This window comes from Watersipora subatra, chromosome 3, assembly GCF_963576615.1.
Source record: "Watersipora subatra chromosome 3, tzWatSuba1.1, whole genome shotgun sequence".
Taxonomy (NCBI): Eukaryota; Metazoa; Bryozoa; class Gymnolaemata; order Cheilostomatida; family Watersiporidae; genus Watersipora; species Watersipora subatra.
The window spans coordinates 17,931,484-18,003,572 of NC_088710.1; positions in this window are offsets into that span (position 1 = coordinate 17,931,484).

Here is a 72,089-nt window from a genome sequence, read left to right on the forward strand (position 1 = left end):
CCTGATTGTTTTCCTAGGTTTACCTATGGAATTCTCCTGTTTGGTTTGGCTTAACCATTCGATAACAGTCTCTCGACCAGTAAATAGATGAAGATGATGAACTAGTAAAGGGGCATACAAGGATTAATATGTGGATTATTTTGAGGATAGCTCCAACTCAGCGTGAGTATATCAATATATAAAACTTATATCAAAAAAGTAAATAATATTCGGTTTTATTTGTCACCAAGTTTATTTCGATATAAAGTATATATGTATATTCAATTGTAAAATATAGAAAAAATTTATGTCAGTTCTTCTCGTAATTTAACAATTTGGGAAGTTCCTTGAATATGTACATTGTCAACACCTTCATTTTCTTCGTTATTAAGACTTTTACTAATTTTTCCATTCCAATCATATCTATCTAGTATAGTTTTTCGAACTACATGATCTCGTGTATCTGTTTCAGAAATTTTTAGCATAACTGTTAGAAAATCTTCTATTGAAAATCCTCTGCTCCAAAATATTGCAAAGAGAAAACAGTAATCTCCACATGTTGTTGAAAGAAATCCTTGGAGTAGAACATCATTCCATTTAATTAACTTTATTCCAGAAAGTTTTAAGATTTGAGCGACATCTGGATATGTTGAAGGATCTCGTCCTGTTGAATCGAAATAATTAATTTCGGATTTTGTTCGAATAACTCCTATCCAGTGTTCTCCTGGTTGATAAGAATAGTGTGTGTTAAAAATATATATTCCTTCATTCGATAAAAATTGTTCTTTAAATTCATTTCTTGCACAGACAGCAAAAAAATGATTATTAGTCATGTGATCTTGGGAAAGAACATCGAAAATATTTGCTGTATTCATCCTTAGAATATGCTTCCACCACTGAGTCGAACGCTAAAGTCAGAAGCGATTTCCATCATTCCATCTTTTTGTATATATGTATTAAGATAGACATTTTCTGGTGTTGCAGTCCGAAAACCGATATCGATTGTTAGTGAAACATGTCTCATTAAATGAAAACCTTCGGATGAGAGATCTCCTGTCAAATCGAAAGCGTATATTGCAAGTCCAGTTTCATATTCAGTCAGTCCAATTCCACTTCCTTCAGAAGAAAGATCTTTTCCCATTGCATTTAGAAGTTGTACATATGGTCGAGTATACATTCTATTTTCAAAATTTGGAGTATATCGTTTTCCAAAAGGTAGTCCATCAATTTGTAGTTCTACAAGACTCACATCGTAATGACCAAATTTGAAAGGATTACGATTGTATGATCCATTTTCTCCATCGTGTGATGAAAGTGAAACAAGTATTAAATTTGGTCTAAGTGTGTTATCAGCAATTTTAATTTGAGTATGGGTTAATCCAGTATTCACATTATAAGATCTGGTGTATACCCGAGAAAGAGGATACTTTGCATTAACACCATTGAGTAGTTTTTCGTTATGTAAAAGCTGAATTGTTTGGTTGATTTTTAATTTTCGAAGATGAAGTACACATTTCGTCAACTTTACTTTTCCCCCTCCTCCAGGAGCAGCTCCTGTTGCCATCAGACAATAACTTGGTTTACTTCGGTCTAGTTCTAATTTACAATTCAATCCTGGAATGAGATATCTTTCCTGTTGAAAAATGCTAAGATGGAGTTGTCCAAAAAACTCAAATGTGTTTGATCCTCTAATAAGATTCTTTCTTGCTGTAGACGCAGTATTATCGAAATCCGCACCATCTTTTGCAAGATTATCATCTTGAAACCATCCTTCTGCTTTTAATTGGTATTGTTTTGCTTCTCTGCTATTATTGAGAAGGGTTTCTATGAACGATCTCATAGGATAATCACTTGAATGTTCAACAACGAATCCATTAATTTTGAATGTTGCTGTTTTGATTAGCGAATGAAAAAACGCATCCCCTGGTACAACATTTACGTTACCAACAGTATTGTCTAAATTGGCACCATCGTCCTTGACTACTTTTCCTTCGATTTGCAAATATGAATTACTTAAATCGATATAGTGATCTACATCTCCAGGTATTTCAATTTCAATTGGTCCATATTCACTGAGTCGTGACGGACCTAATTCACTATAATATCCGTGCTCCACCGAACTATGTGTGCCCGGAACATCAAATATACCCAAACTTTCGTTTATCGTAAAAGGAGAACCCGTTATTTTTAAACCTGTTGAACCAATCTCTCCAGAACTCATCTTTCACTATTGATGTATGTCAATGAAATGAACTAAAAATATTGAGATAATAATATATAAAATATTTCAAATTTAAAAAAATATTTGGAGTGGCTTTTCTCCGTCGTTTTGCAGGTTTGCTACGGTTATTTAATTTTCTTTTCCCAGGTTTTCTAACTCTTGGAATTACTACTTCATCTGTTTCTTCTTCTTCTTCTTTTGGTCTCTCTACCATGTTATTAAGATAATTGGATGCAGCATCTAACCCTTTTTTCCCTAATGAGATAGCCGTTTTTTTTGCTAGAGGCGCAACAGCTTTTGCTAATTTTTTAAATATTCCTGATAGTCGTCCATTTCCCATCACTCTTTTTCCTTTATATGGTGTCAATCCGCCATTTCCTGTTTGATTAGACGTGTAATATTGAATGTAAAAGTTTTTTGAGTCTTCTGGAGTATATGGAATTAATATGGAATTCATTGTTTCTTTCTGAAATGAACCGTTAGTATAACCTTCCCTCCATCAAATGGTACTTTTTCTCCATCATCACTTGTTATAAGGGTCTCTATCACATCAGTAGAAATTTTATCTACTTCAACGTAATGCGCTTGACTGAATTCTGTATAAAATCGAGAGAACTTCTTTCCACTTACTGGGACAACTCGTAACAATCGTACATTTGCATCTCCAACGAGTCTGTTACTTACAATTGATGAATATACGTATAATGATGTAAATCCATAGTTGATATCCGGAGATTGATGTTTCCGTGTTTTCCCACATTATAAGTTATCTTCGGATCTAATCCTAAGATATTTGCGAAATCTTGTGAAAACGAAACCTGAACACTCGAATCTCTTACATACAACATAGATTTGTTGGATATTTTGTCGTATTCGAATTCTATAGTTGGATGGAAATTGAAGGATTTTAGAACATCATGAGCTCGTTGAATTACGTCATCTATATCTTCGTATCTTCCATTTCCAATTTTTATGTCGAAACGACGAAATCTCCCATTAAGTTCCGCTTTTGTGATGCTTATTATCCCTTCTACTACATTTGGCCAATTATTTAAAAACGATATATCTTTTAGAGCAACTTCCCATTGCCCTTCTGTAAAATCTACATATCTGGCTAGTCTAACTGTAAAGTTTGAATTAGTATTTTTAGGAAAGTCACTAAAACTAGCATCAGAAGGAAGAGTTACGAACTCCGACATTTTCAATTCTTTCAATGAAGTTCAATTCCTTATCATCCTCTTTTATTTAACAAAATCTCTTTCATTGACCCAGCTATTGAATGAATCAGGATATCCCATCCATTTAACGAGTATTTCCTTTGTTCTTCCTCGTTTCCGAGATTTGAGAATTTTCTCGATTCGAAAAAATGTGGGTTTTTTTACTTTCTGTAGTTCATCTTCATAAAAAGTTCCATCAACCGGTTCGTTTGCCAAATCACGTAATTTATAGATAATCGGTCTTTCAAAATCAAGTACTTCTGTAATTTGAAAAACTTCAACCGTCCAATTTATTGTGAAACCTCTTTCGAAAGCTGTTCTAGCTTTACTAATACGAACGTAATCATCAATATTGAATTTGGGAGTACTGTCAGAACTATATTCTCCATTTTCATAAATCCTATTCCAGATTCTTTCTTGATTTTCATAATTTACATCATTCGGTTTTATTCCTAATGTTGTGTGAATAGTATTGTTATATGCTTTTACCATTTGTGGTAAAACATCAATATATCTTCGTTCATCCGAATATGTCATGAATCTATACATCTTCATCCGTAATGTTTTGTTGAATCGTTCTATGATGGAAGCTTTAATTGTCTCATTCTCAGATGTAAACCATTTTACTTTATTTTCTTTCAAAACTTTTTTGACATCTCGATTATTAAACTCTTTTCCTTTTTCTGTTTGAAAAACTCTATAATTAGTTCCATCCAATACTTTTTTTTAAGACTTTTGCTACCAATATACCTGATTTGTTAACAAGAGGTTCTACCCATGCTTTTCTTGAAAAAACATCAATCAATGTAAGTAAAAATGTAATTCCATCATTTTCAGCTCGATGAGATCTAACATCCATTAAATCAGCCTGTAATTGTTCACCAACTCCTGCAACAATTGTAGGTCTTCTTCTAAATTTCGTTTTTATTTGTTTGTGTAACGTATAAGCATCTTCACCACTTAACCAATCTCTAACTTCTTGTTCGCTTTCTTTTCTCCGAAGTGCTTCAATCAGTTTTCGTGCTCCACCTAATGAAGATGTTAGATCCGGGGTATAATAGAATTCATTTAGTAAGTCGTCCATTTTCCTCTTGTTCCTACATAAGGTTTTCGTGAAGACGATCTATTCGAGTTGGATTTTGATTTATTTGATAAGTTCGAGTTCGACTCCTTGATAATTTTTTCAAATAGGTTAAATTGTTTCTCAAATGAACTTGGAGAAAAGGGAGAAGATACAATTGATCTATTTTTAACACGAAACTTTCTTTCAAGAAGATTTCGTAAGTTCTCAGGTTTAATCTCTCCTGTAGATCCTGTTATTTTCCCGGTTAAAGAATCATAATTTCCAGACTTTTCCAATTTTTCCAGAAGTTTTTTCGCTTTAGTTTGATCTTGTTTCGAACCGAAGTCTTCAACTATTGAAGAAATGGAACAAGATCTAGAAGATTTTGACGATGGTTCTTCTTCGTTTAACTTCGGTGGTGATAATGTGTCTTCTTTTTTTGGCGATTCTTTTAAAACTGTAGAGTCATGAGACGAATTATCTTCGGGTAATTCAGGTGTGTATTTCTTTAGAGTTTCTTTTGAATTTTGAGGTGCTGAAGGTGTTTGTGACATCATTGAAATCGGTTTTCGAATAGTCGGAGACTGTTGAATTGGATAACTCCGAATTGATTTCATTTCATCTAAAAAATTTTGAAGTTCAGCTGCATACAAATTAACTTTGTTATAGTCTGAAATAGTGTTATCGTTATTAATTTGACGCATCCTATCTCTGGTCTCCTTAACCTTACTTACTTTTGGATTTTCTATTGGATTAAAACGAAGTGACGAACTATAGCCATCATTGATATTTTTTGAATCCTGTTGACTTTTAAATTGGTTCCTTTTGTACTCGTCTTCAGAAACAAAAAAAAAATTTTTTTGTGTACTTAGGAAAGCTCATCTTCCTGCTGAATGATTAATACAAGTTGAGGGATGGCTTTATAATCCCTTTCAATAATCCTCTTCCGTTTTGCAAAATCTTTCGTTTATATTGAAGAGGTTTGTTTTCATCGATAATATTCATCAACTCCTTTTTATGTTGACTCAGAGAATGGTATTGATTTTTCGTTAAAGGTACATTCCCATATATAATATTTTTAACAATTTCAAGTAATGTTCTAATTACTTTTTCTTTCATATGAGGTAAAGCAGAACTTGCAAGTTCATCTGTAAGACTGTTCAGTATTTGAAGAATTACTCTGTTTTTTTTCATTCTCTTAGAAAGTGGAGAATTATCCATGATAACTTAATTATCTTCTTTTTCGTGGTTTAAACAATCCTTCGAGCAATGGTTCAACTAATCCTGGGAGTATAGCACCCGCGATCGGACCTAGTAAAGCCGATAAAAACCCTCCTTTTTGCAAAAGTTGTTTCTTTTCCAAATTCGATGTTTTAGGACTAATCAGTCGAGCGATGTTCGTACTTTGTCGACTCAAAGCTTTATACTGAGCATCAGTTAGTCGTTCTTTTTTTTTAATGAGTAATTTCACACAATCAATAATTGCTAAAATTAAATCCGTTTTAGCATTTTTAATAATTGAATGTTGAGAAGAAATAGAATCACCAACTAGAGTTAATAAAGTTAGTAAATTTCGTTGAATTCTTTTTGTTTCAGCCATATCTATGTGATAATTTTAGTGATGTTATAGTAATCACTCAGAGGAAGATACAGAAGTAGTATGGTGAATATTTAAAGAGAACTTGGAATATATACTTGTTTTATTTAATTATGGAATACCAATCAAAATCGATTGCTTAATTAGGCTTATAAATAATCATAGGCGTAGAGTCAACAGGAGGGAAATTTCCCATAATTCTCATTGTATCATCGGTTTCTTGTCGGAGGTCCAGTCTCATGAAGGAATATGGTGAAGATGTTGCATCTCGGTAGGATTCCTGAAAATATTTAACTTGTCCAGGAAAAACTTGTTTTCCTAAAAATGTGATTGATGTAGAATCCCTGGGGTTTTTTCCTATAAAAAAATAGTGACTATTCAACGAAATTGTTCTAAGTTTACCAAAGAATAAGTTTTGTGTAATAGTAAAAATACTAATATTTAAATGGTGACTTTCTCGAGTATACAAATTGTTAGCCATCTTGATATTTGATGATAATTCCTCCATTAGATCATCAATGATCATCCATCTATTTTCTCCATCTTTGGGAAAAGTACTCGGATCTTTCAATCCTTCATGAAATTCCACTCCTTTCATATCCTCAAAAGCTTCCTGCCATATTCCATAGCAATGTATAATTTCGATTGGAGAAGGGGTAGATATTAATTGAGATTGTTCAATCAACCGTTTAACGAGTTGAGTTTTTCCTGATCCTGTTGGTCCTGTTATCATAGATGTGAAAGGAGAATGTAACCTCACATCAATTGATTGTAGTCCGTCTTTCTCCATGTTTTGATAATTACTAACATTGAAGTTTTCATTTCAACTAATTATAATGATGAGGAGATGTTTTCAAAAATCACACTTTCATTATTCATAAGATTTTGAAAAAATACTTCTACATAGTTCACAATAGCATTCATCTTTTCTCCTGTAATCCGAATAAAAAAATATTCAATCAAAGATGAAGCTACAGTTATTGCAAGTAATATTAAAACCGGTCCAAAAAATTGAAGCAAACTTTGTCGAAGCGGTTTTGATGTAGATTTAGTGATGTTATTAAAATGTTTATGTAATAATACAGCATCTTCAACTAATCCATCTGTATTATCTTTTTCTTCTTCACAAGATTTGTAAACTTTAGAATTATCCTTATGAATAGTTTCCATAATTTTATATATTTTTATATTCCTTCTAGTTGAACGAAATCTTTCATAATGAATAAATCATTCGACTTTCCCCTTTCTTATTACTCATCTTTAAAGAGTTTTATAACGAAGGGAGACTTAACCGATTCCACGAATAGACACGCCCGAACTCGTCCAACATCAGCGTTCATTCAACCGAAACGACATAACACCGTTCACCCCACCGGTCGCCAACCCAAGCCCAACCATTCGACGATCGATCGCTCAACTCGTCGACACCCGAACCCCAAACCCATCGCATCGAAACCCGAAACCATCGCCCTCTTCACGTCATCCTTCCCACAATTCCTCTCGACCAGCACCGCATCCTTCCCACAATTCCTCTCAAACTTCATAACCTTAGCTCCCAACACTCACACACCTACCCCCCCCCAAACTTTCCATCAGACAACACCATTCTCCGAGGTTCTCGGGCTAAAATGTACCCAAAATCTCACTTTAAGTGCAAACGTGTGTAGATCTGCTCTCTACATACTACTCCAGACATATATGTGGCTGAACAAAGGAAACCTAACGGCCAATACAGAGTCGCTAATCATGGCAGCCCAGAAGCACGTGCTCCCAACAAGGCAACTCCAAACCAAAATCTATCACACTAGAGACGATCCTAGATGCAGACTGTGTAAAGATGCATCTGAGACCATCCAACACATCATCAGTGGATGCAAGCAGCTAGCAGGAAATGCATACACTGAGCGGCATAATCATGTCACAGGTGTTGTGGATAGAAGTCTATGTGATGAGTATGGCCTTAATAAACCACAACACTGGTGGGAAGCTCTGGTAAGGTCAATGAAAATGACCGCGCTAAGATCCTCTAGGACTTCTACATCCGAACTGACAAGCATGTCCTAGCAAACCAACCAGATATAGTGGTGGTAGACAAGGAGAACAAGAGGGCTACTATAATAGATATAGCAGTACCCAATGACTACAATATAGCCAGCAAAGAAAAGGAAAAGGTAGAGAAATATCTCCCTCTTGGAGAAGAAATTGAAAAATGCTGGAATATAAGAACAACTGTAATCCCAGTAGTCATTGGGGCACTGGGCGCAATAATACCGGCGCATAAAATGTGTCTTGCCCAAATACCAACAGCAATCAACTCAGGTGAGTTGCAGAAAAGTGCGCTATTGGGAACAGCTAAGATCTTGAGACGAGTGCTCAAACTCTCAGGTCTCTGGTAGGATACCCGAGTTAGAGCAGAATTCACTACCCATACGGGGTATCCGGGGTGAGGAAACAACTTTTTAATATATATATATATGACTTAATATATATAACTTGAACGCTCTGATAACTCGACCACTTTCGCTCGGTCCAGTGAAGTTTGAGTTATCCATGTTTAACTATATATATATATATATATCTATATATATATATATATCTATATATATATCTATATATATATATATATATATATATATATATATATATATATATATATATATATATATATATATATATATATATATAGTCAAACATGGATAACTCAAACTTCACTGGACCGAGCGAAAGTGGTCGAGTTATCAGAGCGTTCAAGTTATCAGAGCACTGTCACAAGTTCATTTATTTATTTATTAGTAGATACATGTATATATACAAACTATAATATAAATCAAAAGCATAAATGGCTTGTTTCAAGTTGAATGCTTCTAATTAAAAGTTTAAAAATTTTTTTATCGAAAAGTATAGAGATTTTTCTATCACTTGAGATTGGTTTGTTGTTTGAGGTGATGTTATTGCCAGTACATTTTTTAGATTAAAATTTGCAAAACTTGATTGCTGTTGAAATGCTCAGAAGAAAAGAGATATTTTTCCTTTAAGTGTTTTCAAGATCAATTTGCCGATTTTTTTAAAAGTTTATGCGAAGGTTACCTCATTTTTCCTTGCTTCTGAAGGGCCATCGCTATATATGTATATATATATATATATATATATATATATATATATATATATATATATATATATATATATATATATATATATGTATATGTATATATATATATATATACATATATATATATATGTATATATATATATATATATACATACATATACATATATATATATATATATGTATATGTATGTATGTATATATATATATATATATATATATATATATATATATATATATATATATATATATATATATATATATATATATGTATTTGAAAAGCTATTGCGAAAAAAGTAAACTTTTAGTATTTGCGTTACAAATTTGTTTTATGCGAAGCACTCATCAGACGCGATTGTACTAAAATGAAAAGCTTTACCGAATGTGCCAAAATATCAGAAATGGGCTCGCTGTGTTAATCATGTAATTTAGTGCTAAGTGTAACCGAGAAGATAACTCCTAGCATGTCTGCAATTAGAAGTCAATTCATTTCTTTTATTTAATGTGCCTAAGTGTGGTTTGCATATTATGAAGTATTTTTCAAGTAAACATAATTTGCATCGTTTTGTTTTGTTTGTATATGGTTGTGCTTGAGCTAATATTTTGCATGTTATGTTGTATGTTGAGTTGCTTTCTTTTAACTTCCAAATGTGCTTGCTCAATTCTGTGTGGTGTTGTTTATTTTTGTGGTTAAATGAGGCTTTATGGTTGCTGTATCTAGTTTTAAATTCGGTTGAACAAAGTCCTATGTAGGTCGCTACGTGGGTGTTTGTATTGTTGCTTACTGTTGCCTAATATATTACATTTTTGGCTCTGCATTTTCCTTCCAAAGGGCAGTTGTTCTTTTGTCTGCAGTTGCAACTTTTTTTGTTGTCTTCTCTTTGTAATGTACTGGTTTTATTAAGGGTTTTGTTGCTCCCATCAATGATTGTTTTCATGTTTGGCATTACTGAGTAGCTCAGTTTTAAGGTTTGTCTATTAAATATTGCTTGGAGTGAGTGTTTCTTTGGGAAACATGATGTAACTATGCTGAAGAATTTTTGTCCGATATTGGTTGCAACATTGGCGCTGAATGGTGGGTTGTACCATGTGATTTTTTTTTGTCTGTTACGTTTTTTAGGTTTTTTCATGTTGGTTTCTTATTGTAGGTTGCTGTTGTATCCACTCTTGTGGAGTGCTTCTTGGTATGGTTGCACTGTGCTGTTAAATTGTTGTTCATCTGATGAAAGTGCGTTTAATCGTTTGTTTATGTTGTCTGGTAAGTTTTTCAATATGGAAGGTGGGTGGTTGCTTTGTTTGTGCACATATAGTATTGTGTTGCCTGGTTTTCGGAAAGGCTTGAAGCTGCCATCTTGTAGATTTAAAGTTACGTCAAGAAAGTTCACTGATCGTTTGTTCGCCTCCATAGTAATTTTCAAGTTGTTCCTATTAAATATGTTGCATATTAGTTTCTTTGTTCTCTCTATAGCTTGTGGTATACCCTTGCAAACCGCAAGTTCGTCGTCTCTGTATAGTCCAATGCTGCGAGTCAATTCTTTGGGTATTTGAGTCAGTAAGTAAGTCCCTACTAATTCACAAGTCTCCGCTCCGTCGTAGCTACCCATAGTCACGTCAAACAATTTATTAGAGTTCTTCTTTGACCAGGCCGTGTCGTTGTGAAATACAAGCGATCTTTTTGCATGTAGTATAATTGCCTTTTCGTCTTCTGTGATATTTGTTATTTTGCTTGCAAAATCTAATGCTTTTTTTAAAAGTGCCTCTGTTATTAAAGGGTAAAATTCACAAACCTCAAAAGTAATAAATGCTTGCTGTTGCTTTTCCTTTATTTCTCTAAACCAATTCAGTACGTCACCCGTACTTCGCCATAATTTTACATTAGTTTCTCTTGTCACTTTTTTGTTGATACCTGTGAGCAGAGTTTTGCATATTTTCCTATTTCAGATTTTGTTGGATTGATTAGTCTACACGTGGGGTGGTTTGTGAAGTTATCTTTTTGGTCTTTTAACGTTATGAATGGCTGTTTTTCTGCTACTGTCTCAATTCAATTCATTCGATATAAAATCATTATATTATATATATATATATATATATATGTATATATACAGTGAAACTCGGATAACTCAAACTTCAAGGGACCGAGCAAAAGTGTTCGAATTATCAGAGCGTTCAAGTTATCAGAGCACTGTCACAAGTCCATGTATTTACTTATTTATTAGTAGATACATGTACATATACAAACTATATATATATAAATATATATATATATATATGTATATGTATATATAATAAATATATATATTATGTATTAATATTATGTATTATATTATATAATAAATATATATAATATGTATATTATGTATATACATATAAATATATTATATATATTATAATATACATAATGTATTTATAAATATATATATATACATATGTATGTATATATATATATATATATATATATATGTATATATATATATGTATATATATATCGGAACTTGAGGTAGATGAAATTAGGGAACAGTTCACCCAGGTAACCTCGACCAACTAGGAGTGCATATCAACACACACTGTCACACATACACGATCATGTGTTGACTCACGGGTTGAAGAAAACATGCACTTGGACCTTGACCCAAGGGTGAAAGAGCTTGCGGAAAATATCATCAACAAGATTCCAGCTGCTAATGATTATGGAAGCAGGGTACCACTACGAAGAGTAAGCAAGGCCATACCAAAGAAGCTGTTAGAAGACATTAACTTGGCACTGGAGTCGGTCTCAACTGGATCAATCAGTGAGACTAATGCCCTAATCTACAGTGCAGCAACTGTCATCTTGGAGGAGATGGGTACTAAGCCACTGCTAAATGTTTTTCTCCATTATCAGTGGTTTGTTTGCACTATATCTCTGACTTATTAGTGATAAAACAGAAGAGTCCTTCTTTTTCAATTCACTGGAGCTGGCTGCATTTACCAGTTAGTTGGCTTTTAGTTTGAGCCACCTGGTTTATGTGTCTATGCTTTTGCTTGTCAGGTAATGAAATACCCTTTCATGAACTGCGTTGTCCACTAATGCCACAGTGGCATTTAGTAAAGCCAAGGTATTTTGACCTGGATGAAATGGTGCATAAAACCACTACCAATCTGTGGCCGGCCCCTTTGAGTGCTAGGAACTGTATCAACCACGTTCACAAACACTTTTTGCCGAAGTTGGCTTAGATTTAGCCTTTGAGTTATGTCTGCCTTCTTTGTTCTTTCACCCTTTAAAATCTGGTACATCTAACAGCTTTTAGCAAGCATTCTGTCAGTTCCAACTAAAAGAGCCAGTACCAAGTAAATTAGAAACTGATATTCATCTTTTTTTATTCAATATTGAATCAGGGTATCTTTTGCCATACTGTGCGTTTTTATTGGATAGGGGCAACCCTGTGTACCACCAAAACCTTTTGAAGAACCTTGGTGGCTTCCCAAAACTACCTAAAGTTAACTAACCTCAGGTAGTTTCAGAGACCCACCAAAGTTTTTAGTACCTTGTCTGATCTCATTGTAAAAAAGCTTGCATATTATGCACAGTCTTGCGCTATATCTTCTCAGAAGACGTCTTTTTTTATCTGTGATGGCTTAATGCAAAGCTGCATCTTTACCAATACATGTACATCATTTTGTCTGGTACTACCTGATGTTTTCACAAAACTACCAACAGAGCCCGTTGTTTACACCACTAATCTCAAGACAATAGTGACTTCAAAGCAACTGATTTGTACATTTATGTCTCAATGGATTTTTGGATTGGATTGTGATTGGTTAGTAAATCAACGATCATTTCAGCTTGTCCTGGTTTGTTGCGATTGGTGTGAGCTTCCTATAACAAGACTTTCAAATGTGCAAGCACTTCTCTCTTTAAAGCATTTTGCTATTGTATTTCTACCACAAGGAACTTTTTTGTAAGCTTAGTGGTTTTAACACCTGTGTGGGTGGTAAAGCCAAACTGAGGGCACTAAAGAGCAAAATGGCCTTGCTAGGTTGATACATGTCATAATTGCCAGGTGATTTAGTCAAGGCTGACTTATTTCAGTAGCCCAAGATGAACTGCTTTAGCAACTCTTTCAAGCTTCAAAATATAATAGTTTTGAGTAGTGGCCTCGTAGCAGATGACTGGTTCTGTTTTGGTCAATATCACTATCTCCGACACAACTTGAATTTTATTCTGCAGTAGATGACTGAACTGCTAAAGTTCATCTAGCTCTAAAGAGCTAACAAAAGTAACATTCCCAACATGACATTTTTACAGATGCGACTCACTACAAAAAACTTTTTCAATCATTTTTTGCAGCTGAATGAGAAGCCATTTTGTCTTGTAGAATGGTAAACCTGTCCTATCTTTCTACAGCTCAGAGCTGTTACTTTCATTTATTTAGATATATACGGCTCCCGACTACTAGTTGAAAACTTGTTTACTCAACAAATTTGTACCATAGCCAGTATATAGTCAGTATCTAATAGGAACTGTACTAGCTGGCCATGTAACTTTTTGAATGGGCAGTAGTTTGTGCAGGGAGGTAAGTATAGTGTATGAGCCATTTTCAGGTCATACTACACCAGAAAAAACTGTGAACTTTTTGTGTTATAATTTAGCCCAGTCACACTACTAAAAAAAACAATTTTTTGTGAATAAGTTGGTTTCTTGCTGTTCAGCTATCCTTTTTAGTGGGAGTTGGTCTCGCTGCTTTTAAGACATACTTCCTACTGTTTTGCCAAGATGAATTAGTATTAGACTTTTCCGGATGTTTTAGTGGAATCCTAGATTGCCCAATTAATAAAAGATTCTGGTCATTCGTTGGGTGATCTTGACTATATCTGAAATATAAGTTTTCATTACGGTATTTTGGTCTCACCACACTGCAGTGAAGCTGAAGTGACTTTTTTGTTCTATCTTGTTTGTTTCTGGCTCCGGTTTGTCTATTTATAAAGTTGGTTTCAAAAATAAGTCGATAATATTTTGTTTATATCTTCTGCAGAAGGGGGTCATTTAGCGAGTAAATCGAGCAGGCAAGAAAATCTCCATTGCCATGTTAACCCGGAGTGAGTCAAACAGATCGTTGTAAGCAGTATGAAAAACCATTAATTTTTATTTGCAAGTTTTTGCATGTTCTCTCAGCCATGTTGACCCATTTTAGTGAGTTAACCTGGCTCTGGGCCTGGCTAGAAACCAGATCAAACCAAATCAACATAGCATCAAAGACTACTGCTGCTGACCCAGGTTGTCAGCACTTCTTGACTTTCACTCTTAAAGCCTCGTTAAATGCTTTAGAATAGCTTCCTTTGTCAAGCAGATTACATCTACTTTCTCCTGAAACTGTTGAATATGTACGAGTTGTTGACATTGACCAGTCATTATCTTGTGTTTGTATATAGCCGTTGTCAGACTCTTTGTTCATATTGGCTTACTCATCTGTTATCTAATTCTTATGTAACAATCCTTTTACTCTCTTGTCTCACTTATGTAGTAAGCCAGTTGCTGTTTAGCCCTCAAATATACAAGAATAACAGGTTATGGGCCCAGACAGGCAACCAAAGAAGCTGTACACGAGTTTGATACCAGAAGAAAGACGATCGGCTATTATACTGACTAACCAACAACTGGTGAACCAGGAGTTAAACAATTAGGAACAGTAAAACAAGGACTACTGAACCAGAACTTAGATTTTGTCTCTCATTCTACAATGGATAGTGATAAATGGACAATAGATAAGTTGGGCAGTCCGAACTATCAGACATGGAAGTTTCAGATGAAACAAGTTTTGCTGGTAAAGGATCTATACGATATTGTGGATGGTACTGAGAAAGCACCAGAAGGTTCGGCTGATCAAGTGCTGAAAACTGCTTTTAAATCCAGGTATCGCAAGGCTTTTCAGTAACTGCTCTGTCTGTTAGTACTGAACTTCTCTACTTCATAACAGATACAGAAGCACCTGGTGTAGCATGGAAGCGGCTTCAAAACCATTTTGAACGCAATACACTAGCAAAAAAGTTATTTCTTAAAAAACAATGTTTCAGAACAGTAATGAAGGAGGGTACACCTGTAGAACAGCACTTGAAATACATGAAAGAACTTACAGATAAACTTGCCGCTATCGATGCACCAATTTCTGAAAAAGATCAAGTAGTCACGCTCTTAGGCAGCCTTCCAAACAGCTATGCTCATCTTGCAACAGCATTAGAAGCACGAGTAGACAACTTGAGTTTTGAGGTTGCTCAGCAGTCATTGATAAATGAAGAGTTGAAACGTAATGAGCGAAACTCAGATGAATCTAGTTCTGCCAGTGCATCTGACTCTGCATTGGTGTCAAGAAAACAGCTTAGAGCCAGAAAACCTATTATTTGCTACAACTGTAATAAGCCTGGGCAAAAGTCACCAGAATGCTCAGAGGACAGACGCCGACCAAACGCGCAGTAGTAAGTGAATGTAGAAAAACTGTATGTGAAAGTGACATGGACTGTGTAGGCAATGAATTTACATTTATCACTCATCATGGCAACACATTTTCATTGCACAGTAGCTCACCCTGGTTAATTGACTCTGGAGCATCGCGTCATATGTCACCTAACATGAAAAGTTTTAATAGCTGCAAGAAGCTAGAGCAGATAGAAATGGTCAGCCTAGGTGATGGTCGAACAGTTAAAGCTGTGAGAGTTGGTGCTGTAAAAGTGATGCTAAAGCTCAATTGTAGAGTTCAATGTACAGCTGTATTTTACAATGTACTTCATGTCTCTCAGCTAGCTAGCAATTTATTTTCAGTTCGAGCTGCCACTAAGAAAGGCTACATTGTTCAGTTCGGCCAAACTCGATGTTGGATTAAAGATGCTAATGGTCGAGTTAGGGCAATGGGATCACTAGCTAATAAGCTGTTCAGTCTAGACTGTGTACAAACTGAAAATACGCAAACACTGCTAGCGCAGAGATTTGGCATCAACGTCTAGTACATGTGAATGTTGCTTATCTGAAAAAACTGAGCAAAGCAGATATAGTCTGTGCTACAAGCTCACCTGCAACGAACATTTCCTTCTGTGAAGGCTGTGCTGGAGGGAAAATGACTTGTAAACCCTTCAAACCTGTGGGAGATATGAAGGCAACCCGTAAGCTAGAACTAGTACATTTTGACGTTTGTACAATGGAAACAGAATCAATTAGAGGTAGCAAATATTTTGTTACTTTTATTGACAATTTTTCTAGATGCTGTGCTGTGTATTTTCTTAAAAACAAATCTGAGGTACCTGAGAAGTTCAAAGAGTTTGAAACATATACAGCCAACCAATCTGGAGAAACCATTCAAACACTGAGATCAGATAGAGGTGGTGAATACTTATCTCAAGAATTTACTGACTACTTGAAATCTAAAGGTATTCATCATGAACTCACATCAGCCTACTCACCAGCACAAAATGATGTTGCTGTGCGAATGAATAGAACTCTGTGTGAAGCAGCACGTTCAATGTTGTGCCATGTTAAATTGACAAAGCCATACTGGGCTGAGGCCATTTCTACTGCTGCCTACGTTAGAAATTGGTTTCCCACTTCTTCCCACAAGAGTGATCTCACACCGTATGAGAAGTGGTATGAACGCAAACCCAACATAGACAATCTAAGAGTGTTTGGATGTATTGCTTATGCTCGTGTTTCATATCAACTGCGAAAGAAACTTGACAAGGAGTGCCAGAAGCTAAGGTTTATAGAATACAGCAAACAGTCAAAGGCATACCGCCTGCTTGATGAATTGACTGGTAAAGTCACTACTAGACGAGACGTGCTACTTGATGAAACGAACTTTACAAACACTGTTAAACCATCATGTGACCAATATACAAAACAGAAATCTATTGTTGTTGAACATCCAGTAAATGAACAGACAACTTGTAGTTTCTCTGGGCAATGCTTTGGTGAAGGGCAACAGCGACACTTATCTGCTCGCAAACGTAGACCTCCGGTTTGCTATGGAATTGATGAGTATGTAAGCCAGGCTCAACATGTCAAAACTATGTGGGAGTGTTGAATATGTACTAGTTGTTGACATTGACCAGTCATTATTTTGTGTTTGTATATAGTCGTTGTCAGACTCTTTGTTCATATTGGCTTACTCATCTGTTATGTAATTTTTATGTAATAATCATTTTACTCTCTTGTCTCACTTATGTAGTAAGTCAGTTGCTGTTTAGCCTTTAAATATACAAAAATAACAGAAACCACCTCAAAAATATTCAGCACTTTCTACATCAGTGTTATAGAGTGCCTTGAACTAATGATTAGATCTGAAAACTGAACAAGCTAAATCTTAATATATTTGCCATTAGTTCCATAAAGGTACATGCCAAATTTTAGGCGCTTTTGACTTTTGCGTGATTCACTCGATCTATATTAATGATACTCTATCTCTTTAGCAAAGTAAAATAAAAAACCTCCACCCTGTTTGAATGACTGCCAGATAGATAGGTTTTTATCCTTTGCCTTCAGATGATGACACAGTGCATGACACATCTGTTTAGCTCAGTGCTTTTACACTTTATGTTCCGATTCTATAAGACTGTCTAGCTTACTCTCTCTATTTTATTACAGTTGATGGGTTAGTTGCCAAGTAATATCAAGTTACTAGTTTTATCGGTAACAGATATACATAAAAAATATAAAAACATAAAGCAAAAACAATATACAGATAAACAATAATTTCAAAATTATTGGATTTTTTAAACAAAACAGTTATCATCTCCATTGCTCATTATTTGTAGAAAGGTTTAAAAGCGTCTAATTATTGGACAGTTTTTGCTGGGCCATTTCTAGCATGAATAGACAGAGAGGTTACAATAAATTTCTAAGTGTGCAAACTCACGAATAATCATCGTAGACAAAGCCGATTTTCCTTCTATCTCTCCAGATATCGCAATGACCGACACAAAGTATTTTCCTATTTTGAGTTTTTCATCATAGTTAAATTCAAAAGAGAATGTCTCTTGAGTTGAGTTGATGCTTAAAATGTTCTGTGCCAGATCACAAAATCCATTTTTATGGCAAAATTTTATTTGGAAATATTTGGGTAGTTCTCCTTCATACTCCCACATAACCTTTACTGATTTTTTTCTTAAGTCCTTTAGGATCATCAGATTACTAGGTCGTGTTGGACTTAAAATTACATGCATACTGTTGCTCAAAGCGTTTTGTAACCAATTGCATGAGGTCATTATTTATTTAAACCACTTGTCTAAACAACCACAATATCAAGTTTACCATTCTGAATTAAACTCTGCATTGAAATAATTGTGAACATTTTTTTCTGAGATGCCAAACATGTCTGTTGAATTTCTGTTAAGTAAAGGTTATATTATTGAATTATAAGCTAGCATTAGAGTTCATTCAAATGGAGCAACAAGAAAAGGTACAGAGTTTTAGGTACTTCAGCTATTGAAGCTCAAGTACCTGCAACATAGCAGGCTAGCAACTAAAAAAAACATTTGAGGATACAGAGATGAGTAAAGGGCTGTTTTTGAGTAGTTTTGCTGAAAGTTAAAAGCATTTAAATACTCCATTTTATGATTTTTTTTAGTTTTTAAGGTTGTTTATTGTGCAGTCATTCAATACAACAATTCAGTCAATTTTTTTGATTTATTTTTTTAACACAAAGTAATTTTAAATCATTCTCATAGTTTATATCTAGTATTCTTTGTCACAACATAGAAACAAGTTTGGCACTTTAATATGGTGAACCATTATTCTTTTTTCTTTACTAAAGTTATACCTGTTATTTTAAAACAATTTTATTGAAGACGATTTATTGTTATAAAATTCCTGTTTAAAGAGAACTTTTTAATATTCTGTAATTTAATGAAGTGATAGAAAATTTGGGCATCTTTATTTCCTGATATTTCTAAAGTGCAGTACAGTAGGAAACTGTCTTTTTTAAACTTTCAAGTCAAAGGTATAATTGCCCTTTGAAAAAGCATAATTTAGATAATACTTTGTGACTTTGAAGACTTGGTTTGAACATATTAAAGTATTTGTGCTCCTTCATATTAAACACCTTTAAATACAGCACCAACATTTTACCACATTGCAGTTTAAAATGAACAAGTAACTCACGTATCAGTAATTCATGTACAACTTCATTCGTCTCAAAACCACTGGTTACGGCAATGACAGAAAATCTGTAATATCCAATGTGGAATCTTGTTTCCTGTTCAAATTCATATTTGAAATGAAGCTGATTTTCATTGGAAACCTTCAAAACTTGCATCAGAACACTTCTACTGTTTTCTTTATGGAGTCTGACAATGAACTCATCTGGTGGTGTCTCATTTACCTCCCAGGTTCCCGCTATAATCGTCTTGTTCAAATTTACATGAGCCGACAAGTTAACTACCGGTAAAACATCTAAAACAGTACCAATCTATTTATTAATAAGTCTGAGGTGAGTTAACGATTTTGACTGAATTTCAAAAATATAGTTTCATAATGGCTACATGAGAAAGAAATATGTTGCAACTTTCTGCTTCTGCTAATTGTATTGCTGCCAAAGTTTTCAGAAAATAAGCATGAGTAATGCTGAACTGAGATAGAAGGAGAAAGAGACAGAGCATCATATTTTTACAAGCGTGGTAGGCAGGATTTCAGCAAATAGCATGTTGGAATGTTCATGATTTCAATGTATAAAGCATTCTAACTGTATAGTTGAATTTTGAAAAATATTTTTTGTTGATTTCAAATGGAGGGGAAAATGCCATTGCGAAAAGTCAGAAAAACTTTGTGTCTAACATCGCAAGGAAAAGTACAGTAGACAAGAACATAATAATCTAAAGAGCATGGCTTTTAAAAGACAAACTTTGACACATTTTCGATAGAATGCTGAAGCAACATAAAGAGCAATATAAAATTGTTTAAATTTGTAACAGTAGATCCAAAATCTTTCTGTGTGTTGAAATATTTCTGATAAATGTTATGCAATTGTTTTTTGAGATTAGGAACAAAACAAAACCATTGCAGTGCCTTTTTTATCAACAATTGAAGATAGTATCAAAACAAATATAGTTTAAATTCTGGAGTTTAACTAGATTATAAGATAACAAATTTTCATGAGAGCATACTTATTAAAAAAGCTTGATTTGCCTGTATTTTATAATAAGCTTACAATAGCAGAATATAATCATAAATAATTTAGATATTAAAACTGCTGATTTTTATTATTTACTATATATTATGTGTGTCGCTTTGACAAATAAGTAAAATTTATTGTTTTCTGTTTAGTAAACTCTTCAAATTATTTAAACACGATACTGAAACCAATAGAAAACTTTTTAAACTGTGTTATTGTCATATTTTAATAAACTATTTAAGAAAAAGACTGTATTCCACACAAAGATTGACATTTTTCAGGCAAATACATATATTGATACATTATATCCATGTAACCTGTAAGTTTAACTTACAAATTATTGTTAATGTTGTGTTGCTGACTTCAGACCGTGGGGAGCTTTGAGATAAGTACGGACAATCATTTAGACAGGAAACAGTGTATACTTCTATATCACAGCCATCAGTAAAGTTAAACCCGCTGGGAGAGTAACTGAGACGAAAGCTGAGTTCGACTAGAGTTAAAACACTAAAGTTATTAGAGTGTGCTAGTTCTACTGCTGAGACGCGATTAAACGTTTTCTAACTTTTATAGGTGACAGATTGAATACATACAATTCATTTTGATTTAGATATTCCTAGCTAATTTTATAAAAAGTACAGCAGTTTGCAATAAAAAAATAAACAAGAACTGTTGACATTGGATAACTACATGAACTATAAAGCATTCGCAATACTCAAGCTTTAATACCTTCTTGTTTATTTTGTTCAGCAGAAACTATTAGCTTCAGACCTAATTAAACGACTTCATTAAAATATCTAAAACCGGCATTCTAAAGTTGTACTGTCAAAATGTCTCTTATGAACCAGTTCAAACATAAAATATATAGTTGTAATGGTAAATAGTACTAATAGAGTTATACATTCAGAAATTATCAACATGGTTTAATTAATTTACTGAAACACTATTTTAAAATGACGCTCAATTAAATGTAGTTTATAACACTTTTTCTAATAAAGATATTTTTTGTTTGTATTTACTGTACAAAACAAAACTTTATATTGATTCCAACCAAGATGCATTTCTTTTTACGGTTGCAGTTTGTGTTTCCCAACGATCAGCAAACAGGCCATTGTTGTGATCCCTTTTTTGCCGCCTTTTCTTAACTATTTTACCAACCATTCTGTTCTTATCTATTCGGAAAGCATGATGTTTTGTCAAAGTGCAGGAACTTACTACTTTTAGATAGATGGTATTTTATTTTAAGTTTGTAAATTTCTTACAAAATTTATGTACTTTCAAGTTATTGTTATAATTTTGTTATTTCAAAAAACTGAGCAGCTCACCTACAATTTGACTGAAAAAAATATTTCACCTATTTGTAAAGGATTATTAGCAAACTAAGCTTTTACTTTTAAAAACTATTCAAACGATGAAGTGATACCATTATAAAAAAAAATTACCATTTTTTTTAACAGGTTGTAAAAGTTTATGTTGCCTAGGGAAAAATCTAATAAAACTATATGGCGTTCTAAAAGCTTAACATTTTTTATGGTTTTAGCAAACAATAACATTTAAAACAATTGGCTTAAACAGTCACAGTAATTTTCTTTATACTTGTTTAGAGTGTACATTAGAATTGTAAGTACATTTTTTGTAGAACTAAATATTTGAACTTAAATTAAAATATTTATTTTGTTTGAGTTGTTAAATAGTATCAAAATAAGCTACCCAGGCCTAGACCCTAAATTCAAAACCTACTATCTCTAGTATAAAAACATGTGTAAAATTCAATAAACTCACGTAAAAAAGTTGTAGAGCTATTTGAAAATCTGTGTAATATTGAAATTTAACCTCTATAGTTTAGCGTAAAGTCATTATGAAAAAATTTCTTCATATCTTTATCTCTACTCCCTTATAAAATGCAGGCTGCTAAAAATAATGCATATGTTCTAATATTGACTCTAAAGTTGTATACAAACATTGAGCACAAGTTTTCTGCCTTTCAATATATAGCGTGCTGTCAATTAAAATTGGAAAGTACCTCTGAAACTTGCGCTACTTGTAGATAAAAATGATGGTACAACTCGTGTTTGACTTACAAAATTGGAATTTGACTTACAAAATTGGCTTTTGTCAAAAAGTTTATTTTTCAAACTTTTGACTTTGGCATTCCTTACATACTGGTGATATAAATATTTGATAGTTTATTACAAACATATCTAAATTTATATTTTAGAACTTGAAAACCATGTTAGCTCACTGATATACCAGAATGTAGTACACCAACTGACCATTAATTGTCAATCAATGTTTCGAGAAATATGGTCATTATTCTGAGTGAAAAGTCAGCATTTATTAACTTTGTAAAAAAGTGTCAAAGAATTTGAGGCAATTTTCATGCTAATGTATACAGAATGTGTTAACCAAATAACTTCAAATGTTTTTAGTAGTTAGTCAAAACAAAGCCTAATATGTGGATAAAAAGCATAATTTGTCTAGCCTTTTAACAAAACAACATGGTGCTTTCGGAAGGTGAAAACAACTTTTTTATTGCGAAATAAACAGAAGTCAACTTGTCTACAAAGTAGTTAACAACAATAAGTATGTGAATACAAACAGGAAACTCGTGTTTGATTTACCTTCGATATAACTTTTCCTGATGACGCCCCTTTTTCTATTCTGACTGTTAACAAATATTTAACTTATCGCACTTGGTTCTGTTTTAAGCTGACATGAAAAGTGTTTAGAGCTGACTGGTACTGTTTTAGTTATAATTTTATTAATTAATTTAATCTCAAAATACAAATTGATACGAGATCTACTCTGTAGAAAAATTGTACCTTTCTTTGATGGCAGCTGTAAAAGCTTCGATAGAAAAATGGGGCATCTCACAGTAGTTGATAGTACACTTAAAATAATTGCATGAGTCTGAGCAGACATGGTTTGAGTAAAACCTTTGATCGCCACTCCTACAGCCTTTTTTGTCAGAAGCAGGTATGCTGCTGTAATCTTTAATGGTTTTGGAGCTTCAAATAAAATGCTTAAAAATGTGACTTTAACAGCTGTTAAAAATAACTCAGAGTAATAAAGCTAAAATAATACACTAAAGCTCTTGTTGGTAGCAATAACAGCTTTATATTACATATATGACATGCATGGTTTCTCTATGGATGTTGTTGCTGACAACATGTCATTTGATAGTGTCGTGGTAAAAAATGTAAATCAATGGTAGTCGATCCAGTTGGCAGTATTGCAGAACTAGTGAGATTGCTCAATGTTATGTTAAAACAGTCAGAAGGTTTTAAACAAAATATCTACCTTCACAATTATCCTTGTGACTTTCAGTATGTCAGAAGCTGGTGGCTAAACTACCAGACTTTTTAAAGATGTTTTCAACACCTGCATCAGAGAACATCTACCATGTACAGTGAAAATGTTAAAACTAGTTTCTAATAATATGGATATTTTCCTTCAGTGGCAAAGTAAGCAGAAATTCATGCACGCCAGGCATGCTAGTCTTGTAGAATGAAGGAAAAAAGTGATAGGCAGCTAGTAAAAACTTATACAGCGCTCTGTTGGACTAAAGTCAAGATTATTAATATGACTTAGCAAACCATATTACGCATTGTGGATACGGTCATGTGCAAGTCGGGGATGGGCAAAGCTGATCCATCCTTTTTTTCTTTTAGAGAGTTAGGAGTGAGTAGGAACGTAACACAAAATGATCTCCTAATTACTACAGAACGCCAGTTTTATAACTCTCACAATTGATCAGAGTGCCTTTACCAATAGTGTGCATCATGAATAAATGACTGATGTGCAATGTAGAGCATACGTTGCTGACACAGGTGCAAGCCAGCGAAAAACTCCTTTCAAGTTTTTTCTTTTGTAGAAAACGCAGAGCAGGTCAGGTCGTGACAACTTCTCAATTGCTCAAAAATGTCAGTCTTACAGTAAGTCTTAACTTTTACCAATGATGAATGAGGCCATGCAAAATCTAGGAAAAAGTGTCAAGAAGAACTATGGCACACTCATTAAAAATTAATGATTTGAGATGATCTAAATGCTGTTTGGCTAGATCCTTTGCTACTATTATGTTTTAACTAATTGTGAGATGAATTTGCCAAGATCCCGCTAAGGTCTTGTCTGATTTCTCTTTATTGTGTTTATTTAGTTGATCTTGAGACATTCCAAGTAGTTAAACATAGTCTGACCTTACCCTGACAGGACTTTTCAACTTATTCACACATTGTGAATACTGGTGTGTAAGCTGAAAATGCACAAAACTCATATGCAGTTTTTTAAAGAGCAAGGAGTGAGTCAGAATGTGACACAAGATGAACTCCTCATTTTTGTTGGGTCCCAGTCATATGATTGTCCTATTGATTGATGTGCCTATAGCGTACTATGTCAAAGCCTAATATAATAAAATTGGTCATTTCCTAAAGAAGCATAATGATTTTTTCACATGGCATATTTTTTTGGAAATATGTAGTTAGGGGCTCAAACAGTTCTTACATGTAGGTTCTCAATTTTCGGAGTCAGTCTAGCTGTTATAATTGCTAGTCTTGTCTTTTTGTAACAATTTATTTTTGTTGTGAGAGAGCCTAACTGTTTAAGGCTCGACAGATTTGCATCTGGTGTGAACGATTCTCAATAATCAGTTTAGTGTGTTATTCATTTTGCGTATTTTAGAAAATGTTAATGCTGCAGTTGATATATTTAAAAGTTCTTTTTACAAATTTACCCTTTGAGTATTGATTTAGTTGTTATTACCTCTTGCACTAAATGGAGTGACAAAAGAACTGGCAGGAAAGAAGAACACACGGATAATTTTAGAACTATCATTTTATCAAGTAAGGCCAGCCTAGTAGGCTCAGCACAAGTAGCCATATCAGGTAAATGTAGTAACATATAGTAACAGGGAACTATGTGCAGCAGTCAGTTTAACTCTTTCACAGCTGAGAGCAGACTCACGAATACTACACTACGAGATAACATGATACTATCTAGCAATGAAATTAGTTTCTCAAACCATCTCTTCCAATGAGCCGCTAAACTTAACTTTTAATTTGTAAATATTAGTGAACAAGTTTTAATTAACAACCATGAACGGTTTCTACACGCTGATCTATTTTGCTTGGAGTTACTATTAGAAACTTGCCAACAATATAGTTCATATTATACTGTAGTTCATCAACTTTTGCAAATTATTCACAAGTATATTAATCTCAAAAACAGAGAAAAAGATGCTAAGTTCATAAAATCTTTTATGGTTTATCTTGCATGCTTTCATTGTTATCACTTTGGCAGAAAGGTTGGCTAAAATTTAAAAGAAAATTGACATAAATATGAGTAGTCTTAACATACACCTGATACCTGAGACAATCTTCTGCATAGAAATGTTTAGATCTTTGAAGAAAATGGCCTCCTGTATTACTAATCAATAAGTTAACACCACAATTCATATTAAGGAGCCAGTGGATGACAGTGAAGGTGAATTAGCTGAGTATTTGCATTTGATGAAAATTTTTAAACTCAGACTCAGCTTGACATTTTTATTGTGTACAATTTAATCTAATCAAGTGGTGAGCGCATCAAAAGTGTAGCAGTTATTCTCATATTGTTACACTATATATGTCAGGATTGAGTATAATGAGTAATATATGCATGTATTCACCTAAGATTAGTACCAATTCTGATTCTGTTGAAGAGGAGTAACATCTTTCATTTTGACACATGGAAAACATCTGCCCAACAAGTTGATAAACTTCTCCCTTTTTTGGCTTCAAGTAAAATTGCACTTGAAGCAAGTTAACCTCAAGCTCTAAATTATCTAGAAAGAAGAACAAATAATTTTGAACTAGGATGTTATTAGGTGAGACTAAAGTAGCCATTTACTCACTAAAATTTTGTCGGTATAAAACTACTAAAGGAAAAAAATGCAAAGCTTTAAACTAGGTTATGTGCGCAATAAATCATCATTCTATTATCAATCCACACTTAGTGACATCACTTGCTAAACATTTCAAATAATAATATTTTAAAAATTTATTCTATAGATTATTTGCTATGCCTTCAACTAAAAAACCTTAGAAAAACAAAATATTAGCGAATAGTTTTGTGCTTGCATGCATAAACTTCAAGGCTGCAATTGAATGTTTTTAATACTGTTGCGCTGTTTATACTATTTTCGCCTTGTTCACACTACTGAAAGTTAAAATAAAAACATAGGAATTAAGTGCACATGTAGATCTGCTGTATCATGATCATTTGGTAGCTAAAAATTCAATGAAAATAAAGAGAAGCCAAACTGAATAATATATAGTTCTGAAATAGTTCATCATCGCTTTATTTAATTATTTAATTACCACTTAGCTCTTAGTGAAATATATTGGTAAATGCAACATAAATTAGCTAGTTTCATAGTATTTTTAAATATGCTCAGTAGATGTCTCACGTTCTATTGCTAAAGTATTTAAACGAAATAATTTATTAATTTATTTATTCAAGTCATAATTTATTTATGTGAAATTAGTGTTGTAAAAATAATAGCGCTATTAAAATTTGTCTACTGTGCGTGTAAACTCATAGAGGCACACTATTTGTCAAAAACAACCAATGAATGCCTAGCCTAAGCTTCAAATATACAACTGCATTTTCACTTAGGATCTATCTCTAATGTACTTTTGTAACCACTACTTTTTTAGTCATGAACTAAAGATACGCTAATTAATTAAAAGGTAGTTTTTGTGAAGGTTTTGATGATTTCCTTAATTTTCTTTGGTTATTATATTTCTCATTTTATCACTTTTATACACTATAGAAATGTATATCTGCAGTTATTAGAAAACATTGAAAAAATAATTGATTAGAAACTGCTTTTTGGATTGATACAAACCAAATGAGAGAAAACATGGCCAATAATGAGGGAAAAAGAAACTCAAAGTCAAAAATGTGTTTTTGTGTATTTATTAAACATTATAAACATATATATTTAACAATTTTGTTCTAAAAAACCAATGGTTAGAGTTATAAGTCTAAGCAGTTATTTAATCAGCAGCCCAAGACAGCTCATATGTGCAAGAAAAGATTTCCTAGATTTTTAATTTTATGCCTGTTCAACGAAGTGACTTTTAGGTTAATAGTGATAAAATTATTTTCGTGAAACAGTAAAATTATTTCTGCTAGCTAAGCTTTTTGTCCTGACATATATTATTGGCCATACTTATGCCAAAAACTTAAATGTGCTCTAAATATATTTGTTAACCCATATTTGCAAAATGCTTCAAGGTAAATATCAGATATGTAACTTCCTTGTCAACTTCTCTCAAACAGATAGTATGGTTTAAATTATCATCTATCGACATAATAAACATATATATATTTTGCAAAATATAACTAAATATATATTTGAACCCAGATAAGTAAATATATTTATCATCATAAAACCAAAATAAAATGTTTTATTGAGTTTTTTCAACATTCCAAAACCTTGTCAACATGAATTTAGTTATAAAACTCAGTGAATAGCATCAGAGAAGCTGTAATCAATTTAAGAACTGCAGATCTCCAACTAACAAATATGTGATACTCAAGTATCATGATGTTCATTGATCTTTCATAAATCAATGAACATTAAGTATCTTGTTGAAACAAATTCATTTAACAATAAAGGAAATAAGGATTTCTTAGTACCTTTGCTGAGTACTCAAAGCAATTGTCACCACTTAGTTTTTTAGGCCACTTGGGCTTTTTTAAATTCACCTCTTGTTATACATCATGAGAGCACAACCACTTGGCCTTGCTAACAGACCACTTACGGCAGCTGCCATAGTTTTGGTGACATACTTCGCTCTCTTGTCTTTGTTTATTCAGGGTCGAACAAAACAGTGCCTATAAGGTTGGCGGTGTCTTTCAAGCGCTTGATGTCCATAAGCAGAATGCTGGCTCTCTTCTGTTGTAGGTCTTATAGTATCCCACTGGTCAGCTAGCACTCACAGAATCGGAGAAAAAGGGTCGTCATGCATGATAGGTCTGCTTGGCTTATTTGATACTGAAACACTTTTTAGTAGATACTGGTGACCACCTCTGTGAGTAGTGTTCGGTCTCTCAAACGCATTACTCTTGCTGACTTGTGCAGCCTTTGTGAGCAGTGATTAAAATGGGTACCATGGTGCCCTCTTCCACCAAGTCAATTCCAGCTTCTATCTTCATCACTTAAACTGCCAGAGTTAAAGTGTAAATTTAACTCGGGAAGTGTAAGTGAACTGCCTGCGTTAAACTTACATAGGGTTTAAGTTTAACTCAGAGGAATTAAGCTTAATTCTATCCCAGTTTTAAGTTTAACTTAAAACTCATAAGACTTAAAACTCACCCGAGTTTTATGTTTAACCTCGCTCAGCTAAACTTTAAACTTGTAAAAGTTTAAAGTTTATCTTCACCCAATTAAAAGGTGTAACTGGGCAAAGTTAAGGCTTTTGTTAAGCTTTAACCTCACCCTTAATGAGGTTAAAACTTAACTCATTTATGCAGTTTATGTAAAATCTATGATCAACTGCTGTAGAGACATATCTGTAAAATTCGCAGTAGCTGTGTAGCAACTGAACGTTATCAATTTGTGTTAACACAACCAAGGATCTTTGTTGCTTCTATGGCAATTACACTGATGTTCGAACACTTCTCTCAAAATTAGTCAAATATTTGCAAAGCAAAGTATACTCTTTAATCAGAGATTCTTAAGTCAGAAAGAGGACTTCTTTTATAACAATGAAAGTTTTTAATTGTAATATAGCCTTTGCATGCACCTACTATTTTAGAAAAAGAAGAATAGCTTTTGTTGATGACATTATAGCTGATTCCGATTCAGAATTTAGGGAATAATCAGATGATGAGTCACAGTCATAAATCTGGTGATTGTGAAAATAAAGTTTTGTAAAAGTAAAGAACATCGTAAAAATAGTAATAACTTTGAAGAGATAATAAATTCACCTAGCTTTATCAAGGAACAATAAATAGATGCATGTAGGTTTTTTGCAGTTTGTTTGCTAACATGCTGACAACATAAAATATGTAGTAAAGATGTTTTAGATATGTTTGAAATTGAAAAAGGTTTATCTGTGTCATGCAGCGAAATCGGCAATTTTCAGTAAATAGGAGTGGCAATGGGCCGAAAGGCCAACTTGCACATGAATTTGGGCAGAAGGGTTAAGAAATTTGCTTTAGCCGACCAGTTCATGTGATTCATCACAACTTCACAAATGCTGTTCTTGTCTCAGTTGATGCTGTATCACTTGGCTACTTGTCCCGAGCCGCCGCGTGCAGAGACATACAATTATAGAGGCATAGTGTTAGCGTATGTTTTGTAGGCTCTTACTGTAATTGTTTTCATAGCAGCAGACACCACTCTGATTTTTCCTGATTTTCTGGCTTGCTGTCATCAGACATCTTTTATGTGTACTGAGTAGTTTGTAATATTCTTCTATCTTGATTGCAATCAATCTGACCGACTTTGTTAGAACAGCTGTCCTATTCTTGGTAGTAGGCTCTCCCTCAGTGCTAACGTGATGTATCTGGCAGGTATCATTCTTAGTTTGCTCCTATCTTTTTTCAGCACTAAGATGTTGCCAAGAGAGCTCATTCCTAGATCTGTCAAAGTTCAACACCATTGAGCCAGCTGACTCCAACACGGTTAATCAGTCTAAGTCATTTTGTTTTTTCAGGGGTGCTGGTTCGTTTGGAAAAGACGAGCTGACTAAGTTGCAGCTTCTAGCCAGCTTCCGGTAGTAGAGGCAATGGTGGTACTGAAAGTGATGGCATGCTAAGATGAGACAGTGCAGGCCTCACTGCCTCTCCTGAGTTAAGAAACATGACCTAAACAACTGATGGTCTTGTAGGTGGCCTTACTGCTTCTCCTGAGGTAAGAAACACAACCTAAACCACTGGTGGTTTTGTGGGTGGTCTTGGCAAGACCCTGATGTTCTATTGGGAATTCACTCAAAATCAATATATATGAGAACTGGTATTCCTCAAGTAGCTCCCTGCTAGTTGGTCTGCTATCTTTCAGCTTGATGACCTGGCTCTGCATATAGGTGTTGCTATAGAGTAGTTCTGCCAAGTTCCTTAAAGTGAAGCTAGAAAATTGATGAGTGGAAATCTTTAGACACCAAGCTACCTGGTTAGATACCTTCTTTCTCTGGTACAGCCAACAAAGAATGGCATGATATGAACTTAAGTGACATGTTGCTTGTTAAGAAAATATTGAAGTATTTGACAGCCTTGACCGCTACCAACACCAGTTTTTGACTGACACAGTAGTTCCTTTCCACAAGAGCTAGGGTTTCACTCAAGTAAGTGGTAATCGTTAAAACTTTACACGGCATCTGGGACAACATGGCCTTCACTCTGCATACACTGGTCTCAATATCTGGTGTGTAGTGCTAGATCTGATTAGGAAATCTTGAGATGTGTACAAAGGTATGCGGTGTTTTAGACTTTCAGGCATAAAGCATTTCCTTTCCTCACTTTCATGCATCTTTTTTTCCTTTCGGCTGTGAATGAGCTATGAAAAGTTACAAGTGTGCACAATTAGCTTGTTTGAGTTTTAGTTCTTCTCTTTTTAGCAATTGGAGTACCTTTTAACGTATGTGCAGGTTGGTGTCAAAATTAGGTGCATTGATGATGATGTCATTCAGGTAAACCATAAGCATATGCCATCAGCTTACTCCAACAACCTCTGAAAAGTAGCTGAGACTGAGGTCAACTAAAACCAAAACCTCTTACTTTAAGTAGCAGAAACTGTTTGCGAACACTAATTTTTGACATGTAAAAATATCCGCCGCCGTCTAGATGCTGACCAGTTTTAACATGTTAAATAATTAGCTGACAGACAGAGCATAAAAGCTGCCATAAATCTAACAAAAAGGTGATCATTTTGCTCTGCCTCCGCATTCAAATGTTGAGGGGCAGTTTCCCACCCCTTCAATGTCTTCCACTCTAATGTAAGTTCATACTCCTTTGCTGAGTAGAAACATCAGAGGTGAAGTTTAGGGATCATTTTACAATGCTTCTATTTAGCCCTAGGCCAGTTCAAGCTAATCTTCCTCATTTAATTATTAACTTCCTTTGTCTTTGCATTCCCTAGCCTTATCGAGTTTTGCTAGCCAGGAGAATGACTATTGCTCTTTTCTATTTGACCCTATACATTTTAGAGAGACAGGCAAAACAACTGCTTGTTTGCCCTCTTTTATATGGCCTAGAATTGGCTTATGAAATATGTCTCATCCCCGTAAACTGTGTACTGAAGCACTTTAAACTGATTGGCCAGAACAGGGACCTTCAACACTATCATCGGGCGTTTGCAATTATTTAGCTGGATGGGCCGTATCTCTAGTTTAGTCGTACACCCGGAAGGTAGGCTCACCCTTCAAAGGATTAGAGACAGGCTGCCACTTTAAAGCAGCTCAGCTTACACTAGTTTACATGGTGCCTGGCTCTGTTTTATTTGGGATATTTAGGGTTTTCCTCACTGTCGCTTTTAAGATATTTGTGGCACGTCCATCAAGAGGTTCCCTGGCTTACATGAAGCCAGGATACAAAAATTCAACTGCTGCCACAAATGAAAAGGATTCATCATTAATCATTATTTTTCAACTTACAACCAGCTGCTGTTTGTTAATGAGAGTAATCAATTTATATATTTTGATGAAGTTAGTATACTGTACAACACTAAGCATTACAACTTTTCATCTTCAAGTTTTCTCATGCTTTATTCTTTTTGAACTCTACCTTTCTTACATTGTATGAACTACTTTCTTCTTAATCGGATTCTGGTCGATGCTCTGGTTTAGCCATTTTTACTTTCTCATGTCCTGTTGAGCCAAGCAGTTTTTCTTTCTTTTTTATTTGACCACAAGATTTGCTTTTTGTCAGCTGGGTAAGGCGGTGGCTGGCCGGTCAGGCAATTTATTGTTCAATTGAGGTGATGGTTTGCAAGCTTTTTCATACTATCAATTAGATAGCTATTAGAATATTATTACTAGTAAAACCTGGTTAAAATAAGATTTTGTCAAGCATAACACAAGTATAATCAACTAGTTGAAGATAACATTGCCACATTACGGAGATAAAAATAACCACTACTAATTGAAAAGCAGCACACCAGGGGCAGCATCGCTTGCATAAGATGCCTGCTAATTGTTATTAACTTTGAATATCAATCATTTAAAAAAATGTACTCACCATAAAACTCTTCAATGAAATAGATCTCTAAATAAATAGGAATCTCTTCAATCAAATAAAAGGTCAGGTGGCCTGCCAGTCAGGCCACTTATTGTTCAACTGAGGTAGTGGTTTGCACATTTCTTTTATATCACTAATAACAATAGCTAATTAGCATGACACTAATAATAAAACCTGGTTAAGAATAAGACTAACAAAATAAACCGTCAAATATAATCAACTAGTTGGAAATAACATTATCACACTACTGAGTTAAAAATAACCACTACTAGTTTAAAAGCACCACACTAAATACAACATCGCTTATTAGCTTAGAATCGTGATTAACTTGGAATACCAATCATTTAAAATAAATTATACTCACCTATAGGAAACTTTTCAATGAAATACTCAGCTCGTTTCGCAATAGAGTTTTTGGATATTTTGGCATATGCGACAAGCCTAAACCCTTCTTGAACACTGTATGTGTTATAGCTGACCCAAATTGTAATGGTGTATTTTTCAGATCGAAAAGGGAGTATTTGGGATATGGACAACATTTGAGGAGGGTACGGATCTAAAAAAAGTAACGCAAACACGCTAACTAATATAAACTAATAGAAATCTTTATTCAATACTCCTTCTAAGCAGAAGGTATTACAACTAACCCAAGCCACTAGTATTACTAATAACATTAATGAGGTATTACTAACATTTCACCCATACAACTAACACAGACTTTTAGCTACATGCAATAATGTTTTCTAGATTCAAACCTGATATATTTTTGAGATATCTCTTCAACATTTCCAAAAGAAAAGCTACTGGCACAGATGGCCTGTCTGTAAGAATGTTGAAAGCTACTTTACTTTAAATTAGACATATTATCACAAAAATGTTAAACAAAATATTGATAATTGGTATATTTTCAGACAGCTAAAGATTTGCAAAGGTTCTACCTGAACTTGAATCAGAGAGCTGTTAGAATCCTAACAACAATCGTGCCGTATCTGTTTTGCCAGTTTTATTGGAAATATTGGAGAAACTTAAATTAAAAAATTTACACGTGTGTTTTACTTTCAGCTATACATTGACATATCATCAATGGAATTAACATATATTTTCTTGTATTGCTATTTTGACAGCAAAAATATATAATCTACAGTTAAACTTGTGTAATGTTGATTAAGTATTCTAGCTTTTCAAATTTTCAACCTTCACATAACAAAAGCTTTAATTATTTTGCCGGATTTCAGACTTGCCTCTTTTTGCATTTGCTTTTTAAAATCTTGCATCATCTATCCCTAGATTATTTGTATTCATTTTTCCACATACATAACAAACAATTTTTTTCTATTATTGGCATCCCCAGACCACATCCACTACCGTATGTTACAATTTATTAACTTTTTGTTACTACAGTCGTTAAATCACTAATCCAACTCCTTCAATATACCATTAAATTGCCAACTTTCAAAACGTTTTTCACCAACTCATGAGCTTGAAGAGAAGTTAGCCTATAAGAACAAATCCATGCTCTCAAAAATTGGGGATGACCAGATATGTGTAGATGAAAGTTAGATGTGGTGATTTAGAGGACATCATTTTGAGCTTATGTGTAGAAAGCCTGAAACTACTAGTTTAGCAGAGGAATCACTTTAATTAAATGAATTTAAAGAAATTGTTTGGCAATTTGCGGTTGGTCACATTCAAACATTTATTTCAACTTGATAATATAAAAAATGTTGTAAAACGGGAATAAATTCAGTTCACAAGCTTATAATGTCTTAGTGGATCACACTGCTTGCTAGTTCAGCCAGGTATTATCAGCTCAAAGAGTTATTTCAATATGGCAGTTGGCATTGGGAGTGCTGCACAAAGTTGGATTCAACCAACAGCTGGGTTTCCCAGGTGTGAGTATTAAGCCACATATGATGGTTGAATCACCAGCAGGCACTACATTGGAGTTCAAATATTTCGAGTTTAACAATACCTGATTTTAGCCTGACACGGTGAGAACATTGCGCACAACCTAGCATGGGTGTAAAACAGGCTTTGTTGCTGATGGTCACTCATAATCAGTTTGGCAAAACAGAGTTATAATTTAAACTTTTTCCTTATGCTGATATCCTGAATTAAAAATTTTGGACCAGTTTTTATTGTGTACTGAAGCACCATTTTAAAATGGTATTATTTTTGGCATGAAAATTATCTTTGTGAAACTTTCAAAATTTGTCAGTCCCACTGATTTTATATATATTCCACTAATATATATATATATATATATATATATATATATATATATATATATATATATATATATATATATATATATATATATAATGATCATTATATGTAAGGATGTATAAGGCCTTAAATATATGTAATGTTTCTGCTCTAGCTCAAGTTTCTGCTTGAACTCGAGTCTCCTACTAAAAACCTGATAGTTTGAGCACTCGCCTCAAGATCTTAGCTGTTCCCAATAGCGCATTTTTCTGCAACTTACTTGAGTTGATTGCTGTCGGTATCTGGGCAAGCCACATTTTATGTCCATGTGTTATTGTGCCCAGTGTCCCATTGACTACTGAAATTACTGTTGTTCTTACATCCCAGCATTTTTCAATCTCTTCTCCAAGAGAGAGATATTTCTCTACTTTTTGTTTTTCATTGCTGGCTATATAATTGTAGTCATTGGGTACTGCTATATCTATTTTAGCAGCCTTTTGTTCAATTTGTCCAACACCACTATATCCAATTGTTTTGCTAAAACATGCTTGTCAGTCCGGATGTAGAAGTCCCAGATGATCTTAGCACGGTCATTCTCATTGACCTTACTAGGAGCTACCTACCAGTGTGGTGGTTTATCAAGGCTATACTCATCACATAGATTACTATACCCAACACCTGCAACATGATTACGCCGCTCAGTATATGCGTTTCCCGCTAGCTGCTTGCATCCAATGATAATGTGTTGGACGGTCTCATATGCATTTTTGCAGTCTGCAGTAAAATTCTTTCTAGTGTGATCAATCTTTGTTTGGAGTTGCCTTGTTGGGAACACTTGGTCATGGGCTGCCATGAGTAGCGACTTTGTGTTGGCCAACAGGTTCTTATCGTTCAGCCACATATATGTCTGGTGGAGATCACCAGCCTTGGATATTTGTCGGTGGTAAGCACTGTGAAGCGGTTTTATGTACCAATCAAGTTTTTCATCATCACTGTTATATATATACAATATATATATATTTCTTAAAGTTGGTAGTATGTTTATTTGTATTTTTGATTGTCCCGCTGTAGCTATTATTTTAGCATTGCGCCAACACGTTACAATGCCCCTATTAAAAAATTTCGATCTAATGCCTTTTCATATTTGATATACACGCTAATATACCAATTTGATATACCACACGCTAATTATTTTAGCAATGCGTCCACTTGTTACGATGCCTTTGTTAACTGCCAATGCGCAAGACCTATCATTGGTTATAGATGTCACACAAATCTTTGGTAAAGCTAAGTATTTGATGTTGAACATAGTTGAAATGGTAGTTGTTCAATCACAAAGTAAACACTGCTCTAAAGAAACCAAGGTGTGGGTGGTAAAAAAATCATGATAAACTTTTAGGAAAAGACTGACTAGAACAATCAGAAGTTATCAGCTGCTGTATGGCAAATGCATGTTCTGTGAGCAAGCCATAACCTGTTATGAGGTTTAAGGATGAATTTGATAAGTTATAAGGTCTGCCAGAAGTAAATATTGACAAGTCACAAAAGAGTAATCCAGTTACCGCTTACTGCAAATGGATTTAGTTGTCACGGTTTAAATGATGTTAAGTTGCAACACCCGACAAACAATTTTCACAAGGTGAAGCATCGTGAAAAGTGACGTGGATTTCAAAAGGTATCAACTGGTGTAACTAATGAAATAAAGTGATGAGAAAAAAGTGATAGAAATGTACAGCGACACCCAACAGATGAACACTAGTGAAGAAATGAGTAGTCAAGGAATGCCAGCAAAAGGTCTTAGTAAGGTAATATGATATTTGATAAAAGATAATGGAAGCCGGGTCTGGTTTACAGTTTGTTTTTTTTAATGCTGGGCGCGATAGCAATATTTAGCCCTAACAGGAAGACCATAACATGTCATCAAGTAGATGCAACATGTTATGCGGAAGTGAATGAAGATGTTAGAACAGAAGCTTGACAAGCAACAACAGTTGCAGAAGTATGTCACATTTTATCTGAGGTGTTTAGCGATGAAATGTTTCATAGAGTTGGTTATGAGGAGGTGTTTAGTGATGAAATTTTTCATAGAGTTGGTTATGAGGAGGTGTTTAGTGATGAAATGTTTCATAGAGTTGGTTATGAGGAGGTGTTTAGTGATGAAATGTTTCATAGAGTTGGTTATGAGGAGGTGTTCAGTGATAAAATGTTTCACAGAGTTGGTTATGAGAAAAAAAGACTAAGTTTGAGAAACAAAAATAAAATATTGGGAGAATTTGATGATGAAATCATTAAGCAAAAAGTTAAGTGTCAGCTGTCACTTTGAGATCAGACAAGCATCTGTCACAGATTTGATTATGCTAAATATTCTCTGAGACAGATAAAAGAGATTAAACCTGCACCCTGTCATATGCATGCAGCACTAACTATTGTGAACTTCCTCAAATACCAGCGCCTACGGTGTTACATATTTTGTGCAGTGAGACATGGTTCACAACTCAAATTCTTATGAAGTGTTCATCAGACCTGCACTTTCTAGAAAAAGCCAGGTAAAAACAGAAGAGATATTAGCTGTGTTTAAAGATTCATTACCAAGTCAGCCACTATACTTCAAACTAGTTACTAGTAAGAACAATGTTGTGGCTGCAGTGGCAACAGTTGTTATTTAGAAAGTATCAATGAAGCTGACAATAGTAAAGAAAACGGTAGTTTTAGTAGCGAAACAAAAAATACAATCTTAGGGTTTAAAATGAAGAAATAAAAAAGCTTGTTTTATATAACTTGGGTTGAGAGGCAGAAATTACTATATCTGATGTCATAACTTTCATGGCACCAGAGAAAAGTGTAGCCTGTCATGAAAGTGGTAAGGTCTAAGAAGTCATGACTGGTTATGATAATTATGGTAGTAATAAAAAGTTTATGAAGCCAAAAGATGAACCAATAAACAGTAAATAAGTGAGTGGTAAGAAAAACACACCCTTTTTTGAGGCTGTCAGTTGTGAGTAGCTTTTTTTACACAACATTTTGCATTTTCAAAATTTAGCAAAAAATGTAACTGGAACATTAAATTATTTACATTATCCTATTTTAAGGTTTTTTCATTTTTACACTACTGATGAGTCATGTTTCCTAGTCTGAGAAGACAACATTAACATTGTTTCCTGGTTAAATATAATGATAAAATAACTTTTAGTTCTTACTATGTAGGCCTTTGCATTTCTTCCTGACAATGAAACTAAGTTGTTATTACACTGATTACTACAAGTGTTCATTATTTCATTGGTTCGTTGCTACAAGTGCTCATTATTTCATTAGTTCTTTGTGGAAAGGTTATCTAGCTGTATTGCATTAATTGTTGAAAACTAATTACTCTCAGACTAGAAATATGAAATTCGGTTAACCTTTGTGTGGTTTTTTTAGTTTTTGTAGGTTATTTCAGCCTTCTAGAATGTCACCAGTATGAATACTTTAGCTGGTCATTGCTGTTAACTTCAACATTTGCTATCATATCTTAGCCAAAGAGCTCGTGCCTGCTGTATACCAGTGAACTGTATTTGCCTACTGTACTCGACCAAGAAATTGAAAGTTTTGTCGTGTCATTTTTTTCCTTACAACGCTTTAGAATCAATACAATTATTTAAAGAGAACTTTCAGCTACAATGTTTGCTTACTGAGTCGAATACAGAACTACCAACATAGTTTATTTATTTATATACTTTCATAGCCTTAAAAAGGGCATGCGAGCAAATGCAGCTTTTATGGCTACTCGCTTAAATACGATTTGCTAACAGAAATTGCAAGTTGGTGTAGATTTATTATCATTGCCTTAGCTATTAGGTTTTCAGTTTTAAATACAAATGGAATTTAATCAAAATGGGTATCATATCGTGCTAAGCATGTTTATATATTGTCAATTTTATTACATGTCTTTTTAGTTTCTTTGCAAATTTTTCAGTGAAAATCTTGACAATGCCTTAACTTCAAAAAATTATTATTTTGATGGGTGCTCAGATGGCGGACATATTTAAATTATGAAAACGACATATGCTGAGTAGGTTTTTACACATTGTCTACACTGAGAAAACCCGAATTGTATGACTAAAGTGAAAAATAGTCAAAAGTGCCGCGAATCAAACTCTATGAAGTTGAAATACATTTTGATAAAGTTTTGAAAGTTGATATGACTATAATATTATATAATCCTTTATAGTTTAAGAACCAATTGATAATTTATTAATCTCATAACCGCATCTATTAGTCAGCAGAAAGTTTTTGTTTATGATATATATAATAGCTATCTTCATCTAATTCTTCTATTCTTTAAAAATGAAAAAAATTGTATGTAGAGTTAACTTATAAATTGCTCCAAAAATGCAGGAAATTGTTGGTGACTAGTGTTACTTCTGATTGGTGATCTATCTTGTTGGCTCTTCATCATACTGATCACAAAAACACTGTCAATATAGCAGCTTATCGCTTTTCACTACAGATGATATGTTGCGACCATGCACCAAGAGAAGTTATGAAAAGGTGGTTGAAATTTTCTCATTGCTCTTTTGTATTCTTATAAGCTTGAGATACGAAAGCTCTTTAAAAGTTTGCTCAAAATAAGATGACTGCCAGAGGCTATTTATAAGCTATTTCAAATAATGGTTTGTAGACCTAATACTAATAAGCTCCCAAAACTGAAAGCGAATGGAAAACTGAATCGATACTTGTTTCACAACATTAAAAATTGTAAACCGCATACTTGGCTTTGACAAGTATGCGATTTACGGTTGCCTTCCTTTTTTGTCACAAGTTTTGGAAAAATGAAAATCATTCAATTCGGCGATAGAGAATTTCCAAAAGTTTTTATTTTGTGAAGAACTTTGTAAATAACTCTTCAAAAAATATTTAGCTAATGTTAGCTGTTGCTAAAAAACAAGCCAGTGAACTCCGGACTGCCGCTAGATGCAGCTGGACGACTTAATAGATTTATTCAAACAGTAAATTTTTATGCAATCAGAGGTTTAATAGGAAAACTGGAACTTTTTATTATTGATTTTATTTAAAATTTAACAAAAATGCAAGCAAACAGCGAAAACCTATGAATTGAGCAGTTATAGTATTACAGCCGAGCATAATATAGCATCAGTAATAAATGGTAATGATCTGTTTTTGAACACAGAACAAACTTTACCTAAAAGCCTTAAATCTGAAAGTATTACTAGTGTTTAGCAATAATTTAAGAAAGGTTTTTATTGGTTTTTACACATTTTTTTTTTACCTGCAATAATAACACACACACTTTCATTCATTTGATTTCTGAACTCTATAACACGACTGATTACACAAATTGTATCTATAGTAGTGTTTGACCGATGTAAACTTAAACAGCTGAATTCCAAAGTTTGGATTTGATAAGCCATAGTGTAGACAAAGAGACAAACTATGCAGTTTAGACTTGATAAGCCATGGTGTAGACAAATAGAAAAACTATGCAGTTTTGACTTGATATGCCATAGTATAGACAAAGAGGCAAACTATACTGTTTAGACTTGATAAGGCATAGTTTAGACAAAGAGAAAAACTATAAAGTTTAGGCTTGATAAGCCATAGTTTAGACAAAGAGAAAAACTATACTGTTTAGACTTGATAAGCCATAGTTTAGACAAAGAGACAAACTATACAGTTTATTCTTAATAAGCCATAGTGTAGACAAAGAGACAAACTACACATTTAAGGCTTCATAAGCTATAGTGTAGACAAAGAGACAAACTATAAAGTTTAGACTTGATAAGCTATAGTTTAGACAAATAGACAAACTATACAGTTTAGACTTGATAAGCCATAGTTTAGACAAATAGACAAACTATACAGTTTAGACTTGATAAGCCATAGTTTAGACAAATAGACAAACTAAACAGTTTAGACTTGATAAGCCATAGTTTAGACAAAGAGACAAACTATAAAGTTTAGACTTGATAAGGCATAGTTTAGACAAAGAGACAAACTACACATTTTAGACTTGATAAGCCATAGTGTAGACACAGAGACAAACTACACATTTTAAACTTGATAAGCCATAGTGTAGACACAGAGACAAACTACACATTTTAGATTTGATAAGCCATAGTGTAGACACAGAGACAAACTACACATTTTAGATTTGATAAGCCATGATAGTTCAGACAAATAGACAAACTAATTGGAGTCTAAAAGATTTTGAAATATGAGACACAGTGATTAACAAAAGTTTGTGATGAGAACAGCTGCATGTTGAAAAGTATAACTTTTGCTGTATCAATTATTTATTTGGCTAATATTGTTTTTCTATATGAAGTATATCTTGAATAATTAATTTAAAGCACATTGAAAAAATCATAAACATTATACCCACAATAATATAAATTTTGTGCTTTTAATTTTTCTTTGGAAGTTCAAGTTTAACTATTTTTTCCTAACTTTATTTTGTGAGGTTTCAGCTAGAATATGCGTGAATTTCAAAGAATTCCTTCCTATATATTACCCAAAATAAACTCTAATAAAGGTGCAAAATTTGAAGCAAATTTATCTGCACAAAGTGCACATGTTAATTTTTTAATATATTAGAGCGAAAATATTTATATTATCAAAAGAAAATGATAATATAAATTATTTTTGGGAACTAAGTTTAAAAGCTACTGATATGTAAAAAAACCAATACTTTTATCAATTTTAGGATATGAGATATTATGACATATTATGTGACACAATTTTCCAAAGATCAAAAAAAGCTAAAAAAGCAAATATTATAGCAAATCAGAAAGGTTTTTTGTATGTCGTTTTACGTACCGCCAACAGGGATGTCTATAACAGTCATTGTAGAATCTGGCATGTAAGAAGAAAGTGGTTCTGGCTGATAAAAAAACCTGCACTTGAGAGAATTACCATGATCAATTGTTAGGTTGCAGAGACTTTGAAAAGGAAACTCTTCTGAGGCAGTCTTTACAACTATAAAATGATGTGTAGATGCCTTTAAATAATAATCATAAATAATAAAATGTGAGAAGTTTTTATGAATGACATGCAACGTGCAAACTTACATTTAAAAATATTTTCATTAATTTTGCCTATGGATATAGAGATAAAATATATCGTCAAAACATACATCATGATATTTGCACATTTGTAAGTTCATGTATAAGCATATTTATATCTACGTACATATATATATATATATATATATATATATATATATATACATATATATCTATGTACATATATATATACATATATATATATATATCTACATACATACATATATATATAATGTATATATATCATATATATATATAATGTATATATATCATATATATATACATGTATATACATATCTAAATATATATGTAAATATAAATATATAAATTGTTTCCTTACCCCGGTTAACCCATATGGGTGGTAATTTCAGCTCCAACTCGGGTCTCCTACCAGAGACCCGAGAGTTTGAGCACTTGCCTCAAGATCTTAGCTGTTCCCAATAGCGCACTTTTCTGCCACTCACCTGAGCTGATGGCTGTCGGTATCTGAGCAAGCCACATTTTATGCGACGGTGTCATTGCGCCCAGTGCCCCAATGACTACTGGAATTACAGTGTTTCTTACATCCCAGCATTTTTTCAATATCTTCTCCAAGAGGGAGATATTTCTCTACCTCTTCTTTTTTCGTAGTCGGCTATATTGTAGTCATTGGGTACTGCTGTATCTATTATAGTAGCCCTCTTGTTCTCCTTGTCGACCACTACTATATCTGGTTGGTTTGCTAAGCCATGCTTGTCAGTCCGGATGTAGAAGTCCCAGAGAATCTCAGCGCGGTCATTTTCATTGACCTTACCAGGAGCTTCCCACCAGTGTTGTGGTATATTAAGGCCATATTCATCACATAGACTTCTATACACAACAACTGCAACATGATTATGCCGCTCAGTGTATACGTTTCTTGCTAGCTGCTTGCATCCACTGATGATGTGTTGGATGGTCTCAGATGCATCTTTGCACAGTCTGCATCTAGGAGCGTCTCTGGTGAGATAGATTTTTAGCACTTTAGTATCAGCACATCAACCTTCCTAAAGTCTATGAAGCAACTTAGTTGTTTCATGGCAGGAAGTCCACTGGAAGTTGGTTTTGGGATTTGACTACCTTATTAGCAATAAGCTGCACTGATGGAGCTTCAATAGCTGAAACAATGCTATCTACAGTACGAGTGATTGCTTCCTTACTTTGGTTTGGTTGAGAACTTTGAGAGAAGGGTGACACTATTAGCTTTAGTTCAAAACTCATCACATTTGTGAATTGAGAAGTCTGGTGTGAAACAACTTACTTGTTTCATGACCGAAAGTCCACTTTCATTAATAATGTGATTGGTCTCCTATGTCAGGTCTAAGCTGCACTGATGAGGTTTTATTAGCCGAAACAGCATTATCAGTGTTTGCCTATTTGACCATAAAAATGTATATGTATTGATCTATATATAATCCTGCTATATTTTAGGATGAACTGATAACTGCAACACCCACCTTCAAATGGAGGACAGTCTAGCACACCATCACATTTTTGACTAGTTTTGTCACATGTACACTTCCTGGTTAGGCGTCGCCACTTGTTGTCTCTATGCTTCACCACGATTGTTGGAGAAAATGATTCTGATGACTTAGAAATACTTCTCGACACGAACGAAGGGCCTCTAGCTAAAAAATCAAAGGCATAACATGTTTCTAAGCATTATGAAGTTACATTGATACTAATACTTTCTAAACGGTTCAGAAATATGTATGCTGACTTCATTCGTTATGGAAATATTTGTAGCTGAAACCAAATCTATAACCAAAGCGTATAAAGTTTTTTTCTATTTTATTCCCCAAAACAAAAATGATTCGTATGCAATATTCTTTATGAAATAAAAAAAACATTTGACTAAAATATTATCAACCTCACCTGATTGACATAATATTTTTTAAGGTAAACACGGCATTCTTTTACTCTTGTTCTTGACTATCAACATAAATAATGTTTGACATTTACTACACATTAAATATAATACATGGGCAACTTTTTTAATATTGGTAATTTAGCTATAATAGCAAATAATACAATATAGATAAGTCAGAACAGTTTAAAGTAACTCATAAACAATTCAACTCAGATTTCACAAAAGTGCTCGTGAAAAAACAATTTTATGTTATATATTTATTTTTAAAGGACCCAATTATCTCCTAGAATTTATAATAATTGTTGGCTTGGCTTCACTAAATAGATTAATCGACGAAAAACTATTTTTGTTTTAGAGCTTTATAGAATTTAGATTTTTTCTTAACCAAGTAAACAATTTTGAAAGTTCTGGTAGGATTTCTGGCTCCTAGGTGTTTTGCATTATTTAGGCATTGGAATGAAAAATTCACAAAGTATCATGTGCTGAATCTGCTAGACCTTTTTTGATTTAGCTCGTTTAGCTTTGTAAAATCTGAGAATAATCACATAGCCTAACAAGCTAATGTTTCCCAGCCATGGTTTTGACTGGGAAACATTAGCAAGCCACTGTATACGAATATGCATGTATGTCATGATTTATTCCAGCAGATGCAGCTGAAATTTTACTACTGTACTTATCCTTTCATCATAGAATTATTTTGAATGAACAGACTGAAATGTTTTTTTTAAACAGACAGCCAAAGTTTTAATCTTGTGAAATATTTTCTGTCTTTCGCAGGTGTAAAAATTATGGTAGTACCCACGATGCTATGCTTGACAGACTAACTTATTTTATGACTGTGCAAGATAGGTTGAGTGTACATGTAATTCAAATTGTTGTGTTGGCAAAAGATTGTGATTAGGTCCACCTCACCTTGTAGACTAGGTAATGACACTGCATCATCATTTACATGATGTTCTGTTTAACAAATACAGTGTGAAACTTCAAACTCACGTTTGCCACCTTTTTAAAATAACTGCATTTCAAACTAACTAGAATTTTGATCCGTATAAAATATTGTATGATCAACTTTTTTGTTTATTCTTTTACTTGACTTTGAATTGTTTGCTTGTTTATGCATAACAGTGAATGCCTTCTAACAACTGAAGTAGTTCTCCTGTTTTCGATGCAATCATCTTGTACCGCTATACTGTCCAAGATCCGTCTAGATTTTTTAATTCTTGCAAGTTGTTTTATGATAACTGCATGCTTAAAAATTGCAAACACAGCTATTCAAATGCAACAACTTTTCTAATTTTTTGGCTCAACACAGTTGTTTAGAAACATGAGGAGTCACTAAGTAGCAATTACATATTTTGCTTTTAAGTGCCAGTAGCAACAATAAGTTATTAGAAATGTTGGAGCAGTCTAATCCTGTTCGACCAAATGATAAATAATTATTAGTTAGGTCTATCATTTTTCTTTTTGAACATGCAATACGTCTCATTCTAAGACTGAATGAAATCAAAGTTCCTTTAGCAGAAACACTTGTCTAAGTTTTCAAAACTTTTTAGATATTTTCTGTTCTATCCTTAAAGTCAGCACTATAGACTAGCACATCATCTTTGTGCAGCATAAACTTTTTTATTGTAGTCGATAAAGTAAACCATTTTTTAGTTTTAAAATTTTGGGTAGAGAGAAAGTTTTTTGAGAGTCACTATTTTTATTGCCATAGTCTGGTCTAGCTATTATTATGTATGATCCGCATGTACATAAATTTTAGATGACGCCTACCTGTGGTCACACAGTTGATATTAACCTGTAAAAAGGGAATGCCTAATGCTTTTGTCCACTCTTGAAACAATAATAGGTATTGGTGGTTCACTGTGCTTAATTTACAAAGGTATGGGGCATAACCTGCTAAAGCTGACTTTTTCTGTAAAAAACCGAAAACGCGAAAAAAGTGAAAAAAAGTGAAATCTTCAGGCTGTCTTCCCTGGCTTGATATAGCAATTATTTAGACAATATGTGATGCTTTCAAAACTTAACAACACTACCTCAGTGCAACATGTGGTTATCAGATTCTCTAGGCTAAGTAAAATTCATCTTTGCATGCATAGTTCCTGTCTCAATATAGGGATGCTTTTTACCCTGATAAATTTACACGTAATAGCACACCAATACTACAAAATTTGCTGATCAGAACACAAGCCCTAAAAATTGTGAGTCAACCATGGCACGTTAATATATAATTGTTTCTAGTTTGCTCATCAAATTAAAACAATAATCTTGAAGTTATATCAGTCACTTACGTAGAGTGCTCTTGTACAATATATATCGTACTCCGTAACTATCAAAAGCATACACTTGCAACTCTATCCAATAATTTTCAAACTCTACAGCAAATGTGCCCTGTAAAACAACAGAGAATTTGCCCTGTGAGTCTGTTGTAGTAAAAGCACTTTTCTGTTTTATTTAATGAATATAGGTCTGTATTCAAACATAGGTATTAGACATTTTCAAGCATCGACCTTGACCACATCAAGCTACCTTATTTGTAACTGATTTTTACAGTTTACTATTTCAATCATCAGTAGCTCTATTTGTTGATTAAAAGGCAGTTGACTTTCCAGTTATTCACCGTCTTTCAAGATTTAGTGCTTCTCATTGGTCTAGCTATTTGCTACCTAGTATAAATTTTAACTTTCACTTTTAAAGTTTTTAGGGCTGAAGGTTCCATAAAAATGATTTGGCAGAACTACAGCTAACTAGGCAAAGACCCGTGGCCACCACGTACCAAACACTTTGCAGATGACCCAAGACCAGTTAAAACTGCCAGGTAAAAAGTTGTTTGAACTGCATGTACATAAAACTTGCGAGTTCCATGGGATATTAACAAATGGGATTTTAGCAGACAAGACCGCTCTCTATAAACAGTCCAGATAACGTGTCTTCTGCTTCCCTTTTGTTTTAAAAACAGATCTGTGGGAATTGCAATCCCTTGCTAACTTAGGAGATGTCAGGGCAACAAGTTATTTTTGCCTAACTTGGTACTGACCAAATCTGAAGGTATCATTTTTTAGACTTTCCAGGGGAGTGAGGTGCACTAAGGGGTAAAACACGGAGAGATAAAGACTGGAAAGGTTGATGGGCAACAGGTGTTGTGGACCTCCCCCAGCAACATCAACAATCGATGAAAAGAGCATTTTGCTTGGCCTTCACCAAACCCTATCTGGTGCTAGCCGGTACCCTGGCCTGCACCAGATAAGTGTTAGGCATTGTGCTAGCCAAAGCACTAGAGCGAGTGTTTTCTGCATCGAGTGGCTGTAAAAAGATCTTCATAGAGAAAGAGCACAGCTCAAAAACTAAATAATGGCAGACACGTATTAACTGTGGTATTTGAAACATTTTCACACCTCCTGCTCATCATTGACTCTTAGTGAACAAGATTGCAGAAGGCAACAACATAAAGCTTGCAGAATTGCTCAAGGTGCTGTTGCAAACTAGTGTCTGCAAGAGTTGGGCGAGTTTCTTCTCCAGCTAATCAAAGTGTACCAAGGCTCACAACTCTCAGCCACAAAAACACAATGCAAATATGTTAGTTCCGAGATGATATTTGCAACTGACAGACCAGTTAGATCGCTAAACCATCATATCAAATTTTGCTCAAAATGAGAATATGTAGTGGGAAAGCATAAGAGATTGAAAGAAGCACACAGCTTGCATCACAAGGTAGATACAAAAATCTGACAAGAAAACTGAGAGAAGCCTCTGTTCTATATCTTTTGAAATTGGGCCTGGATGGTAAACAAAAGGTGATGAACAGTGGACAACCTAACTCTGCATGCAAGATTTGTAGGAAAACATGGCTAAGAAACACATGCATGTATCTAATCGGATAGCTTGGGTGGCCTTCTATTCAAAGCAAGAGTCGGCCGAAAACTCTAATCTAATGAACTCATCAACAAATCAGTATCAAATCAATAACCAATCCAGTGAAAGCAGTGAACGAAAATATGACAACATCTGAAAACAAAGGGAGTTCTGCAGCCTCTATATATGCTAATCATAGCAGCTAGAGAGTTTTTATACAACATTCCTCTCATCAAAAAATTGCTACAGGTTTACTAAAACATGGTACTTAAAAAAAGCTGAAAGACTGGCAGCCAGATAACTCCATATAATGGTAGCTGAGTTCTATTCGCCAGCTGGCTGTAAGAGATGACTAAAATGAGTTTTCATTACTAATAGTTTCATGTACAGAATACAATCATCAGACAACAACTCATGCCAAAATTAGTTACTTCTTTTATATATATATATATATATGTATATATATATATATATATATGTATATGTATATATATATATATATATATATATATATATATATATATATATATATATATATATATATATATATATACCCATATTTCCGAGTTAGGAGTTGAATAAATATATACCAGTTAGGAGGTTGTGGAATATAAGGGATTAGGAGTTAACGCAAATATATATGGGTAAGCCTCCTATATGGTCTAATTTATCTACATTGTAGATATATATATATTTATTCACCTCCTAATTATTATATATTTTTATGGAAATTTTAGGAGAATATGGTATCATACAATATATATTCATCGCCTTATCATACTTTGTATATATGCATACTAGAAAAACTGTCAAAACTTGGAGAATGTCTAGATGGTTGTTGTAAATTACATATCAATTTGAAGGTAAAATAATTCATACCTCAATGAGTAAGCAAAAATAATGATTACCAGTTAGCAGATTGCTACAAATTACACATAAATTAGAATGTTACCATTGTAACTTATGTAATAGTTACAATGGAAACATTACATAGCTTGGCATAGCTTACATACCCTTTAGTGAGATGCCGTAACTTATATCATTTAGGAGTTTGCTATAACTTGTTTCTTTTAGAAGCTGCTCTGATTTACATATAATAAAGTATGTTGCTATAACTTACAGATCATTTGAGAAATTGATATAATTTGAATTTCACATAGTTGGTAGCAATTATCTATATATCAGTTAGGAGGCTGCTATGGATTATATATTAACTAGGAGGCAGCTGATATTTATATATCATTTAGGAGGTTGCTATAACTTACATATCATTGCAGAGGCTGCTATGAGTTACATATAATTTAGGATGTTGCTATCACTTATAGATCACTTAAGACCTTGCTATAATTTGAATTTTCCATAGTTGATAGCTATTATTTATATATCAGTTAGGAGGCTGCTATGGATTATATATTAATTAGGAGGCTGCTGATATTTATATATCATTTAGGAGGTTGCTATAACTTACATATCATTGCAGAGGCTGCTATGAGTTACATATAATTTAGGATGTTGCTATCACTTGTAGATCACCTAAGACTTTGCTATAATTTGAATTTTCCATAGTTGATAGCTATTATTTATATATCAGTTAGGAGGGTGCAATGGATTATATATTAATTAGGAGGCTGCTGATATTTATATATCATTTAGGAGGTTGCTATAACTTACATATCATTGCAGAATCTGCTATGAGTTTCATATAATTTAGGATGATGCTATCACTTATAGATCACCTAAGACCTTGCTATATTTTGAATTTTCCATCGTTGATAGCTATTATTTCTATATCAGTTAGGAAACTGCTATGAATTACATATTGATTAGGAGGCTGCTGATATTTATATATCATTTAGGAGGTTGCTATAACTTACATATCATTGCAGAGGCTGCTATAAGTTACATATAATTTAGGATGATGCTATCACTTATAGATCACCTAAGACCTTGCTATAATTTGAATTTTCATAGTTTATAGCTATTATTTATATATCAGTTAGGAGGCTGCTATGAATTATATATTAATTAGGAGGCTGCTGATATTTATATATTGTTTAGGAGGTTGCTAGAACTTACATATCATTGCAGATGCTGCTATGAGTTACATATAATTTAGGATGTTGCTATCACTCATAGATCACCTAAGACCTTGCTATAATTTGAATTTTCCATAGTTGATAGCAATTATTTATATATCAGTTAGTAGGCTGTTATGAATTATATATTAATTAGGAGGCTGCTGCTATTTATATATCATTTAGGAGGTTGCTATAACTTACATATTATTGCAGAGGTTGCTATGGGTTACATAGAATTTAGGATGTTGCTATAACTTATAGATCACCTAAGACCTTGCTATAATTTGAATTTTCCATAGTTGATAGCAGTTATTTATATATCAGTTAGTAGGCTGCTATGAATTATATATTAATTAGGAGGCTGCTGCTATTTATATATCATTTAGGAGGTTGCTATAACTTACATATCATTGCAGAGGCTGGTATGAGTTACATATGATTTAGGATGATGCTGTCACTTATAGATCCCCTAAGACCTTGCTATAATTTGAATTTTCCATAGTTGATAGCTATTATTTATATATCAGTTAGGAGGCTGCTATGGATTATATATTAATTAGGAGGCTGCTGATATTTATATATCATTTAGGAGGTTGCTATATCTTACATCTCATTGCAGAGGTTGCTATGAGTTACATAGAATTTAGGATGTTGCTATGACTTATAGATCACATAAGAGTTTACTACAATTTGAATTTCACATAATTGGTAGCTACTATTTATATATCAGTTAGGAGGCTGCAATGAATTATATATTACTTAGAAAGCTGGTGCTATTTGTATATCATTTAAGAGGTTGCTATAATTCACATATCATTGCAGAGGTGCCATGTGTTACACATAATTTGGGATGTTGCTATCATTTATAGATCAACTAAGAGTCTGCTATAATTTAAATTTCATATAGTTGGTAGCTACAGTACTATTTATATATCAGTTAGGAGGCTGCTATGAATTATATATTAATTAGGAGGCTGCTGATATTTATATATCATTTAGGAGGTTGCTATATCTTACATATCATTGCAGAGGTTGCTATGAGTTACATAGAATTTAGGATGTTGCTATGACTTATAGATCACATAAGAGTTTACTACAATTTGAATTTCATATAGTTGGTAGCTACTATTTATATATCAGTTAAGAGGCTGCTATGAATTATATATTAATTAGGAGGCTGCTGCTATTCATATATCAATTAGGAGGTTGCTATAACTTACATATCATTGCAGAGGCTGCTATGGGTTACATATAATTTAGGATGTTGCTATCACTTATAGATCACCAGAGCAGATCATATCACCTTGCTATAATTTGAATTTTCCATAGTTGATAGATATTATCTATATATCATTTAGTAGGCTGCAATGAATTATATATAAATTAGGAGGCTGCTGCTATTTTTACATCATTTAGGAGGTTGCGATAACTTACATATCATTGCAGAGGTTGCTATGAGTTACATAGAATTTAGGATGCTGCTATGACTTATAGATCACATAAGAGTTTACTATAATTTGAATTTCATATAGTTGGTAGCTACTATTTATATATCAGTTAGGAGGCTGCAATGAATTATATATTAATTAGGAGGCTGCTGCTATTTATATATCATTTAAGAGGTTTCTATAACTTACATATCATTGCAGAGGCTGCTATGGGTTACATATAATTTAGGATGCTGCTATCACTTATAGATCGCCTGAGAGTTTGCTATAATTTGAATTTCATATAGTTGGTAGCTACAGTACTATTTATATATCAGTTAGGAGACTGCTATGAATTATATATTAACTAGGTGGCTGCTGCTATTTATATATCATTTAGGAGGTTGCTATAACTTACATATCATTGCAGTGGTTGCTATGGGTTACATAGAATTTAAGATGTTGCTATGATTTATAGATCACAAAAAGAGTTTACTATAATTTGAATTTTATATAGTTGGTAGCTACTATTTATATATCAGTTAGGAGGCTGCAATGAATTATATAGTAATTAGGAAGCTGCTGTTATTTATATATCATTTAGGAGGTTGCTATAACTTACATATCAATGCAGAGGTACCATGGCTTACATATAATTTGGGATGTTGCTATCACTTATAGATCAACTAAGAGTCTGCTATAATCTGTACAATAAAACAACAATCTGTATAAAACAAAAATAATTGTTGTTAAAACCTACATATTGTATAGTATGTTAAACTTTAACGTAGGAATCAATAAATTTGTATTTAAAACAACAACAGCCACCATGCTTGATACTAAAAAATTCAACTAGTCAAGTACCATAGAATGGTCGTTGCTTAGTCACCAAACGGAGTAAATTTATTCAGACGTCAAGTTTAATGCGATATTATAAAAGCCTCAACAACAAGAAGACCCTGCTGCTAGTTTAATTTTGCAGCTTCTTGAGTAAGTTGTGGGCTCGGGCATAAGTCATCATTATAATTTTCAAACACCAATTTCTTTTAACAGTATACAGCTCTGGCATTTTTGGTAGTTTGCCTCAATCTTCCGATCATGGCTTTTTGAACTCTCAATTTTCTTTTAGGCTGCATAACTTTCTGCTCACTAATATAAACGAATAATGTAACTCAATATTTGTAAATATGGTCTATGTTATAGTTTCTCATTCAGTCATATATCGCTGCTGCACTGCATACAAAAACTTAAAAAAAATTAGTTGGTAACAATGCATGGACGCAACCCAGTTACTGTGATTGCTAAAATGAAACACACACATTTTTGCTTGCTGTGCATATTATCTACAGTAATAATATGAATTACTTGCACAACTTACTTAGTTACTCAATCTAACATACAATAACAGCAATGTCTTTCTATTCATCTTAAGCCACTCTTAAAACGTTAAGTAAAAACATTTCCCCACTCGGGAATGGAGTGTCAGGTTGCAAAACCTGCGCAATACCACAGCACCATAAATTGGGTAGATTCCAAACAAGCCCATTGTGCCTATGTAGAACCCAGGGAAAAACTTAATGTCACATAGAGAGGCAATAAAAATACAATAACATTCTATCTTGAGGGCATTTTCGCTTTTCAAAACTTCTTTCTTACTGCAATTTATTGTTAGCAATGATCAGTCGGGCTGGACCCAGCACAGTACCAAATTTTTTCTAACTTTAGATCTCTTGACTTTGGGTAGTTTTATTGATCAATAGTAATACTGAGTGCTATTATTCACATTTTACCAGTAATAATAATGCCCTGAAATGTCAAGAAATTGATAGAACATTCTACTCAGACACATTCACTTAAATTTGGAAAATGACCCAAAAAGATATATTTCTCATTGTGTAATGAATTTCTGATTGTTTTTAGTCAAGCACAGCGTTCTAAGTAATGTTTTGGGCTTGTCGGTTTGACAGTAAGTTGTCAGTAGACTGGCTGCTGCGGCATATTTCCTTATATTTAGTTTTTCTTTAAAAGAATTATTATAATTTATCTTAGAGCTTGTTTCTTGAATAATACATCATAGTGTACAGTGCAGTACAACAGATAATATCTATTGTCGGTATTGTATTATCTATCATAGTCATTGTTTTATGCACATTTTCTGTACATAAAATAATAGCTAAGACTGCTTGATACAAAATAACTATACAAGTGCATTACTGCGGAGTTGGTCTCTTTTAGTCTTCAAAAAGAGCACATTTATTGACAAATACAACGCAATGATAATAAGAAGGTTCAACAACATAAAAAATTCAGCTGGCATTTTTTCTCGCAGCCTTCTTTAGCAAGTTGTTGGCTCGAGCCCGAATCACTGTAACACTTCTGTTAGGCAGCGTTGAGTGTTTAGCATCCGACACTGATCTTGTTGGCAGTTTGCCTGATTTTTCAGTCTAGTACTTGTCAAATTCTGCTATTTCCTCTGCACTTTACCGTTTTCTGCTGACTGAAATAGTAAATAATGTGAATTATCATTTATAAAAATCTGATAAGCTATGGCTTTGATGAATCACATATCATTGCTCAGCTCCATTCAAAAGTTAAATAAGCTGGTTTACGTGCTGCAAGTCAAAACAGAATTGATGGTTTCTAAGATACAAGTGAACAATAAGGACATTAATGCTCGTTAGTGTCATTTCTCATTTAGTAATATAATACTTAACCAATGTATTGTTATTCAAAACACACATATACTGTAGAAGGTTCTTTGATGACCACTTCTATATACTACTTTAGTAGCTAATTATGAAACTAAATGGTGTGCCACTTGCATGCATGCGATAGAGCAGTTTGGATTTCTATTTGTTTCAAATTATTAGAGAAATGATCAGGATTAACATTTATTGAGCAGTCTCAATGGCCAGTGTTCAGAACGATTGCTGCTAAGCTTAGTGTGACCTGACTGGGTAGCTATTTATTGAGTCATTAATTAGGCTAATACTTGACCTATGGGGTCAAGCAATGTGGTTAAACACCATTGTTCAGGTGTTCATTGAAACCACTAATGCCTAGATTGCTCTAGATACCTAAATGCCTCTGACTAGGAGAGCTATGTTTTGTAACCTGACAGCAGCAGAACACAAAGACTAGTGTCAGAATTTATGTAGGCAACAAATTTGACTGAAATACTTGAAAAGTTAGACACCTTTATTTTTTCTACTGCATTTGAGCTACAGCAAAATAATCACGCTTGGTTCCCTAGTACATTGTGTTAGTTTAAAGCCGCTTATCATAGCATCACCCACATTTAATCTGATGTCTGAAAATCACTCTTCGGTTTTGATAATCCATGTATGTCATTCTGCACTTATTTAAAATCAATGCATTTTTGATTAGATGCTACTACACAAAGAGAAATATACCCTTGGGTTCTTTTTTTAAATTCATGCATTAGCGATTTGCAAATATATGAAAGCAGAGCCTCATTTAAAACTAAAATCTTTTTGCGTCGATATTTGCAAAGTTATGCTAGCTATTTTAACCTTGACCCAAAACTCCAATATTATAACATTCTGAAATACAGCTAAATTGACATAAGGTAGAATCTTAATTTGAAGGCCATGTTCATTTGAGTGCTACTCTAGAAGTGTTGAAAACTAGAGTGTCACCCTTTAATTGACAACCACTTCCAGCTGACTGCGACTTCAACATTCTTTGATCTTTGGATCCAATTTTGGACAGGATGGATAGAAAAATGTTGACAAATTTTTACTAACAATGACTCAGTTACAACAATAGCAATTAATACTTTTGTCAATGCATATTGAAGCGAGTTTTCTAACTTCTAAGCTTTACAGTGTTTTCGTTAAAGCTTTGAAAGCAGCACCGTGGAAATAATTAATAACTCTATCAGGCTGATAATAATTTTATTGTTTAAGCGGCCTTGATAGTTCGGCATATATGAAAAAACGGTTTAGCAAATATGATGAAATCTGTTCTACTATTTGAGGCTAAAATTTCTTGCACATGCTACAGCATTAGAATAAGCAGTTAACGATGGCATTTTGCAAGCTCAACGCCCAGTGTATATGTTATCACTGAATCACAGCTTAGTTTGTGTGTTATATAGTTTTTTATGTGTTTTTTTCAAAAGAAGTAACGTTCACTTGAACGGCGGCGTTCTATCTTTAACCGTCATCTATTATAGTACAGGTCTAGTAGAGGGGCGTTTAAATGAATGGGGATTCAATTAGAGATTACATAATATTTTATTAACCCTTTCACCGCTGCATGCGCATTTAGGCGAAATCAATGGACGACCGGCATATGTGCATGTTGCGAATTTCCTGGCAATTGCGTAGTAACTTAATTTTATTATTCGTTGACAACATAACTAACAGTCTTTAAGACTTTTTATGGTATTGACAGTGTTGTCCAAAAGTTTCCCTGTGAAATTACCCTAAACTCACAAAGCAATTTTAAATTTTTGTTTAGGACTTTTCAACATAAAAAGAAACATTTGTTCTTTCTGATTTTCGAAATATTTAGTGCTATTATAGCTTTCGCAAGTACATCCAGAATTGAAAACAGATAATTACTTATTTTGATAACATTATTGATGATTGTTGATGACTGACGGATTAAGATTTTAGTGATTACACATATAATTAAAGTAGCAGCTCCAATAGTGACTCCAACGGTGGTCAAAGTAATAGTTTTTGTAAGAGTAAGGAACATGGTAGAGCATTGTTTTTTGAGATTCGAAGGGATCGTAGCTTCACATAGCATTAGCAATGCACAAAGTAGGAATGCATTAAGTTTTTTGAATAGTACTATTTTTTAACGTGTTGGAAAAATAAAATCTATAACAAAAAGGTTTTAGATAGAGTTGAAGCTAATAAAGATTGAACATATATTATGAAGCACAATCGACAATTTTTGCCACTATAATTGGAAGGGTTAAAAAATGCAGTGCCATGGCATTCAAACATAGATTTTATAGTAATATTATTTCTTATAAATTTTTTGAAATAAAACTTTTATTAATGTGGCACGCTCTTGTGGAAACTAACCGTTAATCAGCAACATACCCCCTTCAAGAAAGCGTCCAGCTGTGCTTCGTACCATTTTCCATCTGGTGGATATAGTGCTTGGATGCGGTGACCAGGTTTCTACCAAAATAAGCAAAACAATTTTAATAGCCCAAACAGATGTTATGCAGATTAAAAAGTGATGCAAAAGATGCCTGTTGTTTTTAGATTTTTCAGCAAACCCGTGTCCCTACCTCCCATTACTAAAATTCTATGAAGCTGTAATATTTTATCTCATGCGATATTCTTCTACAAAATTGAAACATAGGTTTTAAAGCTTCAACAATTTAAAGGATTTCATTTACTCCAGTCACTTACTTATGACTCAGCCTCTAGTTTAAATCCGTATCAAATTACGACTAAAATGCATCAACTTGTTAATTACAATGAAAATAATACATTATCATAACTTTATACTGCCCTAAGCAAGCAAAACGCCCTATCTGAAAAGTTTTTCAAAATTCACTTTTTTGTGCTTATATGTAATTTAGGTTGAGATCTAACATGTCTCGAAATTTCATATATCTGAGACCACCAGAAATAGCACTTTTCACAATGTGCAAAACGCCCTATCCACATTTACCACACATAAAGTGGCAATCAAAGCGCTCTATCTGCAGATACAGCGTTTTGATTGGCCTGAACATACACAAAGTTGGACATTATGAGCAGCATTATGTAATCAAAGAGTATATAAACAAAGGGAAGCGAAACTGAAGCATATATATTTGGTTGTTCCAAGGCAGCTCATACAAGCTAGTGCACTTCTAAGTGCTCAATCTTATTGCTATATTTTTTATCATAATATATTTATTATGACAAGACGATATCTAAGTGACAAAAGTCTCGATTTAAAGATCCGACTCAGAGATTTGATGATAAATTTGTTTTAATTACATGTCCATTGGAAGATTTTGCTTTTTTAAAATACTGATATTATTGCACTCAGTTGTTTGCTTTAAATTGTTTTTAATAAAAGCGTTTGATCTTTTTTAAACTACTCTTTTACTTATTCCTTTCATTTCATGACATCTGGTTTGAAGGATACCTAGATCTTTGATCATCTCTTAACTTTTGAGCTAAATATGGCTATTACAGGGTTTTAATCCATGTGTTGACTGGATGAGTAATAGGAATTGCAACATATATCATTTTGTTGACTAATTGCGGGTTAATATCAGAATTTAAACTTGTAATCCTTTGATAATCCAGTCATGGCAAATGGTCTTGTGGCAAACTAACAATGAGAAACCAGTCCAATTAAGCAATCAAAAGGCCCTATCTGCAGTGATAGGGCGTTTTGATTGCCTAGTGCCAGCTTAGTAAATTGTCAATTTAAGCAAACAAAATGCCCTAAGTGAAATAACTCCTTTGATTTTAAAGTTTCACGAAAAAAAAATTCAGTAAAGATTGTTGGATATCTCACCATAATAAATAAAAAAAAACAACTAAAATACTGCTAATACTGATGCCAGGCTTGACCAAAACGCGTTTGTGCTTGTGCTGAACAATTTACAAATATCAAGATACAGCGTTTTGCTTGCTCAGGGCAGTATAGTATAGGCTACTAATAATTCTGCCTGTTTGGTGCTATCAATCAGCTAACACTACTAATCAGAATAAAAAGCATCCATAATTATTTTAATGCTTTTTAAAAAGTTACAAAAGTTAGGAGCATCGACAGAGTCACAGATATTCATCAATTGCTGGCTACTGTGCTATATGTTACCATAACTATTTTAATGTGTGTCGGTTAATCTCACAAAGCTACCCTTGTGTATAATTACAAAGTTATCATTTTATGAAAATTAGTAATAATTTCATTCTTTTAGCATTATAAAGTTGAGGATTCTTGACCTTTTTAACTTGACAATATTACGATCTTGCAATTAAGGCAGTAAAATCCAAATCCAAATTAGCTGCGAAAACCTATGCATTGTTGTTTGCCGTCGCAATTTGATGACACGAGTAAGTTGCTTAGATATAGTATTTAAAGTGGCTCGCCCTAAAGGTCAAAAATGGCCACTACCGGTCTAACCTTTCGCATTGGTATTGAGGCGAAGTAAAATACTTTTTCATGATGCCTTTTCACCATAATATGGTACAATTAATTCAATGACAAAATTGGCAAAAGTAATATAAAACAATTGTGACAAACAAATATACCAATTGTGACATGATTAGTCTGTTCTTCTGCTGCTGCAAAACCCTAAATGGCTAGACGCGTGAAAAAAGCAAAATGTTTAGCGGCTACAATCTCGCTAGAAGGTTGAACTTATGTGATAAGTCTTTAGGTTGTGTAGGAATGAGAGGTTGGCTTGTTTCTTACAATCTATTTAATCAATTGACTAGCATGCAAGAAGATAGCAAGCCATGCCACATTAGGAGAATGAGTCACTTTAAGCACAAACCACAATTGCATAAGTACATAGGTCATTTCTGCTAGTGAGAAGACCTTGGAGAATAAGACCACATTATGCAATTCTGTGAAGATTTTATTACTGCAGTTATACTTGTGCTGCAATATTTCTAATAGAGTGAAAAGCAAATGAGCTGCCCAACCACAACCTCCTTCATTATAAAGTTACAAAGAATAGGAATAACAACAATAGCTTTCATTCGGAGGCTGAGGCTATTGAGAAGTAGAAAGTGAATTAGCTAAGCAGGCAATAGTAGAACACACATAATAAGAGCATAGGCATCATGATTGATGTGTATGCAGGCAATAAATTTATGTACAATTTCACTACCAAATATTTTAGTAAAGCTAGACACCTTTGGCTAAAGAGTGCTAGATATAGGTCAAAACAAGCCAGCGACAAATCTCATGTTATGCATCCTTGTTTGGACACTTTATTTCTAAAGTGTTTAATGCATTGGAAGTTTAACATAAAAGTGTGCCAAGAATGCACAAAGAACATTGACAGCAATAACTGCATAGTACTGACAGCAATAACTGAATAGAATATGATGTTTAATTAAAATGTAACATAAAAATAAACGTTTTATTTTGTTTTGGTAAGCTTGCAGCAAAAATGTTTGCTGTGCACATAAAATATTGTTTTGCTCCAAATACTTTACAAACAAGTAATAATAACTCTATTGATGCAAATTGTACTGAAATTATATTTGCTACGAGCACCAATGGAAGTCAAAATAAGTAATACAATTCTTACAGACCTTATAAAAACAATGGCCTTTGCTGCTACAGAAAAGTGAGTAGACCCATAGGAAGAGAAGTATATGTTCTTATACTGCTAAAACTACCTTTGGTTCAGAAATGAGATTTGAAAAGAGCAATGAATTATTATAAGCATTGGCAAAATGTTTGGGATGGATAGGAAACAAAGCTGGGTATTGCACATGCTGGTAATTTAGCTAATGTAAATAGATTTCATACACTACCTAATTGAAAGCATCAATGCAAAATCTAAATACATGCAAATACTTACTAGCCATAGTACAAAGTGACCTTTTAATGTTTGTCAACATAACATCCGTACCGCTTTGAGCATCTTGAAATTATATTAAAGTTGCTTTCATTATGAGCTCCCTTTGACATTTTAAAGTATTAAAATGGCCAAATACAAGTTGCATTTTCAGAGAACTTTTAAATTCAAGTCATATGCCACAAAAAGTTCCTCTGCGTTGTTTGTAGTATATTCTAAAAGTGCTAACACTACATTTGTTTTAAATTTTAAAGTTGACACAAATAATTGAGCAAATTATGTAGCTTATTAGTAAAACTTTTGTTAACATTAGCAAACAAACTGCATACATGCTGCCCGATACCGAAGGCCAAAAATAATAATATATATTGCTATTTATATTTTAACCAATAGTTTTGCAGTTTTGTTATTGTACAGCAATTTGTATAAAACCTACTGTAGTTCAGGTTTGAGTAACTATGAGTTTTAGTAGTGTTCTGGCCCTTCCTATCGCGTGTTTTCAACATTTTGAGGTAATAATTAAAAGCCATGAGTTGAATTGCGCAACTTCAGCAGCATCTTATATATATATATATATCATTCGCCAAACTCATTGTCTTGAATCATAAAAGTTCACTAAATCATTCAAAAGGAAATACATACACTTGTATCTCTAATTCTTTTATAGCTTTACCCTTTTACTGCCACCCATGCACAAACTAAGCTACCGGCCTACCGCCAGCCATTTCACCGAAAGTTGCCAATTTAGCTTCATGATATGTATACAATTTTGTTTCAACTTCAAAGTTTATCTAGAAACTTTTTGTAATATATTTTATTTTGCTAAAATTTTAACATATAGTGCTATGCAAAAATCGATGTACCTTCACTTTGTGCATTGCTAAAGCTATGTGAAGCTACAATCGCTACGAAGCTAAAACGATGCTCTACAATGTCCCTTACACTTAAAAAAACCATTATTTTCACTCTCATCAGAGTCACTGCTGCTAATTTAATTATCTGTGTAATCACAAAAATCTAAATTTGAATTGACTATAGTGTCATCAACATACATGTAAGTAATTATATGTTTTCTGACTTGCGCGATACTTAACAAAACTTACACAAAAAATGTCCATTTTTATTTTGAAAATTCTCAAAAAAAAATTTGAAACTGCTTGGTTATCTTAGACTAATCTATTAGAGAAATATTCGAACCACACTGACAATGCCATCAAAGTTTTAAAATCATCCGTTATGTTTTTAATGGATAATAAAATTAGGTGACCACGCAATTGTTGGAAAATTCGCAAAAATGTGCATACGGCAGTTGCTGATAGATTTAGCATAAATTCGCATACGGCAGGGTAAGAGTAAAAACCAACAAAACATTTGTCAATCTCCTGCCTCTAAACATGATATCTCAAATCTGATAATTACTCTCAGTGTTGACTGAGTAACTAAAAGTGGTAATGAGTAACCATGGAAAACTATTCATTTTATATAATTATGCAATTGCTCAGCAATTGCAACCATGACTCATAAAGACTAAGAAGAGCAATACTAAATCTCTTTGCTATGCTACATTCCTTTGATTGGTGTGCGCTATTTATATTATCTCATCTGCCAATAATAGATGAATAGAACACAAAAGTGGCATAATGGTTTATGTAAGCGTTTAAATAATACAATGCCTGTAAAAATTAACAACTTTTTTTTTTTACTGAAGCTATGGCTATATCAAATTATTACACTAATTTTTGGCTCGCATGTATAATGTGCTATTTTACAGCAACTTATTGCAATATCGCATACCTTTAATTTGATGTCTGCAAATCAGTCTTTGGTGTGGGCCATCAATGCTTCTCATCCAGCAGTTATCTATAACTAAAGCGTCATTGATTATTTGCAACTATACAAAGAAAAACTACTTTTGGGCATGCTGTTACATTCTTACGTCAGGTATACATTTGCTAGTTACAGTAAAACTTTGTACAGTATATTTTGTGTTGGTGAATTTAAAGTTTTGCTTATTATAGTGACTTTGCCAAAACGTCAAACTTTACTACATTTCAAAATACAACCTTACTGGTATAATGTTTTATAGTTTGTAATCTATATTTATGTATATGTTAAAAAATATTATAAATTTCGGTAGATGAAACCTTGATTATTTTGACATATTTTTTATGCAAACCAACGTGTAATTAGCAACATACCTTTTCTAGAAAAGAACATCCAACTTTGTCTAATACTCTCTGCCATCTGATAAATATGCCGTCTTGGCAACAATGCTTACCAAGTTTCTACAAAAATGAAAAGATAATTCAAATAGCATAAACAGATATACAAACCAAAAAGAATGCAAAATAGACATTTTAGTTCACTGGTTAGGTTTTTTTTGGAAAACTTGAATGTCTGCCTCCTACTACTGAAGCTCTATAAAACAGCTAAGCTCTTAATTACTACACAATTACTACACAAGATTCAAACTAAATACTAAAAGTTTCAAAATTCAAAGGCTGCATATACCCCACTTACTTGCTTATGCCTATGCATGTACTACTATTACTTACAAAATCATAACTGAAATACGCAAACTCTCACTATTCATGATAACAATAATACAATTACTTTATGATCATGTTATTCTAATAACAGTTTTGACTGTTGGTAGAACCACATTAATAACGTTACTTATCATTATAAAAAACATCAAAAATTATAATAATAATAACTGAAAATAGATTAAAGTTGGAGAATTAACTGATTCACTAAAATAACTATTAATTGTCAGCTGGCGTGTCTGTGTTGATGTTACAAAACTGAACATTCGTGTAACAATAATAAAGTCAAAAATTAGGACTTTACAAAAAGTTTTGATTTTTTCCTTTTTGGTAATATAATGCTGACCTTTCTTGACTTTTCTACGCAGAACAATATCAGCAGTTGGATGACATAAACGGATGTAAAAAATATATCAAACGTGTTCTGTGCTACATTCCTTAAAAATTATAATAATTGAAACATACTTTTTTCACGCTAGTCCTATTTCAAAATCAAATAAAATTTATACTGCTTTTCTACAACTGTATGTTTCAAGTAAATAAACTGTAAATTGACTAAAATAGCATGAACAACTTACCGAATGTGACTTGCTCCCTTACATGTAGTTATTCCGCTGCTACCAAGCTCTAGTAGACTACATGGGTGAAGAACTAATAGTCCTAACAGCCACAGCAACATTATAACAGCCACATCTCTCTAGCTGTTATATACTGTGGTTATACTTTTGCCACTTTACTTCAATAAATTTAAAAAATCAATTCTTCGACTAAAAAACCATCTATCAGGTATTGCGTTTGGATGCAAAGTTTCAAAAAAAGATTTATTTTGTGGCTGGATGCAACGGCATCGAAAATATGAATTGTACTGATTATAGACTTATTTAAACTTTTACTACAGCCATGCTTAAACATCAGTTGAAACCATAATGTGCAATTATTGTGAAAGTTCACAAAAAAGAGCAGATCAATGAGAAACCTTGCAAAAAAAGGGAGTGCTTAAATGGCAGTCTTGAAAACTATAAAGAGGGTCAGCAAATAAATTGTAATGTATTGTAGTTTGTTAATATACAACTTTATTTCTCAAATCTAATAAAGCTATCATGAATATTAGCAAAACTGACTGTATCCGACATAGCTGCTAATTCTTTGTATTTGCTGATGCTTAGTCATAAACTTATTGCAATATGTTTTTAAATAGATTGTGCTATTAACTGAAACGATACTAAAACAGTTAAAAGTAAGATTGTTTTAAAATTGATATATGCCTCCTAGTTCCATATATAAGAGCCTCCTAGGGTTTATAATTTATTGATAGAAAATTACACATTTTTGTTGGAGTTGTCTCCTCTTTTCCATATATATGAATATAGATATATAAGGCGATTATGGGAATCATGTTTAAAATACTTCTATAGGGTTGTTAAGCACTATAAACACTGCTAGAATTAGGAGGCTCTCTGGACGCCTCCTAATTTTTCAGAGCCTCCTAACATGGATTATATATTGATAGAAGCCTCCTAGTTGGGAAATATAGTTCTATATATATATATATATATATATATACATATATATCATAATCATTCATCTGAGCTCAGGTGGCTTTGAGAAGTGAGTAGAAAACTTACTCATTCAACAAGTTTGTGGTGCACCCTGTGTTGATCAGGAACTCAATGGATCACCCATCTAATTATCATGGGAGAAAAAGATCCAGAGTCGGCGGCGTCATTGGCTTTGCACTACTAATGCCATATAGACCAAAAAACAGGTCTCTGTTTAGTCTCTATGACAAAAAAAAGATCTCTGTTTTTGTCTGGATACCCGAGGCGGTTAAATAGCCACTTCGAAAGCAAGCTTCCAGGTGGTCACTGGTCCAGCTCTTTGTGTGTTATTACTGTCTAGTCTACTTCTGTCTGGCTGTCCTTTCTTGTTTTCAGCTGAGGTAATGTCCAAAAATTTGAACCCAAATCTCAATAGACCCTCGTAGTAGTTGCCGGCGGCTGAAACAGTCCGTTTCAATGTTACTTCACCTTAATTTCTAGAGGTCTTTCATGGTTTCATAGCAACCATGAAATATAAAGTATCAACTTGTGGTCTAGTTTACATGATTTGAAGATCCTTTTGACTTTTTTGACTCTATGCTTTTATTTTTTATACTCAAAGTGCTTGCCTAAATCAAATCTGAGGCAAGAAAGAAAATCTTGTTTTCGTAGGCCACGTTGCCAATAAGGTTAATGTTTGTAGATGCCTAAATCTGCTGAATACACTAACATGCATGCATGCACGCACGCGTGCACACATGCACGCATGGGCGCACCTACACACACAATGTGAACTTCTTCAACGTTTACAAAGTTACATAGCTTATTTTCTTTTGCAATGTCCAACCACGAAGTTACATAGCTCATTTTTGTTAGCAATGTGCAACTACGTACATACAGGTTAACCTAAAATCATGATAAAGAATGGAACCATTTAGGGGTTTTTGTAAAAAGTGCAACCATCACATAACTAGCCTAGAATTTACTTGTTCAAAAGTCTCAGCTACTACGGTGGGTGAAGTAAAGTTACGCTTTACTTGATCAGTCAACTTGTTCCATTGATTGTAGGATCTTAGGTTTTACTTTAACAGTCTGGGTATTTATCAATTATTTCTCTCAGACAATTGCACTTTTTTGTAAGAATCTGTAATTTTTAAGTATTTAACTTTTATTTGCATATCATTTAGCTCGTTTAGAATCTGGAAAAACAAACTGATACAAAATCTGTGCATCCACTATGTTTTTTTTATATGAAACATTCAGGTATTTCATTCATAAAATGTATGATTCAATGCATTGATTGCATGATTACATGCATAATTACAACATGAACTGAAATAAGAACAACAATTGAGAAACAAGTAAGTGACTGTGACTATAGCTCAACCGCATGTAATAATACCTGTTTAGAGAAAGTGGCATAAACAATCACCAAAAGAGATCAACTTCTTGAGTAACCGAATGTACTCGGTTTGAAGCAATTAAGATATTTCACTGGATAGAATAGTATAAAATGCGTACATGTTTTTTAGGTAACCTCATTTCTAATTGGACAAAAAATAAAAACAAGTTCCTCATGTACTACTGACCGAAACATTTATGTAGTCTGTATATGTGGTTTGTCTTTGAGTGTCTATAGTTGCACTGCAATTAGTTTGCTGCCTACCCATTAAATGTTTGTCATAATAGGCAGCTAAACAATCTAACCGATATTTCTCAATGAAGATGGATGACCACAGATCATTTTCTTCAATACTGAATCTTCAATAGAAAGTAAAATTGCGCAGCATTTCTCTTACATTGGTAATTTATTTGAACACCCCTTACGCTTGTAACTATGAAAAATTACGGATTGCTTTATACTCTTCAGCTGATGTTAAAATAGATTAGTAGTAAAACAAATATGGAATTAGAGTGCAAGTTGTCATTGATTAACTTGTGCTTCAAAGAAAACTATAGTTTCAGTGCATGAAATTATATTCAAACATGTCATCATCCTTTCATGGGCTAGAAAGGAGTAATAAAGTAGTTGCAAATGTTCTAACTGAAGAGCTGCTGTGAGCAGAACTTTTTGAGTTTTTGGTCACAACTTGCTTTTCCTTTCAAAATATTGCAAAACTGTGTTCTCTAAGATACAAAGTTCTAAAAACTGGCGCCGCCATAGAACACGAAAACAGATAATGGCCTAAATTGAGAAAATGTATACCAGACAAGTGCATTCAATTCATAGCTACAATAATAGTGAGCGGTATCATGGTAGTCACCTAATATGATGGTATAAAATAAGTGTTTCGTAATTAAATGTAATGGAATGCATTACATACATTGTTTGTTTCCTGAAGTTTAATTTTTACACACAGTAACGGTTTAAAGTCTCCATGCGGCTGATAATTGAAAGATGGAAGTTTTAACATGAAAAACCTGTCAGCATAACAGGATCATCTCTTAAACATAATTCCAGTGATATTTTGGCATCCACAAACAATGCATCCACAAAGCCCTGTATTCATAAGGTCAGAGTGCAGACATAATTATACAACTTATATAAAAGTAGTGGCTTGTAATAACAACAGTGTATCTCCTGGTGCAAACTTGAAAACGTGAGTTTTCGTAGTTAAGCCTTCAAACTTTTAAGTGCTTTGGAAATAACAGTAGATAAAGTTTTTGAGAAAATAAGTTTTGGTTTCTTTTGATTGCCTGAAGACTTGGTGGGTCATTTGAAAACACAACCAAAAGTTCACAAGCGCTGCATTATCAAATTTCAGAAAACATAGTTGGAAAACAGACGACCTTGATTAGTGCTGGCACAATGATGCTCGCGCATGGATCTTATTAGGCCAGAAGTGAAGTGATAAAGCCAAAAAGATGGAATATGAAATAGTAAATTACTATTATAAATATTTATGATACTCACGAATAAGGAAATGTACGGATGTGGGTTGCTGATGTGCATAAGTAGAGGAAAACATTGCTAATGACTAATACCTTGAATGCTGCAGAAATCAAATTGAATCTGTCTCTTGAGGTCATCTAAAAAAGGTATTTGTACATTGTCAAGTAGAAATCATTAAACCAATTGTTAAAGCATTTAATTTTGTCTGTCATTTTTAGTTAAAATAAAGTTATTGGTGGAGAATTTGTTTTGCGTCCTTAAACATAGTATTAATTTTTGACCTCTGCAATCCAAATGACACTTTTAAGTTTAACGCATAGTTTGAAACTTTGTGGACATTTACTGATATTAAACCAACCTTTTTTTGTAATATGTGGTCATTGGCCGAAGTCTTAACTACATTCTTCAAGGGAAAAATGATTATATTTCACCAATTAAAAAATGTACAGCTAAAAGTAATGAATGTTAGTTCCAACAAATAACTTAACTATAACTTAACTTGACTAAAATAACTAAAGATTAAACTGAGGAGCTGATGTGATGAATTGAACCAAAAACATCAAATTTGTAATCAAGTTGCCAAAGGCTGGCAGGACATGAGCCTTAAAAACCGGTCATTTAAAAATATTTGACACATTTTCTGTAGTATATTACAAATCATATTTGTTAGCTTGAAAAATACAGACTGGACCGCTTCAGATATTAAAAAAACAGGACATTGAGTGTTGTGTACAGTACTGTAATGTTCATCAATTAGACAGGCTTAATATATCACCTACATAAATTTCGGCTGTAATATGGTACCGTATGCTATGAAAGAGTGGAATATAGTTGTACCTGCATTAGGGTTCAGTATAACCTTAATAACATCAACAATAGCGAATAGAAATTTCACTACAGCAGTCAGTGAAAAAACTTGCGTTATCAGTCGTGACAGTTACCTATTGGTCAAGGTTGTAAAATTTCAAACAAACGCAGCCCTTTTACACAGTTTTTATTCTTTTGCTTTTGTCTGGAAAACTTATAGTCGGGGAAATGTAGTCACAAAAATTGGAGGTCAGCTGTAATCATCGACATAAAAAAATCACACATCTAGGCAAGATCATTTGCATCAATCAAACTGGTAATATACATTTTAAAGATTAAAATCATACAGGGTTTAGGTTAGGTGCAGGATTAAATAAATCCAAAATTATTTTTTGTAGATCAGTGCATTTCAACACATCAGACAAATTATTAAAACAAGCCAAGTTTCTTAGTTTTAAAAATGCAAATACAGTAGAATGACAGATGCAATGAAATTCTTTCACTGGATGTTTTCACAGTTTGCTAAAAGCTACTCTGTAATATCAGTCAGTGTTTAAAGGCAAAAGTAGCAAATAAATAATTTTTGAGCGCTAATATGATCAAGTTTCAGGGTCACTGGCAACAACTTTTTTAAAACTTTTTATAGAAAAAATTGTAGTGTCAATTTTGACTTTTTTCAAATTTACAACCAAATTTCCTAAATTAAAGGATTTAAAAATGCTACACAGTTAGCAAAAAGCTCTGCAAATCAGATCAGAGTACCAAAATCTAAAATATTTTCAAAAATGGGAGCAATATTGAAATTCAAATCTTACCAATGATTTTACTCTCCACAGATGCTTTATTGCATTTTTTTCAATCTATGTACATTCTCACCATTCTCATGATATTGTAATTATCATATTGTTGGTAGGTTGTATAGAACGGATACTATCGTTGTTTTTTTCAGGACAAACCCAAAACCTCAATACGCAAGCAACAACTGACCAACAACTGATGAAAAGATCAAAAACAACAATGGCTAAATTTAATTAATGCTAGCTTCAAACATTCATAATTGGTTAAAACAAGTATAACAAAATAAATGTCCAGTTAAACAAAACTGGTTTGAGAAGACGCAACTACTTTTTACAGTTTAGTGACTGAAAGAGCAGCGCTGTCAAGTAAAATACTCTCCTAAACATACATGAACTTTGTACAAATGAGTACAATAAAATATCTTGTTTGGCACGTCCAATTTGACAAGAACTGGGTATGAGAATTTATAAATTCATACATGAAATATATATTACAGCTACTCTACTATAATGATGAAGATATAATAAACAACAACAACATCAAGTTTGGCCGAATACTAGTATGAGGTATGTTTGACGTGCAAGCAATTTTACTAATTTACATTATTGTAAAATTAGGAAATTGGAAAAGTTTTGTCACCAATTGGTGTATTTTATGAATACGCTTTGGTGTAACATGATTATTTTGAATAAGTATTAAATACTTTTAATTAACTTTGATAAAATCTTGCTTGTAGAACCAGTTTTAGGGTTTGGGAAAATTTGGGTTTTTCTTTGATCTGGAAGTGATAAGCTCTCTTGCCGACTTTCATACAAAATGCCACACACTTACATGAAATGTCATCATCTGTCTGATGGCAAAACAAACATCTAAGAATTAATCCGTTTGTTATGAATCATGAGTAGTAGCTAACTATACAGAAATACATTTGTAGCAATTTACAGTTGGGTAGGCCTGGTGAACTGCTGCTTGTATTTGTGAATATATTGTCTTGTATGAGTAATTCAGGTGTCTGCAGTAATTTAGGTATAAAGAAATATATATAATAGAAATTGTTTAAAGACCTTGCTGAGTGGCAGTTAAAAAGATGTGCTAAGTTAAGGTAACATTGCTTCTAGCCTCTAGAGACCATATTATTCCTTTCATATTTTAGATACTACATACATAGGAACTTCTGTCTGATTATTCAGCTATGCTTTAAAGTGAGCATCTATGTAAACTTCACCTGACCATTTATGTACAACGACTATAGGATGCATTTATTTGCTTACTCTTGTGGTTTAAAAATACCTTTTTATAAAGCCCAATATGGACAATGCAGGTTGTTCTTCTTTTTTTATTTACATACTATGCATCACATTCATTGCAGGGTTGTCTGTCCACATCTCTAAGTTTAAAGCTTTGCGTGTTACTGCATTCTGTGTTTAGTTAGTCTCTCAAGTCTTTGAAGTTGATTTATTAAAATATAAATTTATTTGAATGATGATCACCTTACAAAAGCGATGTTCTAGAAAGTTCTTACCGTAGGATTTTTTCCCTTGTGACCCCAGTTACCAGAAGTTTGATTATTATAATACTAAAGCTAGAGTTTCTCAACAGGTACAGTAACTAATTGCTACTACAGACTATTTCGTATACTTGTACTTTTGTTGAACCAACATACCAAGCCTCACAGATTTACAATGTACTTATCTGCATGGTTACTGAGCTAACATTATATCTGCTTTTCAATTACATGATCACATTTTAGGTCTTGTTTGTGATGTGCTCATGTGTGTAGAAACTTGCTAACAACTCGACAGTTTTGCACCAACTTCTGCTAGGCAGAAATCAATTCTTGATTGCGTTGCGTCTTACTTTTTGTATCTTATCTTGTCGTTGCATCTTATTTGCACCAAATTTTCCAAAATTATTTTTACGAGCTCCTTAGCTTAAACTTATAGTTATCTAGCTAGATGTCTAGAACTACACTGGTAATAAAAATGTCTTACATGTAGTACAGAAAGTTTACTTTTACGCAAAATATTCAACTTCAACATTTAAAAAATTAGCCGTTAAGGTAATATGTTGGTTTATTTCTGTGTACTATGCTGTTTATGTTTACAATGCTGATTTCTGGAAAACTTATACTGTACCGGCTGCAGTCCCTACTACAGATCTATACTGATTGCGATAGTCTTGTTGGCTATGTGAGTTTAAAAATTTTCCTTCCCTTTTGGGCATGCCAGTTTTTTCTGGTAAAGCTTCATGGATTGTTCTTCTAGTATGGTTTTACACATGAAGCTAACTGCAGAGTTTAACTTGAAGCCATAAAAAGTTGGCATCTCTTCCAAGTATGTGCCAAATCTATTTTATGATATATCACTTTGAACAGTGTAATGTATTGGATAAATGTATCCACTGCAGAACTTGAGGATTGGAGTTCAAACTTAGTTGGCAGAAGATTTGTCATTCTTAAAACTTTATCACTATAGCTGGACATATGGAAGTTTAGGCGGACAAAAATTTAGATTTATCTTTATATATGTATTCACTCAATCACAACTATTTCACCTTTTAGTTTGCTAACAAATGATATTGATTAGTAATGTTTTTTTTTGTTAGAAAATAAAAACAATCTAGTCACAAGTCTGTTAGAAAGAAAAGTACATTGGCTCAGAGTAAAGAGTTGAGATTGCAGACAAAATTAAAATGAAAACACGGCAGCCTTGATAGCATGACGGATAAACAAATGCAAAAAGTACATCTATTAATAAGAGAAGTCAGTGTCAAAAGCAAAACATGAGTTATCGTTATGAGAGGTGTGGTAGTCATGGAAATGTCTAAAATGCCCGTTAAAGACTGAAGTGATAGTGAAAATGGAAGCGGGACCCTGTGTATTAGGTTTCTTTAATTCCAGAGAAAGACATTTGTGGTGACAACCATTGACTAAGATGCATTCGGTGTGAAAAGTTTAAAAATTAAGCAGAAGAATGTGTGGTTTCAGGTATGATACTGGCATGGAGGTTTAAATGTAAGCCAAAATAGGTTTTCTGAGTGGTTAAAAGAATCCTTAATGTGTTTTACAGAAATGGACAGTTTTAGATTTTTGACGCTCGTAAAGTGGGAGTTCATTTGAAACAGAAGTAGAGGTTTATAAAATGAAAGTATATGCATTAAAGACCTTGTTGGACATAACAAATGTATGAGCAACAATACTTACAGTACTAGCAGCGGTTGACATGTACACAACTATAGGTTTGAAGGCATTAAGGAGTTTGAAAAAACTTCTGACGGTTTAAACAGTTTATGATTGATTTAACGAAAAATAATGAACAAGCGAGCGATCTTGTTTCTGTCTAAACCCAATAAAATTTAATTAAGGATACATGTTAAACGTAATTAAACAGCATGTTGGTTAGTAAGGCAATTGAACCATTTGAGTGAACCACCAGTGACAAGCATGATTAACTATAGCAACTGAAGGAAAAGAGTTAATCAAGTCTGATAGTAGATTTATTGATGCAGAACAAGTCGGTTAAACATGGGGTTTTGTCACTGGCTAAGATTTCAAGTTTGCTGTATGAGCCATCAAATATAATACTTTTGAATTTAGTTGCTAATTTTTAGCTTTCCTGATTCAAATTGACAAAATAACTGAAACCATTGACAAGCTTTATTACCTCCTATGTTTGATTCTAGGTTTAACTAAATAGAATGTGATAGTTTCTGACCTTGTAATTTTTTTCAAACTACCGAGGAAATATATCAGCAGAATAGAATGATTAGTATATCAGACAGAAAACATCTTAGTATATAAGAAATAATCCAAGAAACATTGGTTTTGGCTAAGGAAAAGGCTGCGAAACATTATTAGCTTAGCCAAGAGAAGTGTAAGAAGAAATGGGGGTTTAGTCAAGGTGTAATAAGGTTTCTTGGACATTTAGTTACCATAC